The 60,324-nt window shown below is 48.1% G+C and overlaps 2 protein-coding genes across 2 annotated transcripts; one reads left to right on the forward strand and one right to left on the reverse strand.

Annotated features, from left to right (window-relative positions):
* The first annotated feature begins 890 nt into the window (after positions 1-890).
* On the forward strand, positions 891-29,103 carry nelfe (negative elongation factor complex member E). Its single transcript, XM_072259576.1, has 9 exons — positions 891-948; positions 4,005-4,150; positions 14,144-14,218; positions 14,403-14,440; positions 22,915-23,216; positions 23,802-23,937; positions 24,134-24,188; positions 26,828-26,930; positions 27,813-29,103. The coding sequence occupies exons 1-9, from the start codon at positions 891-893 to the stop codon at positions 27,887-27,889; spliced, it is 990 nt and encodes a 329-aa protein (XP_072115677.1). The 3' UTR covers positions 27,890-29,103.
* Positions 29,104-33,981: 4,878 nt separating this feature from the next.
* On the reverse strand, positions 33,982-53,264 carry LOC140198321 (nuclear factor 7, ovary-like). The gene is made up of 6 exons (XM_072259412.1): positions 52,807-53,264; positions 45,492-45,587; positions 40,945-41,172; positions 40,606-40,628; positions 40,409-40,521; positions 33,982-36,976 (listed from the first exon to the last, which is right to left on the reverse strand). Exons 1-6 carry the CDS (start codon positions 53,173-53,175, stop codon positions 36,435-36,437), a joined length of 1,371 nt encoding a protein of 456 aa, XP_072115513.1. The 5' UTR covers positions 53,176-53,264; the 3' UTR covers positions 33,982-36,434.
* Positions 53,265-60,324: the final 7,060 nt, after the last annotated feature.

The following is a 60,324-nucleotide window of genomic DNA, read 5'->3' on the forward strand; positions in this document are numbered from 1 at the left end:
TGCAGAGCTGGGCTGAGAAATGGCAGATGGAGTTCAGTCCAGGGACGTGTGAGTTTGGAAGATCGAATTTGAAGGCAGAATACAGGGTTAATGGCAGGATTCTTGGCAGTGTGGAGGAACAGAGGGATCTTGGGGTCCACGTCCATCAATCCCTCAAAGTTTGATCGTTCCATTTAATGTCGGAGAACGTATACAATATACAACCTGAAATTCTTACTCTTCCCAGACAACCGTGAAAACAAAAGAGTGCCCCAAAGAAGAAGTGACAGTAAAACCAAAGCCCCTTTACTCCCCCTTCCAGGCACAAGTAATGACCATCCCCTCCCCACTTCAGCAAAAAAAACATCAGCATCTTTCACCCAGCAAGGAAGCAATAGCAAAACCCTCAAGAAAGACCGTGATCTGCGGTACAACAAAAACTAATCATTCACCCAACAATTCGGCTCACTCTCTCCCCAATTAAGTGACAGAGATGTGTCACCCTTGCACAGCGAGAGGAGAGATCAACAAAATCAAACAACTTGCTGATTTGCAGTGTAAAGTCTGCCGTGTCACTTTTTTCTGAGTTCTCCTACTCGAGAGTAGGCAACAATCTCTTCCCCCACCAACGAGAGAACGCACAATGTGCTGAACACAGGGTTCCTGACGGCTGATCCGTTATCTCTGATATTCCATTTCCTCCTGAGACTCTTCATTTGGCGGCAGTGACGTATGATCAGCTTGTCCCCTGGGCCACAAAGCCTCGGAATCCCAAAGACATGCTCATCTTCTAGGCCACGTCAATGAGATATCGAAACATGGCCAGTCGGTGAGCTCCGGATGCGGGTCCCACTGCCACAAAGATCCGAAGTTTGAGTGTAGTTCCAAGTCAGGGTCTTCGACAGGAGCCCATGCACCTTGAAAAGGAAAAAATAGACATTAGAGATAGAAATGAAGCTGTTTCCGCAGGTGAGCGAGAAGTCATGTTTAGCACGTCGTAGCTCTGCCCACGGTTGCCACACAAGTTGGTCGGCTGGTTAAGAAGGTGTACGGTGCGTGGGCCTTCATTAAATCAAGGGATTGAGTTCAAGAACTGTGAGGTACTGTCGCAGCTCTATAAAATCCTGGTTAGACCACTGTGTTCAGATCTGGTTGCCTCATTATAGGAAGGATGTGGAAGCTTTAGGGAGTGTGCAGGGGAGATTTACCAGGACACTGCCTTGACTAAAGACTGCGTCTTTTGAAGAAAGGGCTTTTCTCTTCGGTATGAAGGAGGATGTGAGGGGGCCTTGAGAGATGTCCAAGATGATAGGAGACACAGATAGAGTGGACAGCCGGGGGCCACAAGGGTCCTAGGGGGAGGTGGAAGGGGAGAGAGGGAGCATTTTTCCCAGGGTGGGAATGGCTAATATGAGGGGCATCATTTTATGGTGATTGGAGGAAGGTATGGGGGTAAGTTATTTTTTTTTTCACAGAGTGATTGGTGCGTTCAATGCACTGCCAGGAATGGTGGTAGAGGCAGATACATTAGGGAAATTCAAGAAACTCTTCGATGGGCACTTAGATGATAGAAAAATGGAGGGTTATGTGGAGAGGGAGCAAAAATGGCCAGTCGGTGAGCTCCGGATGCAGGTCCCACTGCCACAATGATCCGAAGTTTGAGTGCAGCTCCAAGTCAGGGTCTTCAACAGGAGCCCATCCACCTTGAAAAGGAAAAAATAGACATTAAAAGTAGAAATTGATTGATCTTAGGATAGGTTAAAGGGTCAGTACAATATTGTGGGCTGAAGGGCCTTTGCTGTTCTGTACATTCTCAGAAACAAGCCAGTGAGGGTAGGGGACAGAGAAATGAAAGCTGCTTCCCTCAACTTTTGAGGAAGGGCTGGGTGAAACGGAGCTTTTCTTTTTGAAGAGGAGGATGCGAGGTGACTTGATAGGGGTGTATAAGATGACGTGCAGCCAGAGACTTTTTCCCAGGGCGGAATTGGCAAATACCGGGGTATTTTCAAGCAGTCAGGCTGATCAGCACCTCCACCCTGTAACCAACCCCTCCACACACCCAGCCATCACTACTTTATCACAAACACAAGAAAAACTGCAAATGCTGGAAATCCAAGCAACACACACACTGCTGGAGGAACTCAGCAGGCCAGGCAGGATCTATGGAAAGGATTAAAAAGATTTAAAGATTGAAAAGAATAGAGTCACCCTTATGTACAGACAACTGTCTAGTTCACTTTATGAACATACATCAATCTATGTATATAAGCTATACAATGCATATATATTTATTGTGTTTTTATTGTACCACATCGGATCGGAAGTAAAGGTTATTTCAATCTCCTTTACACTTGTGTACTGGAAATAACATTAAACAATTTTGAATCTTTGTAGAATAATGTAGGGGAGATGTGAGAGGTAGGTAGTGTTGTGAGTGTGTGGAACGACGTAGGGGAGATGTGAGGTAGGTAGGTCATGTGAGTGTGTGGTGTGGGTGGTGGTGGTGGTGGAGGCCGGTACATTAGGGATGTTTAAGAGACTCTTAGATAAACACATGGATGATAGAAAAATGGTGGGCTATGTTGGAAGGAAGGGTTAGATTAATCTTGGAGTTGGTTAAAGGTTTGGCACAGCATTGGGAGCTAGTGGGCCTGTACTGTGCTGTACTGTTCTGTGTTTTATGACAAGCCGGTGCAGGGGGCAGAGAAGAGAAATATACTTTCCTTAACTGTTGATGGGGAGAAATTATGTGAGCCCAAGCTTTTTTTTTGGAGAGGTGGAGTGTGAAAGGTGGTTTGGTATTACAGAATGGTGACAGGCCTAGATCGCGTGGACAGCCAGAGACTTTTCCCAGGGCAGAAACAGCTAATACAAGGGGGCAGAAAATATGGGGGGGGGGGAGGGGATGTCAGCAGTAATTGTTTACAGAGAGAGTAGTGAGTGCCTGGAACGCCCAGCCAGGGGTGATTTTAGAGATAGATAGATACATTAGGGACTTTTTTTTAAAAAAAAGACCTCTTGGGTAACTACGTGGATGAATCTTGTCATCTTCAGAAGTTTTCTGATGACTCTGCCATAGTTGGATGCATCAGCAAGGGAGATGAGGCTGAGTACAGGGCTACGGTAGGAAACTTTGTCACATGGTGTGAGCAGAATTATCTGCAGCTTAATGTGAAAAAGACTAAGGAGCTGGTGGTAGACCTGAGGAGAGCTAAGGTACCGACGAACCCTGTTTCCATCCAGGGGGTCAGTGTGGACATGGTGGAGGATTACAAATACCTGGAGATACGAATTGACAATAAACTGGACTGGTCAAAGAACACTGAGGCTGTCTACGAGAAGGGTCAGAGCCGTCTCTATTTCCTGAGGAGACTGAGGTCCTTTAACATTTGCCGGACGATGCTGAGGATGTTCTACGAGTCTGTGGTGGCCAGTGCGATCATGTTCACTGTTGTGTGCTGGGGCAGCAGGCTGAGGGTAGCAGACACCAACAGAATCAACAAACTCATTCGTAAGGCCAGTGATGTTGTGGGGATGGAACTGGACACTCTGACGGTGGTGTCTGAAAAGAGGATGCTGGCCAAGTTGCATGCCATCTTGGACAATGTCTCCCATCCACTACATAATGTACTGGGTGGGCACAGGAGTACATTCAGCCAGAGACTCATTCCACCAAGATGCAACACAGAGCGTCATAGGAAGTCATTCCTGCCTGTGGCCACCAAACTTTACAACTCCTCCCTTGGAGGGTCAGACACCCTGAGCCAATAGGCTGGTCCTGGACTTATTTCATAATTTACTGGCATAATTTACATATTACTATTTAACTATTTATGGTTCTATTACTATTTATTATTCATGGTGCAACTGTAACAAAAACCAATTTCCCCCGGGATCAATAAACTATGACTATGAATGAAAATGGAAGGTTATGTGGGAGCGAAGGGTGAAATTGATGGCAGAGTAGTTGGTACAAGGGCTTGTACTGTTTGAGCTGCAGTGACTCTGTCCTCTCCCTTGCACAGCACTGTCGGATCAGCCGCTGGTTGACACAGCCACGGCCACTGAGCAGGCCAAGATGCTGGTGAAGTCAGGAGCAATCAGTGCCATCAAAGCGGAGAACAAGAACTCGGGTTTCAAGCGCTCCAGAACCCTGGAAGGAAAGCTGAAGGTGAGGAAGGCTTCTATTTCAGATTCGTTCATTCATTCGAGGTGTATCTGAACGATATCTCTTTCTATCCTGTCCCCTGGAAAAATGCTGTTGCCTTTTCTCAGTTCCTTCATCTCTGCCACACCTGGTCCCAGGATGTGGCTCCCCTTTCCAGGACATCAGAGATATCCTCTTTCAAAGAACAGTTTCCCTTCCTCCACCATTGATGCTGCCCTCACCTTCATCTCCTCCATTTCCTGGACATCTGCACTCACCACATCTTCACGGTGATAGAGTTCCTCTCGTCCTTGTCCACCACCCCGTGAGCCTCCACATCCAACACATCATTCTCTGTACCTATCACCATCTCCAGAAGGATCCTACCAAAAGTATATCTGAACCTACCACCCCTCTACTTTCTGCAGAGATCACTCCCTTCATGATTCCCTTATCCCTCCTCACTAATCTCCCCCCACATCCACTTCCGTTGAAACAGTTATTGTACCCGGTGCTCCCAATGCGGTCTTCTCTATATTGATTGAACCCAACATTGGGGGACCGCTTTGTCAAGCACTTCTGCCCCATCCGCGAAAAGTAGAATTTCCCGGTGGCAAACGATTTTAATTCCTATTCCCACTCTCGTTAGATGGCCCATGGCCACAATGAGGCCAACTCTCAGGGTGGAGGAGCAAAAACTCATATTCCCTCTGACCTGATGGCATGAATGTCGGTTTATCATTCTGGTAAAAACAAATTTCTATCCCCCTTCCCTCTTCTGGTCTGCACTCTGGCATCTTGCCTCTTCTCACCTGCCTATCACCTCTCCCCTGGTGCTCCCTCCCTTCCCCTTCTCCTGTGATCCACCTTTCTCTCCAGCCCTTCACAGACAGTCAAATGCTGTGTTTGAATTAACAACCAGCACAACCCAAGGACGGGCTGGGGGCAGCCCACAAGTGTCGCCCCACACACACTGGAGCCATCGTAACACGCTCCCCATGTCAGAATCAGAATCAGATTTATTATCACCGGCATGTGACGTGAAATTTGTTAATGTAGCAGCAGCAGTTCAATGCAATACATAATATGGAAGAAAAAAGCACAAAATATAATAATAATAATAAATAAGTAAATCAATTACAATATATATATATTGAATAGTTTAATAATCATGCTAAAAACAGAAATAATATGTATTTTAAAAAAGTGAGGTAGTGTCCAAGGGTTCAATGTCCATTTAGGAATCAGATGGCAGAGGGGAAGCTGTTCCTGAATCGCTGAGTGTGTGCCTTCAGGCTTCTGTACCCCCTACCTGATGGTAACAGTGAGAAAAGGGCATGCCCCGGGTGCTCTAGGTCCTTAATAATGGATGCTGCCTTTCTGAGACACCGCTCCCTGAAGATGTCTTGGGTCCTTTGTAGGCTAGTGCCCAAGATGAAGCTGACTAAATTTACAATCCTCTGCAGCTTCTTTCGGACCTGTGTAGTAGCCCTCCCCCCCCCCCCCCCAGTACATCTGGCATAGTTTTGCATATTGTTGTTTGATTGTTTGTGGTTTTTGTATTGCTATATTTACGCTCTATTCTTGGTTGGTGCGGCTGTAACGAAACCCAATTTCCCTCAGGATCAATAAAGTATACCTATCTATCTATAGAAGTTTTTGAGTGTATTTGTTGACATTCCAAACAACTTGTTTAAGCAGAATAACTCAAACAACAGCAGAATGAGCCCCTTTCAAACTGTGCCCCCGACTCACACAGGTTTCCAACCCCAGGACTGGTCATCTCCTGGGCTCCAGTACCCTCCGACTTTCAGACACGACTGCTTCCACAAAGACCAGCACTTTTCACCACCAAATGTGTAACAAAAAGTTATTTTTAAATTCGTTCTGTATTCTATTCATAATCGGCTCAGAGTATTTGCATGTGAATCCACAAACAAAGGTGAGACTGATAATGTATTCACACCACAAGGAAAAGAACGATTAGAATTAGAACAATTGTCTACAGTTGGAGCAATAGAGAAACTAAAATAATACTCATCATTCACAAAACACCCCAATCTCTGCAATGTCATAAGGGGCCCACAGATCCAACAGTTTCTCATGCAGCCTGTTCCCCCTCCGTCTCTCGCCCCTCCCCTTCCCTCTTTCCCCCTCCCCCCTCACCCTCCCTCTACCGAAGTGCACAACCATACACTTTCCAACATGGTACCCTTTGCCCATTTTCGTAATCCAAGTTCTTTTGTAGCCTGTCTACTTCCTCAAAACTACCTGCCCCTCCACTTATCTTCATATCGTCTGCAAACTTTGCAACAAAGCCATTAATTCCATCACCCATATCATTGACATATAACTAAAAAAAATCAGTCCCAACACAGACCCTTGTGGAACATCACCAGTCACCAGCAGGCAGCCAGAAAAGGCTCCTTTTATTCCCACTCTTTGCCTCCTGCCAATCAGCCGCGGTATCCATGTTAGAATTTTTCCTGTAATACCATGGGCTCATAGCTTGCTGAGCAGCCTTACGTGTGGCACTTTGCCAAAGGCCTTCTGAAAATCCAAGTACACGACATCAGCTGATTCTCCTTTGTCGATCCTGTTTGTTGCTTCACAGAATTCGAACAGATTTGTCAGGCAAAATTTTCCCTTGAGGAAACCCTGCTGACTACGGCCTGTTTTATCATGTGCCTCCAAGTACCCTGGGATCTTTACGATAGGGTCTTTTAAGAAACTTTTGGATAGGTACATGGAGCTCAGAAAAATAGAGGGCTATGGGTAACCCGAGGAAATTTCTAAAGCATTGCAGTCCAAAGGGCCTGTCTATGTTTCTATCTCATCCCTAATAATAGACTCCAACATCTTCCCAACCACTACTGGCCTGTAGTTTCCTTTCTTCTACCTCTCTCTGTTGTTGAAGAGCGGAGTGACATTTGTAATTTTCCAGTCTTCCGGAACCTTTCTAGAGTCTAGCGATCCTTGAAAGATCGTTACTAATGCCTCCACGATCTCTTCAGCTACCTCTTTCAGGTCTCTGGGGTGTCCACCATCTGGTCCAGGGAGGCACAGGAATGCTTCCAGGTCTGCTTTGAGTCAGAGTATTCAGGATTCGATTTCGAGCCTGGGTGCGTACACTGCAGCTGTCTCTGACCTCAGTAAAACCTGTGTGGGTGAGAGTGTAACTACGAGAGCTTACTGTACATTCTCAAACCAGAAGCTGCTGATGAACCAGGAGGTCCATTGTCTTGCTGAGGGATTTAAGTTTGCAATCCAGGTATGTACAAGAAGACCTGGTATGACGTGTGGAGTGCTGTTTCAAGAGTGAACAAACAATTCCGTACGAGGCTGGAGGTGGCATCGGATGCACGTGAACTCTGGCAGGGTTTGCAGGCCATCACTTCCTACCAAGCGAAACCTAACATCATGAATGGCAGCGTTGCTTCACTCCCAGAGCAGCGCAACGCCTTTTATGCTCACTTTGAAAGGGAGAATAAAACCACAGCTATGAGGATCCAATGACCCTATGGTCTGTGAATTAGAGGCCGACGTCAGGCGGATCAACCCTTGCGAGGCAGCAGGGCCCGATGGAGTGCCTGGTAATGGTCTGAAAACCTGTGCCAACCGACAGGCAGGAGAACTCAGAAGACATTTTCAATCTCTCGCTGCTACGGTCGGAAGTTTTCACCTGCTTCAAAAGGGCAACAATTAGTGCCCAAGAAGAGCAGTGTGAGCGGCCTCAATGACTATCATCCAGTAGCGCTCACATCTACGGTGATGAGATGCTTTGGGAGGTTGGTCATGACTAGAATCAACTCCTGTCTCAGCAAGGACCTGGACCCATTGCAATTTGCCTATTGCCGCAATAGGTCTACAGCAGATGCAATCTCAATGGCTCTCCTGGGTCTCTTAGATCATAGGGCGATACAAATACTTGTGTCAGGATGTCAGCTATCAACACCATCATTCCTACGATCCTGATCGAATGCTACAAAACCTGGGCCTCTGTCCCTCCCTCTGCAACTGAATCATCGACCTCTTAACCAGAATACCACAATCTGTGCAGATTGGAAATAACATCCCCACCTTGCTGACAATTAACTCTGGTGCCACAGGAATGTGTGCTTAGTCCACTGCTCTACTCTCTCCACACCCATGGCTTTGTGGCCAGGCATTGCTCAAACAGCATCTATGTATTTGCTGGTAATACAACCATTGTTGGCAGAATCTCAGGTGCTGACAAAAGGCCTACAGGAGTGAGATATGCCAATTGGTTGGGTGGTATCACAGCAACAACCTGGCACTCAACGTCAGCAAGACCAAGGAGCTGCCTGTGGACTTTGGGAAAGGTAAGACAAGGGTACACGAACCAATCCTCATAGAAGGATCAGAAGTGGAGAGAGTGAACAATTTCAGGTTCCTTTTCTGTGAACATCTCTGAGGATCTAACCTGGATGGCGACATATTGCTGCAGCCTTAAAGAAGGCAAGACAGTGGCTATATTTCATTAGGAGTTTGAGGAGATTTGGTATGTCAACTAAAACACTCAAACTTCTACAAATATATCACGGAGTACATTCTGACAGGCTGCATCACTGTCTGGTCTGGTATGGTGGGGTGGGGTGGCGGGTGGGGTGCTACTACACAAGATCGAAATAAGTTGCAGGAACTTGTACAATTAGTCAGTGGGTACCAGCCTCCATAGTATCCAAGATGTCTTCAGGGAGCGGTGCCTGAGGTCAGTGAGGACCCTCACCATCCAGGGCATGCCCTCTTCTCACTGTTACCATCAGGAAGGAGATACAGACGCCTGAGGGGACGGTTTCTTCCCCTCTGCCAACCGATTTCTGAATGGACATTGAACCTGTGAACACTATTTCACTACACTTTATTTCTGTTATTTTGCACTATTCATTGTAATTAACTATTTAATAGACATATCTTTTTCTATCAGTTCTTTTTCTCTACTTATAATGTATTTCATTATATTGCCATCTTAAAAGTTAACAAATTTCACGACAGTTGCCAGCAGTATTAAATCTGATTCTGATTTGGTTTAGGAGCCTGATGGTTCAGGGGTAATAGCTGTTCCTGAACCTGGTGGTGTGAGTCCTGAGGCTCGTGTACCTTCTTCCTGATGGCAACAGCGAGAGGGGAACGTGGCCTGCATGGTGGAGTGCTTGCTGATGGAGCTGCTTTCCTGTTCCAACATGCTCAGTGGTGGGGAGGGCTTTACCCATGTGGACTTGGCCGTGTTCACTACCCTTTGTCGGATTCTCCATTCCAGGTTGTGATGCAGCCAGTCAATATGCTCTCCACTATGCATTGATAGAAGTTTTAGATGCCATGCTGAATCTTCGCCCACTACTAAGGAAGCAGCGGGGCTGCCGTGCTGTCTTCATAATTGCAGTTATGTGCTGGGCCCAGGACGGGTCCTCCGAAATAATTACCCCAAGGAATTTAAAATCGCTGACCTTCTCCACCTCTGATCCTCCGATGAGGACAAGCTCATGGACCTCTGCTTTCCTCCTCCTGAAGTCTATAATCAGCCCTTCAGTCTTACTGACATTACATAAAAGGTTGTCGTCGTGGCACCACTCAGCTAGATTTTCAGTCTTCCTCCTTTATGCTGGTTCATCACCACCTTTAATTTGGCCTATGACAGTGGTGTTGTCGGCAAACTTGAATATGGTGTTGGAGCTGTGCTCAGCCACAGCCACAGCCACACAGTCATAGGTGTAAACCGAGTCGAGCAGCGCCTTGTGGTGTGGAAATGTTGCTGCCAATCCAAAGTGACCAGGTCTGACAGTGAGGAAGTCAAGGATCCAATTGCACACGGAGGTGTTGAGGCCAAGGTCTTGAAGCTTATTGTTTCTTATCTTAGCACCAGCTGTGATCTAGCCTGTCAAAACTTCCCCTTTTATAGAGAGAGTGCCCCTTTAATATCCTTCAAAACCCATTTCACTGGTATTTTCCTCATTCCCTGGTGGTAGCACCTCCCCCCCCCCCCCCATCAATAACGACCTTCAGCCCAGGCAGACATGTTTTTCACTGTTATCAACAATAATGACTGTGGACTTCTACTCTCATAACTTCCTCAAAACCCTTGGGTAAGAGTGACCATAATATGGTGGAATTCTTCATTAAGATGGAGAATGACATAGTTAATTCAGAAACAAAGGTTCTGAGCTTAAAGAGGGGTAACTTTGAAGGTATGAGACGTGAATTAGCTAAGATAGACGGGCAAATGACACTTAAAGGATTGACAGTGGATATGCAATGGCAAGCATTTAAAGGTTGCATGGATGAACTACAACAATTGTTCATCCCAGTTTGGCAAAAGAATAAATCAAGGAAGGTAGTGCACCCGTGGCTGACAAGAGAAATTAGGGATAGTATCAATTCCAATGAGGAAGCATACAAATTAGCCAGAAAAAGTGGCTCACCTGAGGACTGGAAGAAATTCAGAGTTCAGCAGAGGAGGGCAAAGGGCTTAATTAGGAAGGGGAAAAAAGATTATGAGAGAAAATTGGCAGGGAACTGACAAGCTTTTATAGATATGTAAAAAGGAAAAGACTGGTAAAGACAAATGTAGGCCCCCTACAGACAGAAACAAGTGAATTGATTATGGGGAGCAAGGACATGGCAGACCAATTGAATAATTACTTTGTTTCTGTCTTCACTAAGGAGGACATAAATAATCTTCCAGAAATAGTAGGGGACAGAGGGTCCAGTGAGATGGAGGAACTGAGCGAAATACATGTTAGTAGGGAAGTGGTGTTGGGTAAATTGAAGGGATTAAAGGCAGATAAATCCCCAGGGCCAGATGGTCTGCATCCCAGAGTGCTTAAGGAAGTAGCCCAAGAAATAGTGGATGCATTAGTGATAATTTTTCAAAACTCGTTAGATTCTGGACTAGTTCCTGAGGATTGGAGGGTGGCTAATGTAACCCCACTTTTTAAAAAAGGAGGGAGAGAGAAACCGGGGAATTATAGACCGGTTAGCCTAACGTCGGTGGTGGGGAAACTGCTGGAGTCAGTTATCAAAGATGTGATAACAGCACATTTGAAAAGCGGTGAAATGATCGGACAAAGTCAGCATGGATTTGTGAAAGGAAAATCATGTCTGACGAATCTCACAGAATCTTTTGAGGATGTAACTAGTAGAGTGGATAGGGGAGAACCACTGGATGTGGTATATTTGGATTTTCAAAAGGCTTTTGACAAGGTCCCACACAGGAGGTTAGTGTGCAAACTTAAAGCACACGGTATTGGGGGTAAGGTATTGATGTGGATAGAGAATTGGTTGGCAGACAGGAAGCAAAGAGTGGGAATAAACGGGACCTTTTCAGAATGGCAGGCAGTGACTTGTGGGGTACCACAAGGCTCAGTGCTGGGACCCCAGTTGTTTACAATATATATTAATGACTTGGATGAGGGAATTAAATGCAGCATCTCCAAGTTTGCAGATGACACGAAGCTGGGCGGCAGTGTTAGCTGTGAGGAGGATGCTAGGAGGATGCAGGGTGACTTGGATAGGTTGGGTGAGTGGGCAAATTCATGGCAGATGCAATTTAATGTGGATAAACGTGAAGTTATCCACTTTGGTGGCAAAAATAGGAAAACAGATTATTATCTGAATGGTGGCCGATTAGGAAAAGGGGAGGTGCAACAAGACCTGGGTGTCATTATACACCAGTCATTGAAAGTGGGCATGCAGGTACAGCAGGTGGTGAAAAAGGCGAATGGTATGCTGGCATTTATAGCGAGAGGATTCGAGTACAGGAGCAGGGAGGTACTACTGCAGTTGTACAAGGCCTTGGTGAGACCACACCTGGAGTATTGTGTGCAGTTTTGGTCCCCTAATCTGAGGAAAGACATCCTTGCCATAGAGGGAGTACAAAGAAGGTTCACCAGATTGATTCCTGGGATGCCAGGACTTTCATATGAAGAAAGACTGGATGAACTGGGCTTGTACTCGTTGGAATTTAGAAGATTGAGGGGGGATCTGATTGAAACGTATAAAATCCTAAAGGGATTGGACAGGCTAGATGCAGGAAGATTGTTCCGGATGTTGGGGAAGTCCAGAACGAGGAGTCACAGTTTGAGGATAAAGGGGAAGCAGATTAAGAAAAACTTCTTCACACAGAGAGTGGTGAATCTGTGGAATTCTCTGCCACAGGAAACAGTTGAGGCCAGTTCATTGGCTATATTTAAGAGGGAGTTAGATATGGCCCTTGTGGCTACGGGGATCAGGGGGTATGGAGGGAAGGCTGGTGCAGGGTTCTGAGTTGGATGATCAGCCATGATCATAATAAATGGTGGTGTAGGCTCGAAGGGCCAAATGGCCTACTCCTGCACCTATTTTCTATGTTTCTAAAACATTCTGCGGACTGGTTCTCTACTGCACTCCCAACACAATCCCACTCCAAGCTAACAGCACTTTGTCTTGTGGAGGGATCACATTTCAAGAGAAAATCTGCAGACGCTCGAAGGTCTGCTGAAGGGCCTCGGCCCGAAATGTTGACTGAGTGTCTTTTCCATAGATGCTGCCTGGCCTGCTGAGTTCCTTCAGCATTTTGTGAGTGTTGCAGGGATCACATTTAACGCTTCCTTATATCGTCCGTGCACCAGCTGACACCTCTTGTCTGGCAAGTGTTCTACATAAGAAATAGGAGCAGGAGTTGGCCATCTGGCCAGTCGGGCCTGTTCCACCATTCAATATGATCATGGCTGATCTGGCCAGGGACTCATCTCCACCTACCTGCCTTTTCCCCATAACCCTTAATTCCCTACTGTGCAAGAACCTATCCAACCTTGTCTCAAGTATATTTACTGAGGCAGCCTCCACTGCTCCATTGGGCAGAAAATTCTACAGATTCACCACTCTCTGGGAAAAGCAGTTCCTCCTCATCTCGGTCCTAAATCTACTCCCCCGAATCTTGAGGCTATGACCCTAGTTCCCTAGTTCTAGTCTTACCTCCCAGTGGAAACAACAGTCCTGCCTCTGTCTTATCTATCCCTTCCAAAATTTTGTATGTTTCTATAAGATCCTCTCTCATTCTTCTGAATTCCACAGAGTATTGTCCCTGGCAACTCAGTCTCTCCTCATAGGTTAACCCCTTCATCCCTGGAATCAACCTGGTGAATCTCCTCTGCACTGCCTCCAAAGCCAGTATATCCTTCCTCAAGTAAGAAGACCAGAACTGCACACAGTACTCCAGGTGCAGCCTCACCAGTACCCTGTACAGTTGCAGCATAAACTCCCTGCTCTTAAATTCAATCCCTGTAGCAATGAAGACCAACATTCCATCTGCCTTCTTGATAGCCTGCTGCACCTGCAAACCAACCTTTTGTGATTCATGCACAAGCACTCCCAAGTCCCTCAGCACAGCAGCATGCTGCAATTTTTTACTGTCTAAATAATAATCTGCTCTTTTATTTTTCCTTCCGAAGTGGATGACCACACATTTACCAACATTGTACTCCATCTGCCAGACCTTTGCCCACTCACTAACCTATCTATATTTCTCTGCGGACTCTCCGTATCATCTGCACAATTTGCTTTTCCACTCAATTTAGTATCATCAGCAAACTTAGCTACACTCAGCTGTCTACAGGAAAGATATTGATAAGATTAAAAGAGTACAGAGAAAATTTACACAAAATTCATGTTTGTGACATCAGGTTAAAGGCTACCCAAATGGGATATGAGGTGATGCTCTTCCAACCTGAGTGTGGCCTCATTGTAGATGTAGAGGAGGCAATGGACAGGCACATCAGAATGGGAAATTGAATTGAAATGGGTGACCAACACCGCCCCCACCACCTTATTCTGGCATCTTCCCTCTTCTTTCCTGTCCTGATGAAGGATCTCAGCCTGAAATGTCGACTCCATGGATGTTGCCTGACCTGAATTTTGTGTGTGTTATTTAATACGTTCAGTATCTGCAGAACCTCGTGTTTATTGAGGGTTGGATGCTGTGTGTTACCTCCATGACACTCTCTTTCCTTTTCCAATCAGGACCCGGAGAAAGGACCAACGCCATCGTTCCAGCCCTTCCAGCGCAGTGTCTCTGCCGATGATGACAACCTCGAGGTCAGTCCACGGGCTGCCCCGTTGATTTTGTTAAGGTGATGGGGCAGGATTAGAGGGGCTGGGCAGTGTCGGTGTCCAAATCCATTCGTGTGTGCCTTGGGCCACATGGCAGTTGGCTGCTGTCGCAGCCACGAAAGCTTTCTCCTGCCTTGCTACTGATATTCGCCTCTCTTGCTTTTCTCAGGTCTCCAAGCGGCCACAGCGAAAGCCTCTCTACGAAAGGTACAGAGCTCGTTTCCTCCTCCAAAGATCTGAATTGCAGAGCGTACGGCACAGAAACAGACGCTTCAGCCCATCTCAAAGTTATTCTGATTAGTCCCACCAACCTGCACCTGGACCATGGTGCTCCATACCCGTCACAACCATGTGCCTATACAAATTCCTCTGAAGTGTTGAAATAGATCCCACATCCACCACTCCCACCGGCAGCTCATTCCACACTCTCACCACGCTCTGAGTGAAGCAGTTCCCCTTAAACATTTCACCTTTCAACCTTAACCCATGACCTCTAGTTCTAGTCTCACCCAACCTCAGTGGAAAAAGCCTGCTTGCATTTATCCTGTCTGTACTACTCCTGATCTTGTATACCTCTATCAAATCTCCTCTCAATCTTGTACACTCCAGGGAATAAAGTCCTTCCCAATTCAATCTTTCCAGGTGCTCAGGTCCTGGCAACATTTTTGTGAATGTTCTCTTAACTCTTTCAATCTTCTAGATAGGTGACCAGTACTGAACAATTCTCCAAATTTGACCTCCCCAACATCTTAAGCAACTACAGCATAACATCCAATCTGCCTGCTTATATTTTCTTTATTCAGAAGGATGGGGATTGGGTGTGTACCATAAGACACAGGAGCAGAATTAGGCCATCAAGTCTACTCTGCCATTCTGTCGTGGCCAATCCCAGATCCTACTCCTGTCTTTTCGCCATATCCTTTGATGCCCTGACCGATCAGGAAATGATCAGCTTCCTTCTTAAATATACACACGGATTTGGTCTTGACCGCAGTCTGTGGCAGAACATTCCGCAGATGTACCTCTCTCCGGCTAAAAAAACATTCCTCCTCACCTCTGTTCTAAGGGGTCGCTCCTCAATTTTGAGGCTGTGCCCTCGAGTTCTGATACCCCCACCATAGGAAACATCCTCTCCACATCCACCCTATCGAGTCCTTTCAATCAGATCCTCCTGCATTCTTCTAAGTTCCAGTGATTACAGACCCAGAGCTGCCAAACACTCGTCAAGTGTTAACCCCTTCATTTCCAGAATCATCCTCATGCACCTCCACTGGACTCTCTCCAATGACAACACATCCTTTCTGAGGCATAGGGTCCAAAACTGTTGGCGTTACTCTTAGTGCGGCCTGACTAGTGTCTTATAAAGGCTTAGTACTATCCCCTTGCTTTTATATTCTATTCCCCTTGAAATGAATGCCAACATTGCACTTGCCTGCTTTACCACAGACTCAACCTGTGAATTGACCTTCTGGGAGTCTTGCATGAGGACTCCGAAGTCCCTCTGCACCTCTGATGTTTGAACCTTCTCCCCATTTAGATAATAGTCTACAGTATTGTTCCTTTTACCAGAATGTATTATACTGTATTCCGTCTGCCACATTTTTGCCCATTCTTCCAATTTGTCTTGTCCTGCTGCAATCGCATTGCTTCCTCAGCACTGTCTACCCCTCCATCTACGTATCATTTTCAAACTTTGCCACAAAGCCATCTATTCCATTATCTAAATCATTAACAAACAATGTGAAAAGTAGCAGTCCCAGTACTGACCCTTGAGGAACACCACTAGTCAGCAGCAGCCAACCAGAAAAAGCCCCTTTTATTTCCCCACTCTGCGTCCTGCCTGTCAGCCTTCTGAAAATCCAAGTAAATGACATCTACTGCCTCTTCTTTGTCCACCCTGCTTGTTACTTCCTCGAAGAACTCAGGCAAGATTTCCCTTTGCAGAAACCATACTGACTTTGACTTATTTTATTATTAGTCTCCCAGACCCCGAAACCTCATCCATAATAATAGACTCCAACACTTTCCCCAACCACTAAGGTTAAGCTAACTGGCCTATAATTTCCTTTCTTTTGCCTTTCTCCCTTAAAGAGAGGGGTGATATTTGCAATCTTCCAGTCCTCCAGGACCATGCCAGAATCAAGTGATCAAGTGAAGAAGCTGAAGAAAAAGGTGGCGCGTTTGGGGAGGGTAAACGGCGTGGGGGTCTTGCCTAATGAACGGTGGGATGCTGAACGATGGGAGGGATCATAGAACAGGGCATGGGAAATTAGAACATGATGTGGGTCGGTAGTATACCGGTTAGTGTAATGCTGTTACCATCAATCAGAAGATCAGTGATCAACCCCATCTTGAATGCCAAGTGCCTCCCTCCCCATAATCTTTCAAGCTCTGACTAATTGAGGACCTATCAACCTCTGCCTTAAATATACCCAATGACTTGGCCTTCACAACTGCCTGTGACATGAATTCTACTGATTCACCACCCTCTGGCTAAAGAAATTCCTCCGCATCGCCATTCTAAGTGGACATTTCTCTATTCTGAGGCTGTGCCCTCTGGTCCTAGACTGCTCACATCCACCCTATTGAGGCCTTTCAATATTTGATAGGGTTCAGTGACACCCCCGTCGTTTCTCTAAATTGCAGTGAGTACAGGCCCAGAGTCATCAAATGCTACTCTTATGATAAGCCTTTCAATCCCATAAGACCATAACAGATAGGAACAGAAGTAGGCCATTCGGCCCATGGAATCTGCTCCACCATTCAATCATAGGCTGATCCAATTCTTGTCAATCTTCTCTGAACCCTCTCTAATGTCAGTATATCCTTTCTAAAATGAGGAACCCAAAACTACAAGTACTGCAACACAATACTCCAAGTGTGGTCTCACGAGCCTTATAGAGCCTCAACATCACATCCCTGCTCTTATATTCTGTACCTCTGGAAATGAATGCCAACATTGCATTCGCCTTCTTCACAATAGACTCAACCTGGAAGTTAATCTTTAGCATATCTTGTGCAAGGACCCCCAAATCCCTTTGCAATTCTGCATTTTGAATTCTCTCCCCATCTAAATAATAGTCTGCCTGTTTATTTCTTCCACCAAAGTGCATGACCATACACTTTCCAACATTGTATTTCATTTGCCACTTCTTTGCCCATTCACCTAAACTACCTAGATCTCTCTGCAGGCTCTTTGTTTCCTCAACACCACCCGCTCCTCCACCTATCTTTGTATCATCAGCAAGTTTGCCACAATCCATTAATCCCATAGTCTAAAACATTGACATACAACCTAAAAAGCAGCGGTCCCAACACCGACCCCTGTGGAACTCCACTGGTAACCGGCAGCCAGCCAGAATAGGATCCCTTTATTCCCACTCTCTGTTTTCTGCCGACCAGCCAATGCTCCACCCAGGCTAGTAACTTCCCTGTAATTCCATGTGCTCTTATTTTGCCAAGCAGCCTCATGTGCGGCACCTTGTCAAAGGCCTTCTGAAAATCCAAGTACACCATGTCTACTGCATCTCCTTTATCTACCCTGCTTGTAATTTTCTCAAAGAATTGCAGTAGGTTTTTTTCTTTCAGGAAACCATGCTGGCTTTGGCCTATCTTGTCATGTGCCTACAGGTACTCCGTAATCTCATTTGTAACAATCGATTCCAACAACTTCCCAACCACTGATGTCAGGCTAACGGGACTATAGTTTCCTTTCTGCTGCCTCCCACCCTGCTTAAATAGCGGAGTAACATTGGCAATTTTCCAGTCATCCGGTACAATCCTGGAATTGTTCTCATGAACCTCCTCTGAACCTCTCGAATTTCAGCACATCCTTTCTTAGATAAGGAGCCTCACAATACTCTAAGTGAGGCATCACCAGTGCTTTTATGTTCTAGTCCTCTTGAAATGAATGCTAACATTGCATTTGCCTTCCTCACTATGTACTCAACCTGCAAGCTAACCTTTAGGGAATCCTGCATGACGACTCCCAAGTCCCTTTGCACCTTGGTGTTTTGAATTTTCCACCCACTTATATAAAAAAAAAGTATAAGCTCCTGTTCCTTCCACCAAAGTACATGAACATACATTGCCCTACACTTACTCCATTTGCCACTATGCCCATTCTCCTAATCTGTCTGTCTTTCTGCAGCTTTCCTGCTCCCTCAAAACTACCTGCCCCTCCACCTACCTAATCATTCTCAAACTTAGCCACAAAGCCATCAGTTTCGTCATCCAAATCATTGACATATAACGTAAAAAGAAGCTGTCACAAAAAGAGGCAGCCAACCAGAAAAGGTCCCCCTTATTCCCAAACTTTGCCTATGCTCTATCAATGCTCTTATCTTTCCTATAAACCGTGGGTTCTTTACTTGTTAAGCAGCCTCATAAACAGAACCTTGTCAAAGGCCTTCTGAAAATCCAAAAATACATCAACTGATTCGCCTTTGTCTATCTTACTCAAAGAATTCCAACAGATTTATCAGACAAGATTTTCTCTTGAGGAAGCCATGCTGACTTTGACCCGTTTTATCATGTGTCTCCAAGTACCCTGAGACCGCAACCTTAATAGTCAACTCTAACACATTTACTGGCCTATAATTTACTTTTTTCTGCCTCCTTCCCTTGAAGAGTGGAGTAACATTTGCAGTTTTCCAGTCCTCCTGAACCCCAAAACCTAGTGATTCTTGAAAGATCATTACTAATGCCTCCACAATCTCTTCGGCTACCTCTTTCAGCTCCCCAAACACCTTCTCCCTCGTAATACCAACTGCACTCACTTCTGCCCCCTGACATTCACGAACTTCCAGCACACTGCTAGTGTCTTCCACAGTGAAGACATGCAAAATACTTATGCAGTTTGTCTGCCATTTCCTTGTCCCCCATTACTACCTCTCCAGCATCATTTTCCAGTAGACTGATACCTGCTCTTGCCTCTTTTACTCTTTATATATTTGAAAAAGCTTTTGATATCCTCTTTGATATTATTGGCTATCTTGCCTTCATATTTCATCATTCCCTCCTTATGACTTGTTCAGTTGGCTTCTGTTGGTTTTTTAAAAGCTTTCCAATCGTCTAACTTTCCACTAATTTTTGCTCTATTATATGCCCTCTCTTTTGCTTTTGTGTTGTTTTTGACTTCCCTTGTCAGCCACTCATCCTGGCTTTATAATACTTGTTTGGGGTGTATCTATCCTATGCCTTCCAATTTTCTCCTAGAAACTTGCCATTGCTACTCTGCTCCAATCCCTGCCAGTCAACTTTGGCCAACTCCTCTCTCATGGCTTTAATCCACTCTAATAGTGACAGACCCGACTTTAGCTTTTCCCTCTAAAATTGCAGGCTGAAGTCACTGCCTCCCAAGGGTTCCTTTACCTTAAGCTCCCTAATCAAGTGCATTTCATTATACAGCACGAGTGCAGAATTGCCTTTCCCCTAGTGGGCTCAAACAGAAGCTGCTCTAAAAAGCCATTTGGGGATCCAGCACCAACCCGATTTTCCTAATCTACCTGCATACTGAAATTCCCCATAACTGTTGTAGATAGGTTTTTACATAGTAAGGGAATTAAGGGTTATGGGGAAAAGGCTGATAGATGGAGCTGAGTTTATGGACAGATCAGCCATGATCTTATTGAATGGCGGGGCAGGCTCGATGGGCCGGATGGCCAACACCTGTTCCTGTTCTTGTTATGTAACATTGCCTTTTTGACATGCGTTTTCTATCTCCCTTTGTAAATTGTAGCCCACATCCTGGCTACTGTTCAGAGGCCCGTATATAACTCCCATCAGGGTCTTTTTACCCTTGCAGTTTCTTAACTCTACCCACAACAATGTTACATCTTCTGATCCTGTGTCACCTCTTTCTAAGAATTTGATTACAGTTTTTTTTAACACAACACCCCCTCTGCCCATCCTTTTGATAGAATGCGTATCCTTGATCTTTCAGCCACGACTCTTGTGATGCGCACAATGTCATATCCACCAGTCTCTAACTGTGCTACAAGATCATCTACATTATTCCATATACTATCTGCTTTCACATATAACATCTTCAGCCCTGTATTTCTCACCCTCTTGGATTTTGTCTCTATGTTACACTACAACTCATCCCACTGACTGCATGATTGCCTATTTTGCCGTGATCTGCGTGTCCTTCCTGACAGTCTCACCGCATACTGCATCAAGTTGTATACCTACTGCCCCATCCTCAGCCCTACCACTGTGGTTCCCATCCCCCTGCCAATTCAGTTTAAGCCCACCCCAAAAGCTTCAGCAAACCTGTCCATAAGGATCTTCGTTCCCCTTGGGTTTGGGTGTAACCTGTACTTTTTGCCCAGGTCGTACCTTCCCCAGAAGAGATCCCAGTGATCCAGAAATCTGACATCAGTCCCTTGGCCACACACTTATCTGCCAAATCATCCAATTCTTGCCCTCACTGACACGTGGCATGGGCAGCGATCCAGAGATTACTACCCCAGAGCCCTTGCTTTTCAGCTTTCTATCTCACTCCCTAAATTCCTTCTTCAGGGCGTCCTCCCTTTTCCTACCCGTGTCATTGGTGTCAGTATGTACACAGACTTCCGGCAGCCTACCCTCCCCTTTTAGAAAGCAGTGCAGCCGATCGAAGACATCTCTGACCCTGGCTCATCGGTCTGGAAGGGCCTTTTAATGTGCTGTATCTCTAAACAAGAACTAAGAGCCATATTTCGGAGTCAGGGTGGTGATCTGCTGCCGTGATCATTCTTGGTGTGAGAGGTGGTTGGGCTGTCCTGTTAGAGGAGCCTCAGCGGATAACTGTAATGTATTTTGTGTAAGGTACACATGTAGCCTTGTGGTACTGGAGTTGGGATTTGTGGTGGTGTCAGTCCAGGCTTTCATGTAGATGTGACATTTATCCTGCTGTAATGTCTGGGCATATTTTGTGAAGGTCGGCATGGTGCTGCACTGCCTAGTGTTACACTATTGCACCGACCCGACTGGTTGGGGGTGTTGTGGATGGTGTGGAGAGCTGTCAGAGGTTACAGCGGGACATTGATAGGATGCAAAACTGTCTGAGAAGTGGCAGATAGAGTTCAACCCAGGTAAGTGTAAAGTGGTTCATTTTGGTAGGTCAAATACGATGGCAGAATATAGTATTAATGGTAAAACTCTTGGCAGTGTGGAGGATCAGAGGGATCTTGGGGTCTGAGTCTATAGGACGCTCAAAGCAGCTGTGCAGGTTGACTCTGTGGTTAAGAAGGCATACGGTGTATTGGCCTTCATCAATCGTGGAATTGAATTTAGGAGCCGAGAGGTAATGTTGCAGCTACGTAGGACCCTGGTCAGACCCCACTTGGAGTACTGTGCTCAGTTCTGGTCGTCTCACTACAGGAAGAATGTGGAAACCATAGAAAGGGTGCAGAGGAGATTTACAAGGATGTTGCCTGGATTGGGGAGCATGCCTTATGAAGACAGGTTGAGTGAACTCAGCCTTTTCTCCTTGGAGCGATGGAGGATGAGAGATGACCTGATAGAGGTGTACAAGATGATGAGAGACATTGATCGTGTGGACGGTCAGAGGCTTTTTCCCAGGGCTGAAATGGTTGCCACAAGAGGACACAGGTTTAAGGTGCTGGGGAGTAGGTACAGAGGAGATGTCAGGGGTAAGTTTTTGACTCAGAGAGTGGTGAGTGTGTGGAATGGGCTGCCGGCAACCGTGATGGAGGCGGATACGATAGGGTTTTTTAAGAGATTTTTGGACAGGTACATGGAGCTTAGAAAAATAGAGGGCTATGGGTAACCCTAGTAATTTCTAAGGCGGGGACATGTTCGGCTCAACTTTGTGGGCCGAAGGGCCTGTATTGTGCTGTAGGTTTTCTATGACCCGCATTCGTTTCTGCCGCCGTCTGTCAGCAGTTTATACGGTCTCTTTGTGACTGTGTGGGTTTCCTCTGGGTGCTCTGGTTTCCTCCCTCATTTGAAAGACGTACAGGATAGGGTTGGTAAGTTGTGGGCATGCTATGTTGGCACCAGAAGTGTGGCGAGACATGCTGGCATTGTTCCCTTGAATTTGAAGTGACCCGTGTGTGAAAAACACTTGTGCTGTGTAGCCCAGTGACAGCAACATACACGCTCTGAATTTAGAAGTGGAAGTAAACCTGAAGCTATTCTAAGGATAATAATCCATTCCACTTTAAATGAACCTACAGTTCTTCTGCACTTCACAACCTTTGCTTCTTTGGACCAGTATAAATCAGCCAGATCTAAAATCAGCAGACCAGTCATCATGAACTCCACATTTCCGGTTTCTGATGCAAACAATGTTGGCAAAGGGAATGTGATTGTGTATGATCATGAAATATACTTAACTTGCCAACAAGGTAGAGGGTGACAACCTTTTACGCTCAGTTTAAATGCCTTTGTGCGCTGGTAGCAAAAGCTCTGTGCGCATAGATGCACGCACCTTGGAGGGAACGTTACTTGCCAGCTGCCCCCAGCACATCCTCGGACTGTGCTGGCCATTGATGTCAGCTTGGATGTACTGTACACGTGACAAAGTTAATCTGTAACTCTGGTGTAACACAGCTACACATCCTGGATTACGTTAAGTTTCACAGTGCGGGAATCTCCGTGGCAGTAAAGTGTTTTTGGAAGGTGTGGACGGGCTAATGGATTAACATGAGGGCTTGATGTTCTCACCACAGTTTTGTCAGCTCCAGTGAGCGGATCAGAGACACAGAGAGAGAGCGGGACGACGAGCGGGACTCGGGGAAGGAGATGGATTGTGAGAGCTACAGAGATACCGAGCGAGACATCGAGCGTGGAAGGGATCGCGACAGAGGCCGCGACAGGGACAGAGACCGGGATCGGGACCGGGACAGAGATCGGGATCGTGACCGTGAAAGAGACAGAGACCGGGATCGTGACCGGGACAGGGATCGGGACCGTGGAAGGGACAGGGACAGAGATCGGGATCGGGACAGGGATCGCGACGGCCCTTACAGAAGTAAGTAAGCTTTCTTCGTTGCTCTGTCAGGTAACACAAAGAAGATTAGGAGTCAGCCATTAGATGTGCTCTGCTGTTCACCAAGATCCAGGTCATCCCAGCAACAGTCCCGTATTTCTGCCAAATCTCGGCCTAGATTTCAAACATTCAATTATTATCAAAATGTACAACTCCGAGATTTCTGCCAGATCTCAGGATTCCCCAAAGGCTGAGGGAATGACCCAGGTTCAGGGAAGGAATTGGAGAGCATCGTACTCTCACGCAAGGGTGGGACAGTGGTTCGTGTGTCCTGAGGAATTGAGTGGGGTGGGGGTTGTTCCAAGGGTAGTGGGAGGGTGGGACCAGGGTTTGCCTGTCCTCAGGAATGGAGGCTGGGTGCCCCCAGGGGTGGGGCAGGGGTTTAGGTGTCCTGAGGAAAGGAGTGGGATGGAGGGTAGGGGGCGGGGGAAAGTGGGACGAAACGGGTGTTTTCAGGGGAAGGGGGCCGCGGTGCGAGCTGCAGAACAGTACTCAGAGGGGTTAGAGGATGAGTGGGTGCTGGAGGGGTTTCAGACACACTCCCTGCTCTGCCTGACTCACCTGCAGGGTCTGATTCCTTTCGCGCCCCGCGCAAGGGCAACACGGTCTATGTGCACGGCGTGGGGATGACCGAGGAGATGCTGAGGGATTCCTTCTCGCGTTTTGGCACCATCGTCAACCTGACCACCGACAGCCCCAAGAAGTGAGTGTTCCTTCTGTCCATTGCCCCCACCCTCCCTTGCTCACTAAGTCTTCTGCTCCACCGCTAAACTTTCTCCGGATTCTCCTCCAGCCCTTGCACTGTTCTCCGTATCCCCGTGGACACGCTGGTCCCTACATCACACCCGGTATCCGTGTAGAGGTCTCTCTACTGATGCGTGTCTCTTTACTTTGCACAGCTGTGCGTTTGTGACCTTTGAGACAATGGAGTCTGCTGACCAGGCCATCACTGAGGTAAGGAGAACGGCGAATGGCCAGGAGAGCTACCACCCCCAGGGAGTGGTTGTAGCTTCCTACCACATGGACCATAAGACATTGGAGCAGAATTAGGCCATTCAGCCCATCGAGTCCGCTCTGCCATTCCATCATGGTTGATTATTATATCTCTCAGCCCCATTGTCCTGCCTTCTTGTAGCCTTTGACACCCTGACTAATGAAGGACCTATCAACCTCCACTTCAAATATACCCAATGACTTGGCCTCCACAGCTGCCTGTGGCAATGAGTTCCACAGATTCACCACCCTCTGGCTAAAAAAAATTCCTTCTGATCTCTATTCTAAAAGAATGTTCTTTTGTTTTGAGGCTGTGCCCTCTAGTTCCAGGCTCACCCTCTGTAGGAAACATCCTCTCCATGTCCACTCGTTAGTCTTGCAAGACCATGGACCTGCGCCTGGGAAGTCTTCACTCTCCAGGGCGCAGGCCTGGGCAAGGTTGTACGGAAGACCAGCAGTTGCCCATGCTGCAAGTCTCCCCTCTCCATGCCACTGATGTTGTCCAAGGGAAGGGCAAGGGCCGACACAGCTTGGCACATGTGTCGTCGCAGAGCACAGTATGGTTAAGTGCCTTGCTCAAGGACACAACACGCTGCCTTGGCTGGGGCTCGAACTCACGACCTTCAGGTCGCTAGTCGAACGCCTTAACCACTTGGCCACGTGCCCACTCTATCTAGGCCTTTCAGTATTCAATATGGGTCAATGAGATCCCTCCTCATTCTTCTAAACTCCAGCGAGTACAGACCCAGAACCATCAAATGCTCATAATACATTAACTCTTTCATTCCCAGGATCATTCTCTTGAACAACTTCTGGAATCTCTCCAATGCTAGCACAGCCTTCCTTAGACACAGGCCCAAAACTGCCTGCAATACTCCAAGTGTAGTCTGACCAATGGTTTGTGAAGCCTTAGCATTACATCGTTGCTTTTATATTCTAGACCTGTCATAATGAATGCAAACATTGCGTTCGCCTTCCTCACCACCATCTCCAACTGCAAGTTAACCTTTTGGGAATCCTGTACGAGGACTCCCAAGTCACTCTGCACCTCAGATTTCTGAATTCACCCTGTTATTAAAATCTAATATTGTAGCAGGTTACCGTTCAAATACTGATATGTACAGCGGGTCTGCGAGGATTTCAAAACATATGATCCATCGTCCCGTGTTCTTGCAACCATCCAGCTGGTGATCAGCCAGCGTGAGGTGTTTCCTGCGAAAACACCTCACTGATCTTAGGTTGTTTTAAAAAAAAGAATTCACTGCTTCATTTGCCAGTAACGGTAATCGTGATGTATCTGTTTATTTTGGGGAAGTGGGTATGGTTTAAAGAATAGATGGGTAGCGCTGCATGCTGCGTGCCAACAAAACTTTTTGCATGTACCATCTTCGGCACAACTGCCTTTGAATCAGAATGACTGACCTACTGTATGCCATGAAATTTGTTGTTTTGCAGCGGCAGTAGAGTGAAGTACATAAAAATAACTATACGGTCAGAATATATACATAGAAAATCAGTAGTACAAAAAGAACTTAATAGTGTGGTCACTTCGTACACTCGATCCCTTCAACCACTTTCATTTACAATGAGAAACATCAAATACTGCAAAAAGAGAACAAGCGAGTGAGGTTACATTGAGTGTGTGCCTTTACCTAACCAGAAGAATGTGTGTCTATGAGGGTGAGGGTCCTTCAAGGTGGATGCCACCTTCTTGAGGAATTGCCTTGGGAGGAAGCCCTCAATTTTGGGGGGGCTGGTGGCACGATGGAGCTGGCTGAGTTTACGACTTGTGCGGCCTTTTCCTGATCTGTGCGTTGGAGCCTCCGCACCGGACGGTGATGCAGCCAGTCAGGATCCTCCCCACTGTACATCTGTAGAAATTTGCTAGTCTTTGGTGACATACAAATTCTCCTCAAACTCCGAATGGAATAAGCCACTGCTGTGCCGCCTTTGTGATTGCATCAATTACAAAGGGTGGGCCCAGGGCAGAACTACAGAAATATTGACGCCCAGGAACCCGCAGCTGGTCTCCTGGGCCATGAGTCTTGGGACTGGAGAGGAAAAGGGGGGAGACGCCATCATAGGAAGGTGGGAAAGGGCTCTGCCTGAAGCATCCACTGTTATTCGTTTCTGTAGATCATAGTCATAGTCATACTTTATTGATCCCGGGGGAAATTGGTTTTCGTTACAGTTGCACCATAAATAATAAATAGTAATAAAACCATAAATAGTTAAATAGTAATATGTAAACTATGCCAGTAAATTATGAAATAAGTCCAGGACCAGCCTGTTGGCTCAGGGTGTCTGACCCTCCAAGGGAGGAGTTGTAAAGTTTTATGGCCACAGGCAGGAATGACTTCCTATGACGCTCTGTGCTGCATCTCGGTGGAATGAGTCTCTGGCTGAATGTACTCCTGTGCCCACCCAGTACATTATGTAGTGGATGGGATACATTGTCCAAGATGGCATGCAACTTAGACAGCATCCTCTTTTCAGGCACCACAGTGAGATGCTGCCTGATCTGCTGAGTTCCTCGAGCGTTTTGTGTGTGTTGCTCTGGATTTCTGTGCCTGACTGCCCTCTCTCCTTCCTCCTCACAGATGAACAGTAGCATGGTGGGTTCAGTCTACCTGAAGGTGATGATCGCCCGCAAGCAGCTGATGCTGGAAACGGCCACGCGTAAATCTGTCTGGGGGAGCCTGGGTAAGTGGAATCCCTGATGCCCTCCCACCCCAGAGCCGAGGGCTGGGCGGTGTCGGGAATCAGGGAGGACGGGGCTATCATATGAGGAGGGTGGCGGACGATGGTTGAGGGAGTTGGTTGGGGATGGGAGCAGGCTGTGCAGGTGGGAAGGGGACAAGGCTGGGGTAGAAGGCCGGGTGCCATCGCTAACAATGGTGATGCATCTCTACATGTATCAGCAGGCCCCTTGGCCCATCTAGTCCATGCCGAACTCTTATGCCGCCGGTGATGTTGGATTCAGAATGAGCTCGGAGGCTGGTGAAAGGGTGGAACAAGCTGCCAGTAAAAGTGGAAGTGATATTTGAAAGGCATTTGGATGAGTACATGGACGGGAGGGGTATGGAAGGCCGTGGTCCAGGTGCAGGTGAATAGGACTAGGCAGATTAATGAAGGGCTTGTTTCTGTGCTTCAGTGACATAGGAGCAGAATTAGACCATTCGGCCCATTGAGTCTTGTCTACAATTCTATCATGGCTGACTTATTTTCCTTCTCAGCTCCATTCTGCCTTCTCACTGTCACCCTGACTAATCAAAAACCTATCAACCTCTGCTTTAAATGTACCCAATGACTTGGTCTCCACAGCTGTCTGTGGCGATGAAGTCCACAGATTCATCGCCCTTTGCCGAAAGAAATTCTTCCTCATCAGTGTTTTAAATGGATGCCCCTCTATTCCGAGTCTACGACCCCTGGTCTCAGACTGTTCCCTCGTATTATCTGGGCTCATTTCTCTGGGAAGCTGGATCTGGTGGTCGTTATATCAGCTGGGGAGGGAGGGGAGGGGTTAGGGATGATATTGAGGGGTGAGGTGTATTGTAAGCAGTGCCTTTGCTCTTCCCCCCACAGCAGTGCAAAACAGTGCCAAGGGGTCCCACCGGGACAAGCGGAGCCAGGTGGTTTATAATGAGGACTACCTGGCATAAGGCAGCCTCGGGGAGATGAGTGAAGGAAGGAACGAGAAAGAAGTGACCTGGTGCACGGGAAGGGGACCATCAGAAATATCTGTAAGCCAGACAGGTCCCTCCTTTCCTGCTGTTGTAGACATTCCAGCTGAGACATCCATCGCTCCCACCTCCCCGAGACATCTCTGTACCACTCCTCCTCCCACCACTCATACCACCTTGATTTACCCCTCCACCCTCCCACCTCCCCGAGACGCCTCTGTACCACTCCTCCTCCCACCACTCATACCACCCTGATTTACCCCTCCACCCTCCCACCTCCTCCTCCCCTCCACCCTCCCACCTCCACCTCCTCCTCCTCCCCACTCTCCCCCCTCCTCCTCCCCTCCACTCTCCCCTCTCCTCCTCCCCTCCACCCTCCCACCTCCACCTCCTCCTCCTCCCCACTCTCCCACCTTCTCCTCCTCCCCACTCTCCCACCTCCTCCTCCCCTCCACTCTCCCACCTCCTCCCCTCCACTCTCCCACCTCCTCCCCTCCACTCTCCCACCTCCTCCCCTCCACTCTCCCACCTCCTCCTCCCCTCCACTCTCCCACCTCCTCCTCCTCCCCTCCACCCTCTCACCTCCTCCTCCCCCCCTCCACCCTCCCTCCTCCTCCTCCCCTCCACCCTCCCTCCTCCTCCTCCTCCCCTCCACTCTCCCACCTCCTCCTCCTCCCCTCCACTCTCCCACCTCCTCCTCCTCCCCTCCACTCTCCCACCTCCTCCTCCTCCCCTCCACTCTCCCACCTCCTCCTCCTCCCCTCCACTCTCCCACCTCCTCCTACTCACTCCTCCGCAACTCCTACCTCCGTCCCCCACCCCTGTCGTGCGAGGTCCCCTTGCATTCCACCACTATTGCTGGGCTCTTGATCCAGGTGGCCCTTACCCTCTCCAACCCTCGGGGTTGCTCTCGGGGGCCCAGCATTTCGTTGTCCACAGGGGCTGGATATGTGGGAGGCTCAGTATGTCTTACCGCCCGACCTCATCCCCACAGGCACACGGGGAGGGGGGGGGAACAGAGAGAAAGAGATACAGACACACACCCTAAACTACACTGGTGACACTCCCACCCCCCTCTCCCTGAACGGGACCCCAGCATCACATCGTGGACAATTGGATCTGTTTATCCTCCGGCCCCAGAACGGCCAACTGTAAATAAAACGCTTTTGTGTTCAATAAATTGACAGTCCAAATGCCGTGCTGCACGTTGTCGTTGTGTATGTAACTGCACACTTTGCGGTCTAACAGTTAGCGTGATACTCTACAGCACCGGCGATCCCACCACTGCCGTAAGGAGTTTGTCCGTTCTCCCTGTGACCGGGTGCTCCGGTTTCCGAACACATTCCAGCGACGTGAGTCGGTCTTAGTAAGCTGTGGGGATGCTGGAAGCAAGCGACATTTGCAGGCTGCCACCAGCACATCCTCAGCTGTAAAGGGTGCGTTTCCCTGTGTGTTTCGCCACATGACAAAAATAATCTATCTAATCTAGCTCTGTAATGTCTGACACACAGGGGGAGAGAGAGACACACACACACACAGACACACAGATGTATCCCTCCCTCCATCAATGATCACTGGCAAGGTAAAGCGATTGCATTCATAGTAACACTACTACACCGTGCAGACGTACGGTTAGGATTAGTAAACTGTGGGCATGCTGTGTTGGTGCTGGAAGCACAGTGACACTTGTGGGTTGCCCCCGGCAATTCCGCGGACTGTGTTGGTTGTTCGCATAAACAACATATTTCACTGGGTGTTTCAATGTCGTCTTCTTAAGCCCATCACCCCAACTGGGGCATGGGCCTCCGACAAGGGTCCTCTGTCCTGGGCTGAAGGTTGATCAGCTCTGTGGCTTCTGCCTTCACCGCACCATTTCATACATCTTCTAGGCGATGTACATCTTCCTCTCCCAGGGATGAGGTCTTTGGAGCTTCTGCTGGCGTTTCTGTAGCTCTGGGTTTTTACAAAATGGGGTTCCTAGCCCCGTGCTCAACCCTCCTCCTCTTGAAGCTGAGCTTGCGACAGCCATGGCAGAATTGTTGTCATATACATGTGACAAATAACGCTGATCTTTAGAGGGGGATCTGCCGGTGGTGGTGTTTCCCTGCACTTGTCCTTCCTGTTGGGAGGGGCAGTGGGTTTGTGACAGACCTTTGGAGTAATAATAACTTTATTTGTAGAACACTTCATACACATGATGTAGGTCAGAGTGCTTTACAAGGGGTAAAAGCACAAATATGAAAATAAAAATAGACATGGAAATAGAAGACAAACAGATGCTCATTAAAATCAAGGTTAAATAAATAGGTTTTGGGATGATGTTTAGAAGTGTCAACTGAGTCTGCAACCCTTAGTTTTAGGTCTTGAATTTTAGAGTGTAGTTGAAAAAAGCTGACCTGCCAATTATCTTTTGAGGGAGATTGTGGTGGAAGACAGCCTGAGAACTTGACCAGGATTATAAATTGAAAATGATTCTGTGATGTACTGAGTCCCAGATCACTGAGAGCTTTAAAAACAAGTGAGGAAACCTTAGGAGTGACAGCAATGTGTTTTGTCGTTTGCATACACACCACAGCCTCTGCGTGCCGATGGAGGGTGGGAGGGAGTGTTTGGGGGGGATGGGTGGGGGACTGCGTTACCCTGGGTCACATTCCGCTGCTTGAGATGCGCTGGAGCTGCACTCATCCCGCACACCCCTCACTCGTACCTTAGACAGTCCGGAGGTGGGTACCCGCATTTGTATTGGAGGGGTCGTGACTGTCACGTGACAGCACTGCCCATTTACCTGGTCGAAAGACGCCACCTGCCAATCAAGGTTTGACCCCCTCCTTGACCATCAATGCACACCTAACCATTGGCCCCTTTAGTTAGCCTTGTACTTGACCGCGGGCAATTGGCCTTTGTAATCAGCTTAACCCTGCTGCACTATGAAGGAAGCCACGTGTGCTTGACCCTTTCTCTTTTTTGCTACCTCCGAGGGACCACACCCTGCCGTTGGTGAGTTGTGCATTGAATAGGGTTAGGGGTGTGGGTATCGTCCCTAATATCATAAGAGCCGTGCCTGCACAGAGTCAAGGGTGTCGGGGTATCGTATTGACTTTTCCCTTGTATGTGAGTGTGCCTGTACTTTGTTTCCACGCAATTTTAATAATTGTCCACATGTGTTTTATTGCTGATCCGACTACTGTAAATTGTGTGTGTGTTGCTTCTGTTGCCATCTTCCCATGTTTACCTTCCGTAAATAAAACCCTTTACTGCCAAGACTGTGTCCAGAGTCCTCGCCTTTGAGACCTATCGAATCTGTTTCCACGCTTACAACAGCATTAGCTTCTCAGCTTCTGGCCATTCTTACAGCATGGAAACAGGCCCTTCATCCCCATACTATTCTTCCAAGGCCCATCCACCCATGCCTTCCAAACCCCTCCCAACCACGTATGTAACCAAACTTCTGTTAAATGTTGGAATTGACCCTGCATCCGCTGGCAGCTCATTCCACACTCTCACCACCCTCTGAGTAAAGAAGATCCCCCTCATGTTTGCCTTAAGCATTTCACTTTTCACCCTTAACCTCTAGTTTTAGTCTCGCCCTACCTTAGTGGAAAAAGCCTGCTTACCCTATTGATGCCCTCATAATTTTGTATACCTCTATCAAATCTTCCCTCAATCTTCTAGGGAATAAAGTCCAAACTATTCGATCTTTCCCTCAATTCCTGGCAGCATCCTTGTAAATTTTCTCTGCACTCTTTCAATCTGACTGATATTTTTCTTATAGATAGGTGACCACAACTGCACACAAATTAGGCCTCACCAGCATCTTATACATAGCATCCCAATGCCTGTACTCAATACTTTGATTTGTGAAGGACATGCTGGTCAATGGTCATGAGGGCTGTGGCAGTAATTGTGTAGATGGTGAGATTCTCTTGATGGTCCTTCCTGCCACTTCAGTGGTGTGAATGTGACTTGTACAGTTACCGGCCCGTGCCTGGCCGCTCTCCAGGTCTTATCACACACAGACAGACACTGGCTGCTTCCTTGGCTGAGGAGATTCATGTAAAGCTGTAATGGTTATAACCACGAAAGATGGTAGTGGCTCAGTCACAGTGGTCTCTCTGGGTGATTGCCTTTTATGTATTTTTCACAATCACAATACACTGTGGGTTATCACGTATGGCAGGTCTACCTCACTAACTAGTGAATTACCCAATGGTGACAGAGCTGGGCTTGATGAAGCCTGCTTCAGCAAGGGATGACGATGTCAGAGGTGCTGTATGGTCCAGCAAATAGTGGAGCATACCGGTAAGGTGGCGGTGTGCACAGATGCAGCAGCCCCGACAGAGCCAACCAAGTGTTAATGGTTTTTTTTAGACGTCTTTTGTGATCTCAAGACCCTGCTGGATATTGAGAACTTCAAGTACTGCAAGTCTACCCCATCATCGAGTTGATTGATGTTGGAGGAGCTGGACTTGATGCAGGCCTGCTGTCAAGAGGGTTCAGAGTCGGTGTGGGCTGACGATGTGCAGTCTGACAGCCAGTGATTGCCTTAGTCGATTTTCCTGTCATCACAAGGCCCTGGTGGACATTGGCAATGTAGAATACTGTGAGTCCGATTCACTGGGTCATTGAGAGAGCTGTGTAGCAGCAGCTGGTAAACAGACCAGACCCTCATGCCTTGGAGTCGCCCACTGCAGCTGCCCAGAAATGCTGGAACGGCCTGAGGGCACGCTGGAGTCTACGCTGGGTTGGGGGTTGGCCTCTCCAGTTGCTGCTGCTCTCCAGTGTTTGCTCAGTGGAACACAAGCTGGATTGCTTTCATCTGTGACCGCGCTAGGGTGAGCTGAGGAACTGCTGCAGGCTTGTTCTTGCAGAAACATGGCTCCAGGACAACATCCGATTCACCATCAATCTACAAGCCATGATACTCGGGGAATTTGGCTATATGAAGATTATTTTTTGTAGCTGTTTTTCTGCTATCATAATTGGAGGAACACACCTTATATTCCGTCTGGGTAGCCTCCAACCTGATGGCATGAACATCGACTTCTCTAACTTCCGCTAAGGCCCCACCTCCCCCTCGTACCCCATCTGTTACTTATTTTTATGCACACATTCTTTCTCTCACTCTCCTTTTTCTCCCTCTGTCCCTCTGAATATACCTCTTGCCCATCCTCTGGGTCCCCCCCCACCTCCTTGTCTTTCTTCCCGGACCTCCTGTCCCATGATCCTCTCGTATCCCCTTTTGCTTATCACCTGTCCAGCTCTTGGCTCTATCCCTCCCCCTCCTGTCCTCTCCTATCATTTTGGATCTCTCCCTCCCCCTCCAACTTTCAAATCCCTTACTCACTCTTCCTTCAGTTAGTCCTGACGAAGGGTCTCGGCCTGAAACGTCGACTGCACCTCTTCCTACAAATGCTGCCTGGCCTGCTGCGTTCACCAGCAACTTTGATGTGTGTGCTGTGTGTGACTGTTCAGTCTGTGTTTTGCATCTTGGCCCCGGAGGAGTGGTATTCTGTATAGCTGTTTGTGTGTATGGTTAATGACAATTAAACTTTAACTTCAACTGTGCAAATATGACTATCCCCACCTGACCTTGAAATAGGAGGAGTCCTTGGAGGTGGTTGGGCCCTGAGGAACTCCTGAAGTGTGGCCCCAGAACTGGGGTTTTGCCCATAAGGCATAGGAGCAGAATGAGGCCATTCAGCCCCTTGAGTGTGCTCTGTCAATCCTTCATTGCTGATTATTTTCCTTCTCAACTCCTTTACCTGCCTTCTCCCTGTAACCCTTGTTAATCAAGAACCAATAATTTTAAATGTACCCAATGACTCGACTCCACAGCCACCTGTGTCAATGAATTCCACAGATTCACCACCCTCTGGCTAAAGAAATTCCTCATCTCCGTTCCAGTGGGACGTCCTTCTACTCTGAAGCTGTACCCTCTGGTCATATACACCCCCACTATAAAAAAAAATCCACTCTGTCGAGGCCTTTCAATATTCAGTAGGTTTCAATAAGATCCCCCTCCCCCCACCCCCTTCATTTTTAAACTCCAGCAAGAACAGGTCCAGAGCCAATCGTAGGTATACAAAATTATGAGGGGTATAGATAGGGTAAATGCAAGCAGGCTTTTTCCACTGAGGTTGAGTGGGACTACAATCAGAGGTGATGGCTTAAGGGTGAAAGGCAAAATGTTTCAGGGATCGTGACGGGAAACTTCACTCAGAGAGGGTCATAAGAGTGTGGAACGAGCTGCCAGCCCAAATGGTGCATGCGAGCTTAAATTCGATGTTTAAGAGAAGGTAGATGGAAGGGCTCTGGTGCCTGTGCAGGTCGATGGGAGTAGCAGTTTAAATGGTTTTGACATGGACTAGATGGGCCAAAGGGCCTGTTTCTGTGCTGTACTTTATGACCCTCTGAAAGTAGTGGGGGGCATTTTTTTAAAAGAGAGCGGTGAATGCCTGAAGCACAGGGCCAGGGAGGGTGGCAGACGCATTGCAATCGGGATATTTACAAATCTCTCAGAGAAGCAAGTGGGTGAAGAAAATTGGAGGGCTGGCTTGGTTGGGGGTGTTACTGGGGGATAAACTTCCACTATCTATTAAATGCTCCCAATGGCATAGGTCTCTAAAAGTCTCTGACAACCAAGTCCAACTCCTGGCCTTCATGCGTGGCTTAGCTGCGAAGCCCAGCGCAACAAGGGGCAAAGGTGGATCACTGTCACCTTAAATACAGTCGCTTCGGACAGATGGAGCTCGTCAGACATGGGTTGGCAGCCATCTAGGAGAAGGAAAACACTGATCTCAAACCTCCGCTGCCTTGCGTCTACACCCACTCATGGGGAAGGCTTTGGGAAAAATCCAGGGCTGCAGTCCCTAAGATAGTCCTACATTGAGTTGAGTACTGATCGGCGACTCCTGCGATGCGCTGGTGCCAGACTCTGTTGGCCTCTGCCGTCCCTCTGGACTGATCAGCTGCATGGAGAGAGGTAGCCTGCCACATGGGCAACAGCTTGCTCTGCCTTGGCTTGCTGGGATGCAACGTACATGGTCGACCCCGGCCAGCAGAGGACCTCTACGTGGGAGGCAAGGGTTAGATTGATCTCGGAGTAGGTGAAAAGATCAGCACATCTTTGGCCAAAGAGTGTCACTGTTCCACCTTCCTTCACTCTCACAGCTAACAACAAACAGGGCAGGAATTAGTAAGTAAAGCAGAAATGTTGGAAGAACTCAGCAGCATCTGCGAGGAAGGGTCCCTGACTCCAAATGTTCATTGGTTTCACAGTGTGATGCCAGTACTTGGCTAGATTGGATCTGATCTGCCCCCCGTCAATGTGACCTACGTGGGAACATTCTACAAAGCTGTCTTTGCCATGTCTCGTGTTCTCAACTGGATCCTATATAGCGAGGAGGGCTTTGAACTGGCTCCAGTGGCAGTGGGCATCCCAGGCCAACCATGGCATGCCCATATGACTTCAAGCATAGGAGCAGAATTAGGCCACTTGCCCCACCATTCCATCATGGCAGATTTATTATCCCTTTCAACCCCATTCTCCTGCCTTCTACCTGTAACCTTTGACACCCTGTTGACCTCTGTTTTAAATATACTCAGTGACTTGGCCTCCACAGCAGTTTGTGGCAATGAATTCCACAGATTCACCACCCTCTGGCTAAAGAAATTCCTCCTAATCTCTGTTCTAAAGGGATGTCCCTCTATTCTGAAGCTGTGCCCTCCGTCCTAGATTTCCCCCAATATAGAAAATATCCTCTCCACATCCTCTCTATCTAGGCCTTACGATATTCAATAGGTTTCAGTGAGATTCCCTCCCACCCCCCATTCTTCTAAACTCCAGTGAGTACACAGGCCTAGAGCTATCAAATGCTCCTCATACATTAACCCTTTCTTTCCTGATATAATTCTCCTGAACCTCCTCTGGATCTTCTCCAATGAACAACACATCTTTCCTTCGATAAGGGGCCCAAAACTGCTCTCAGTACTCCGTGAGGCCTCGCCAGTGCCTTATAAAGCCTCAGCATTACAGCCTTGCTTTGGTATTCTAGTGCTCTCAAAATCAATGCTGGCATTGCATTTGCCTTCTGCTCCGCTGTCCCAACCTGCAAGTTGGCCGTTAGAGAATCCCACACACAGACTCCCTTTGCACAATTTTCTGTCCTTCAGAAAATAGTCGATGTTTTTATCTCTTCCACCAAAGTGCAAGGCCATGCACTTCCCGACACCTCGCTGCTTTGCTCATTCTCCAAGTATGTCCAACTCCTGCTTCCTGAACACTACTTGCCTCTCCACCTATCTTTGTATTGTCCACAAACTTGGCCACAAGGCCATCGATTCTTTCATCGAAATCATTGACCCATAACATAAAAAGAAGCAGTTCCAACACAGACTACTGTGGAACACCAGTAGCCACCGGCGGCCAATCCGAAAAGGCTCCCTTTACTCCCATTCTTTGCCTCCCGCCTATCAGCCAGTGTGCTGTCCCTTTCGTGGGCGAGGTGGAGATGCGGGTAGGTGGTCACAGCCAGCGAATGCGCAAGGGCTCGGAGTTCCTCCCTCCGTCATTGAGGCCTGGGCTGAAGTAGGGGTAGAGGGTCTCGGTGAAGGTATCAGTGAAGGTATGGAGGTGGGCCATCCCATCCGTGTCATAGAACGACACCTGCCCGCCCTCGTAGTCTAGGTAGACGCCCACCGTGCGGGGCGACCTCCGGGGGCTGAGTCGGGTGCGGGGCTCGGTCAGCGCCCAGTACTCGTGGCCGTTCCGCAGCCACACTATCCAGTAGCCAGCACTGGGGGACGGCGGCTCCCGCCCCGCCCGGTCAACAGACTCGCACACCAAGCCCACGTCCCACTTGGGCTTGCCGCCCACTTCCACCTCCCAGTAGTGCCTGCCTGAGGCGAGGCCCTGTGCTGCCAGCACGCACACGTAGGGGTGGAAGCGGCGTGGGCCGGGCGCTGCCGGGGGCAGGCTGCCATCACCGTGACTGACCGCTCTCAGATCCTCGGAGAGCAGGAGGCGGCGATGAGCGCTGTCCGGATCGAGGGTGAAGGTGCTGAGAGCTGTGGATGGGGAGGGGTAAAGGGTGAGGGAGAGCAGGAGGTGGGAGGGGGAGATGAGGGAAGAGGGTAAAAAGAGGAGGGAGATTAGTACACGGACTCTGCCGCTCCTCCTCCCTTACCTCCCCAGGGTAATTCAGGAAGGCGAATCAACCCAACTCTGATTCCTCCCCCTACACCTCTTACCCCCAGATGGTCACACCTCTCCCCAAAGACCCTGCTACCACCAGCATTTTCTTCCATAACCCCACCCCCAGACTGTGGACCCTCCCCCAAGACTCACTGCTCCCACAAACGCCCCCCCCAATCCACCCCTGGATTCTTGCACTCATTCCCCTTCCTCTCCCCCCCCCCCCCAATATCTCCTCACGGACATCACAGGATTCAGTCCATAAGACAAGAGCAGGATTAGGCCATTCGGCCCATTCAGTCTGCTCCATTTATTATTCCATTCTCAATTGGAGTCTGTTCCACCATTTCATCATGACTGATTCCTCTCAATTCCATTCTCTCGCCTTCTCCCCGTAACCTTCGACACCTTCACTAATCAAGAACCTGTCAGCCCCCTCTTTAGTTAGACCCGGTGACTTGGCCTCCACAACTGTCTGTGGCAGAGAATTCCAGATTCACTACCGTCTGGCTAAAGAAATTCCTCCTCATCTCTGTAGTAAAGGGAAGTGCCTCTATTCACAGGCTGTGTCTTCCGGTCCTTGACTCCCCCACTATAGGGGGACCCACTCCCCTACATCCTCTCCACATCCACTCTATCTGGGCCTTTTAATAGTTGATAGGTTTCCTTCAGAACCCCCCCTCCCACCACCAATTCTTCGAAACTCCTGCGAGTAGAGACCCAGGCCCTTTCTTTCACGCGTGATCCCTCCAGTTGTATACAGGCCTCCAAACAGCAGCCGGGATGTGCATTACAAATTACAGCGGCAGATAGAAAAGGCGTGTCAGAAGGGCGATGTCATGATCATCATTGGGGAGTTTCTAGCATGGGTGGAACATCGGCTGGTCGGCAGAAAACAGAGAGTGGGAATAAAGGGATCCTATTCTGGCTGGCTGCTGGTTACCAGTGGAGTTCCACAGGGGTCGGTGTTGGGACCACTGCTTTTTAGGTTGTATGTGAATGTTTTGGACTATGGGATTAATGGATTTGTGGCTAAATTTGCCAATAACACAAAGGTAGGTGGAGGAGCGGGTAGTGTTGAGGAAACAGAAAACCTGCAGAGAGATTTAGATAATTAGGAATGGGCAAAGAAGTGGCAAATGTTGGAAAGTGTATGGTCATGCATTTTGGTGGAAGAAATAAACGGGCAGGCTATTATTTAGATGGGGAGAGAATTCCAAATGCAGAGAAGCAAAGGGACTTGGGAGTCCTTGTGCAGGACACCCTAAAGATTAACCTCCAGGTTGAGTCGGTTGTGAAGAAGGTGAATGCAATGTTGGCATTCATTTCTAGAGATATAGAATATAAGAGCAGGGATGTGACGTTGAGGCTCTATAAGGCAGTCGTGAGACCACGCTTACGAGTATTGTGTGCAGTTTTGGGCTCCTTATTTTAGAAAGGATATACTGACATTGGAGAGGATTCAGAGAAGATTCACAAGAATGATTCCAGGAATGAAAGGGTTACCGTATGAGGAACGTCTGGCAGCTCTTGGGCTGTGTTCCATGGAATTCAGGAGAATGTGGGGGGATTTCATAGACACATTCCGGATCTTAAAAGGCCTGAACTGAATAGATATGGCAAAGTTATTTCCCATAGTAGGGGAGTCCAGGACAAGTGGGCACGACTTCAGGATTGAAGGACGTCCATTTAGAACAGAGATGCAGAGAAATTACTTCAGTCAGTGGGTGGTAAATCTGTGGAATTTGATGCCATGAGTGGCTGTTGAGGCCAAGTCATTGGGTGTATTTGAGGCAGAGATAGAGAGGTTCTTGATTAGCCAGGGCATCAAAGAGTATGGGGAGAAGGCAGGGGAGTGGGGATGACTGGAAGAATTGAATGGCAGAGCAGACTCTATGGGCTGAAATGTGCCTACTTCTGCTCCTATATCTTATAGTCATTCAAGGGATCATTCCCGTGAACCTCTCCAATGTCCTTTCTTAGATAATGGGCCAAAACTGCTCACATACTCCCAGTGTAGTCTGACCAATGCTTTATAGAGCCCCAGCATTACATCCTTGCTTTTATATTCTAGTCCTCTTGAAATCAATGTGCTAACATTGCATTTGCCTTCCTTACCACCGATTTATCCTGCAAGTTAACTTTTAGGGAATCCTGCTTGAGGCCTCCCAAGTCCCTTTACACCTCTGTTTTCTGAATTTGCTCCCCATTTAGAAAATAGTCTGTGCCTTTATTCCTTAGACCCGGGAGAAACAGCTCAACTCCAGAGACCTGCAATGCCCCTGCCACCCCTGGTCCTCCCCCTGCACACCTGGGGCTCCACCCACCCACTGATCCAGGACAAACCCCTCTCCTACCCATCTCAGTCGCGCTTCACATGTCGTGATGGGAAACACGATCACCAGAGGGTTCTGTGGAAGAGTGGGGATTGAGGAGGGGTGAGGGGAAGCAGGGATTCTGCAGAAGGACTTGGACGGATTTGGAGAACGAGTAAAGAAGAAGCAAATGGACTACAGTGTCGGGAAGTGTATGGTCATGCACTTTGGTGGAAGGAATAAAGTGGTAGACCATTTTCTAAATGAAAAGAAACTTCAGAAAACAGAGCTTTACAGGGACTCAGGAGTCCTCATGAAGGATGTGGGGAGGATGTTTCCTATACAGGGGAGTCTAGGACCAAAGGGCACAGATAGAGTGGATGTGGAGAGGATGTTTCCTATAGTGAGGGAGACTAGGACCAAAGGGCACAGATAGAGTGGATGTGGAGAGGATGTTTCCTACATTGGGGGAGTTCAGGACCAGAAGACACCGATAGAGTGGATGAGGAGAGGATGTTTCCTATAGTGGGGGAAGACTAGGACCAGAGGACACAGCCTCAAAATAGAATGTCCATATAGGACAGAGATGAGGCCAGAGGGTGGTGAATCTGGAATTCATTGCCACAGACTGGCATGGAGGCCAAGTACTGAGTATAGGTAAAGTGGGGGTTGATAGGTTCTTGTTTAGTCGGAGCATCAAATGTTATGGGGACAAGGCAGGAGAATGGGGTTGAAATAAAAATCAGCCATGATGGAATGGCTGAGTAGTATCGATGGGCTGAATGGCCTAATTCTGTTCCTAAGTCGTATGTTTTCGTGTATGAGCGGGTGGGTATGATATCTGTGGGGGGTTGGCGTAACAGCAGGACTGGAGGAGGCAAGGAGGGGTCCCAATTCTGATACGGGGTGTAGTTCCCGTGTCGGATGGGTGGGGCTGTGTGTCAGTAGGCGAAGGGGAGGGGAGGGGGCCTGCAGTGAGGTATCCCCTACCTGGGCTGAGGTGATCCAGCATCCCTTTCCAAGCCGCGTACTGCAAGGGTCCCCTGAAGACCCCCAAGGGCAGCTGCACGGCCAGCACCGGCTGGCTCCCGCATCGCTCCGGCCTGAGGGGGGGGGGAAGGAGAGTGTTCAGGATGAGTGAGTCCGTGCCCAGTCGCGCAGAGTGTTCCTGTGAGAGGCTCACTCACCTGCTGCGGAATGACGTGCTCTCCTGTGATACAGAGAGAGAGAGAGAGAGAGACATGGGGGTTCACTGAACTGTCATCTCTTCACACTCCAATTCATGCCGTCACCCCTTGCCCTCCCCCCACCACTTCCCCCTATTGTCCCCTCCCCTCTCACCCGCAATCTGAGGAACATTCTCATTCTCTCCCTCTCTCCCTCTCTCCCTCTCTCACACACACACAGCTTGCTGTCTCCTCACGCTGTCCCAGTCCAGCGGATGATTTCTTCATTGGGACACTGCCACATTCACAGGCTGACCACCCAACAACAGGCTCCATGGGAAGGCCTGGCCTGGGATGTACCTCTGGAGGCAGGAATGGCCCACTGGCCTGCTGCTCCATCTCCAGCAGCCGTCGGTCGATCGATTCCAGGTCCTGGGAGAGGGCGCAGAGGTTCCTCCCCATCTTGTCAAGAAGCTGCTGTTCGTGGTGCCTCAGGGCGCGGAGCAGATGCTGCTCCCTCTCAGCGAGGAGCTGGTATAGCTCTGCAAACTCGGACCTGATGTGGATGTGGAGACTCTGAGTCTGTTCCTGCCACACACAGACGGAATTTCATTTCTCAAGGCCAAGCATCTCACAGCTCATAAAACTGTAATATTACAGGCCTTTTGGCCCATCAAGTCTGCTGCACCATTCCATCATGGCTGATTTATTATCCCTCTCAACTCCACTCTCCTGCCTTCTTCCTGTAACCTTTGGAGCTCTAACTAATCAAGAACCTATAAACCTTTGTTTTAAATAAGACCACGAGGCATAGGGGCAGAATTAGGCTATTCAGCCCATCGAGTCTGTTCTGCCATTCCATCATGCCTGATCCCAGAATGGCAGAGCAAACGTGATGGGCTGAAAGATACCCAATGACTTGGCCTCAGCCAAGTGTGGAAATGAATTCTGCAGATTCACCACCCTCTGGCTAAAGAAATTCCTCCTCATCTCTGTTCCAGAGGGATGCCCCACTGTTCTGAGGCTGTGTCCCCCAGACTCTCTCATTACTGGCAATATTGTGTATTACAGAGCAGCACTGATGTCTCCCTGTGACCTGGGGCATTTGGGGACTAAATGTCACCCTTGAATCAATGCCATTAAGGCACAGTAGATGATGTGGCCCTATCAGTTTGCCCTTGGCAGGGGTTCCTGTGCAGAGTCCCACACTCCCACTTCGTACAGTACCCCAGGAGATGCACTCTCCAGGGCTGTTTCCAGAAATGAAGGGTTAATGTATGAGAAACGCTTGATAGCTCGAGGCCTGTACTCACTGGAGTTCAGAAGGATGAGGACGGACCTCATTGAAACCAATTGAATATTGAAAGGCCCAGATAGAGTGGATGTGGAGAAGATGTTTCTTATATTGGAGGAGTCAAGGACCAGAGGGCACAGCCTTAGAATGGAAGTACACCATTTAGAACAGAGATAAGGAGGAATTTCTTTAGCCGGAGGGTGGTGAATGAGTGGAATTTAAAATGGAGGTTGGTAGGTTTGTGATTGATCAAGGCACTAAAGGTTAAGGAGAGGATGGGGTTAAAAGGGATAATCATTCACCTATGATGGAATGACAGAGCAGATCTGATTGGCTGAATGGCCAAATTCTGCACCTATGTCTTATGTTTAGGATGCTTTCTATGGAGCATTGATAAAAATTAGTGAGGGTCTGAGGGGACATGCCAAATGACTTTAGCCTTCGGAGGAAGTAGATTTTATTTATTTATTTATTGAGGTACAGCCCGGAATCGGAATGGCCCCTTCGAGCCCCACTGCCCTGCAATCCCCCAGTTTAACTCTAGCCTAATCATGGGACAATTTACAATGACAAAGTAACCTACCAAACAGTACATCTTCGGACTGTGGGAGGAAACCAGAGCACCCGGAGGAAACCCACGTGGTCACGGGGAGAAAGTACAAACTCCTTACAGGCAGTGGTGGGAATTGAACCCAGGTCACTAGTATTGGAAAGCGTTGGGCTAACCACTAATTAGGTCCAGGAAAGGCCGGAAAAACTTGGAACATTTCCTCTGGAGTGTCGAAGTCTGAGAGGGGACCTGATAGGAATTAATAAAATTTTGAGAAGTGTAGACAGAGTCTATCCTGACTTATGGAAGCGAGTGCTGGACCATTTCTCCAGCAATGGAAAAGAGACTAGAAGCAGCTGAATTATGGTTCTACAGGAGAATGTTAAAAATATCATGGACCACACACACATCAAATGAAGAAGTTCTCAGAAGAGCCCAAGCAGTTCGATCACTCACACCAACAATAAGAGAAAGACAACTCAGATTCCTAGGACACATCATGTGGAAAGATAGAACATAGAACATAGAATAGTACAGCACAGTACAGGCCCTTCGGCCCACAATGTTGTGCCAACCCTCAAACCCTGCCTCCCATATAAGCCCCCACCTTAGATTCCTCCATATACCTGTCTAGTAGTCTCTTAAACTTCACTAGTGTATCTGCCTCCACCACTGACTCAGGCAGTGCATTCCACGCACCAACCACTCTCTGAGTAAAAAACCTTTCTCTAATATCCCCCTTGAACTTCCCACCCCTTACCTTAAAGCCATTTCCTCTTGTATTGAGCAGTGGTGCCCTGGGGAAGAGGCGCTGGCTATCCACTCTATCTATTCCTCTTATTATCTTGCACACCTTTATCATGTCTCTTCTCATCCTCCTTCTCTCCAAAGAGTTAAGCCCTAGCTCCCTTAATTTCTGATCATAATGTATACTTTCTAAACCAGGCAGAATCCTGGTAAATCTCTTCTGTACCCTTTCCAATGCTTCCACATCCTTCCTATAGTGAGGTGACCAGAACTGGACACAGTACTCCAAGTGTGGCCTAACCAGAGTTTTATAGAGCTGCATCATTACATCGCGACTGTTAAACTCTATCCCTCGACTTATGAAAGTTAACACCCCATAAGCTTTCTTAACTACCCTATCCACCTGTGAGGCAACTTTCAGGGATCTGTGGACATGTACCCCGAGATCCCTCTGCTCCTCCACACTACCAAGTATCCTGCCATTTACTTTGTACTCTGCCTTGGAGTTTGTCCTTCCAAAGTGTACCACCTCACACTTCTCCGGGTTGAACTCCATCTGCCACTTCTCAGCCCACTTCTGCATCCTATCAATGTCTCTCTGCAATCTTTGACAATCCTCTGCACTATCTACAACACCACCAACCTTTGTGTCGTCTGCAAACTTGCCAACTCACCCTTCTACCCCCACATCCAGGTCATTAATAAAAATCACAAAAAGTAGAGGTCCCAGAACAGATCCTTGTGGGACACCACTAGTCACAATCCTCCAATCTGAATGTACTCCCTCCACCACCACCCTCTGCCTTCAGCAGGCAAGCCAATTCTGAATCCACCTGGCCAAACTTCCCTGGATCCCATGCCTTCTGACTTTCTGAATAAGCCTACCGTGTGGAACCTTGTCAAATGCCTTACTAAAATCCATATAGATCACATCCACTGCACTACCCTCTACTAGAACTAGAACTAGAAAAACTCATACTCTTTGAAAAGATTGAGGGGAGTAAACCTAGAGGAAGACCTCGGCTTATGTACATCAAAAGCATGGCCAGGTGGCTACACATCAAAGAAACGGAAGTCACCCAAAAAACGAAGGATAGATCTATATGGAAAACCATGGTCACCACAGTCCGCATCGGATATGGTACCTGGACAGACAGACAGTAGACAGAGTTTTTTCCAGGGTAGAAACATCAAATACAGTGGGTTCCGGTTAATTGGGCCACCGGTTAATCAGGACAGTCACTTGGGAAAAATTTTAAAGAACAAAAACTAATCAAGAAGGTGTCAGGATTCTCTCCGTTTATTCAGGAAGCTACGTCTCTTGTTGATACAGGACAGTCTCTAACGTATACTGTTGGACAGAGCAGACAGCTTTGGAATAATGTCAGTTTGTCAGTGCGCTTGTGTTCAAAAAGCAGTGATTTTTGTCACTACTCTTTAGTTGGTGAGAAATAAAGCATTAAGACAATCCAGAACAGTTTTGCTCACGGTGGTTTCAAGCATTCAGGCTTGGTGATGTCAGAAGCAGCCGGGAGAGAAAACGAAACCATTTCACTACTTAAACAAGTTAGAATTACAAAGAATTTGAAGGTATCAACAATCATCTTGAATGTTACAATGAAAATGAAGATTTGGAGGATGCATTCATTGAAAGCATTGTGTGAAGACAGTCCATTATCTGACTAGGTGTCTGTGCTGATTTTTTTCATTTATAGTCAATTAGAAGAACACGGCAGCGTACATGGTATTATTTCCTTTCTTGATAACAATTAGGAACTAATACACAGTTTTACAGTACTTAGTAGTATTGGCAGTATTCCAATTTGTTCTGTATTTCATTTGAATACATAATTTGTTCCTCAGTTAAATGGAAGTTTACCTTTGTTTATAGCTTTTTATCTACATCTTACATCTACATGAAACTGGCTAGTTCGGGCAGCAGCTCAATTGTACCAAAATGTGCTGGTCCCAACACGTACCAGTTAACCAGAAACCACTATACTAGAAACCACAGGTCTAAGGATTAAGTGAGATTAATGTAGACCATAAACTGTACAGCACAGTACAGACCCTTCAGCCCACAATGTTGTGCTGACCTTTTAACCTACACCAAGGTCAATCTAACCCTTCCCTCCCACATAACCCTCCATTTTTCTATCATCCAAGTGCCTATCCAAACCTCTTCTGTATGGGCAGCACAGTTTTTCACTGTACACAGTAAATGTGACAATAATTTCCCAGGTAGTACTCTCCATATCCGTTAGAGGAAGCAGGAAACTAGTAACGCTTCCTTCCCAGTAAAAGTCAGAAACTTACTTTAACTTTCAAGATGTTCTGCTCCTGCTCCTTTATATTCTCCAGGCTGGCAGCTCGTGCCTTCTTTAGGGAATAGATGGCCGAGGCAAGAGTGCCCTGGTAGACAAAATCATGGAATATTTGCAAACACAAGAGATTGAACCCCTGAACACTACCTCACTGCTTTTTGTTCTCTTTTTACACTCCGTATTTAATTTAGCTTTTTGATATACATTTACTGTAATTCGGTTTTACTATTACGAATTGCAATGTACTGCTACCGCATAACAACGAATTTCACCACATGTGCCAATGATATTAAATCTGATTCTGAGATCCTGCGGCTGCTGGAAAGTCAGAACAACTCTCACAAAATTCGCACCGCTACCGGTAAGGAACAAGGAACAGTACAGCACAGGAACAGGTCATGCGGCCCGCAATGTTGTGCCCAACAGCTAAAAAGTAAACAAAAACTAATCCCTCCGACCTACTCAATGTCCGTATCCCTCCATCTTCCTTACGTCCATGTGCCTATCTAGATGTCTCTTAAAAGCCTCTGATATATTTGCCTTTACCATCATACCAGGCAGCACATTCCAGGCATCCACCACTCTCTGAGTAAAAAAACCTACCCCTCACATCCCCTTCAAACCTACCCCTCTCACCCTCTGGTGAGCAAGATATCCCTGTCTCCTCCATCTATGCCTCCCATCATCTTATAAACTTCTATCAAATTCCCCTCAGCCTCCGCCACTGTTTGACCAACAGCCCAAGTTTATCACAAGATCTCAAGACAAAGGAGCTGAAGTAGGCCATTCGGCCCATCGAGTCTGCTCCACAGCTCCACCATGAGCTAAACTTTTCTCCCATCTAGTTCCAATTTCCAGCTTTTTCCCCATATCCCTTGATAGCCTGACTAATTAGATACCTATCAATCTCCTCCTTAAACATCCTCAATGATGGGGCCTCCACAGCTGTATGTGGCAACAAGTTCCATAAATCCACAACCCTCTGGCTAAAAAAATTTCTCCTCATCTCTGTTTTAAATGGGTACCTTCTAATTATAAGACTGTGGCCTCTTGTCCTGGACTCACCCACCAAGGGAAACAGCCTTTCCATATCTACTCTGTCCAACCCTTTCAACATTCGAAATGTTTCTATGAGATCCCCTCTCATTCTTCTATACTCTAATGAATACAATCCAAGAGCTGACAAATGCTCCTCGTATGTTAGCCCCTGCATTCCAGGAATCATTCTCATAAATCTACTCTGAACTCTCTCCAACATCAGAACATCCTTTCTAAGATAGGGGGCCCAAAACTGCACACGGTATTCCAAATGAGGTCTCACCAGTGCCCCATAGAGCCTCATCAACACCTCCTTACTCTTATACACTATTCCTCTTGAAATGAATGCCAACATAGCATTCCCTTTCCTTACTGCCGATCCAACCTGGTGGTTAACCTTCAGGGTATCCTGCACGAGGACCCCCCAAGTCCCTTTGCACTTCCGATTTTTGAATTGTCTCCCCATCTAAATAATAATCTGCCCGATTATTTCTTCTTCCAAAATGTACAACCGTACATTTGTCAACATTGTATCTCATCTGCCATTTCTTTGCCCACTCTCCTAAACTGACCAAGTCTGTCTGCAACCTTTCCATTTCTTCAACACTTCCTGCTCCTCCACCTATCTTGGTGTCATCCGCAAACTTGGCCACAAAACCATTTAATCCATAATCTAAATCATCGATATACATTGTAAAAAGAAGCGGCCCCAACACTAACCCCTGCAGAACACCACTAGTAACCAGCAACCAATCAGAATAGGATCCCTTTATTCCCACCCTTTGCTTTCTGCCTATCAGCCAATGCTCCACCCATTCCAATATCTTTCCTACAATTCCATGGGCTCTCATCTTATTAAGCAGCCTCATATGCCGCACCTTATCGAAGGCCTTTTGAAAATCCAAATACACAACATCCACAGCCTCTCCCTTGTCAATCTTATTTGAGATTACCTCAAAAAATTCCAATAGGCTGGTGAGACATGATCTTCCCTTCATGAAACCATGCTGGCTTGGGCCTATCTTGTCATGCACCTCGAGGTATTTCATAACCTCGTCCTTAAGGATCGACTCCAATAACTTTCCAACAACCGATGTCAGACGAATAGGTCTGTAATTTTCTTTTTGCTGCCTCCCTCCTTTCTTAAACAGCGGAACTACATTTATGACCTTCCAATCCTCCTGAACCATGCCAGAGTCTATTGATTCCTGGAAGATCATTTCCAATACCTCCACAATCTGCAAAGCCACCTCCTCAGAACCCGTGGGTGCACCTCATCCGGTCCTGGAGACTTATCTATTCTTAGTCCTTTTAGCTTCCCAAGCACTTTCTCTCCAGTAATCTTGACTGTACCTAATTCTATTCCCCGAGACCTTTGGCTATCAGGTATGTTGCTAATGTCTTCCACTGTGAAGTCTGATGCAAAATACTCATTTAGTTCCTCTGCTATCTCTTTGTTACCCATTATAATTTCTCCAGCATTATTTTCAATCGGTCCTATATCTACCCGTGTCACTCTTTTACTCTTCATATATTTAAAAAAACTTATCCTGCCTCTCATGATAGCACATGCCCTCAAAACCAGATAGCATCCTGGTAAACCACTTCTGCACCCTCTCCAAAGCCTCAATATCCTTCCTACAGTGGTTGATCAGAATTGTATGCAATACTCTAAAGCAACACACACAAATTGCTGGAGGAACAGCGGGTCAGGCTGCATGGAGAGGAATAAATACTCGATGTCTCGGGCTGAGACCCTTCATCGGGACGGGAAATGAAGGGGGAGGAAGCAGAATAAGCAGATGGGGGGGTAGAGGGGAGAGGAGTACAGGCTACAGGTGAAAGGTGAGAGACCAGGTGAGGGGAAAGATGGGTGGGTGAGGGAGGGAGGGATGAAGTGGGGAGCTGGGAGGTGATAGGTGGAAAAGGTTAAGGGCTGGAGAAGAAGGACTCTGATAGGAGAGGAGAGCGGACCGTGGGAGAAAGGGAAGAATGAGGAGCACCAGATAGTCAGGTGAGGAATGAGGAGAGAGTAGGGAATTGAATAAGGGAGAGGACAGGTTTGCCTTGCCTACTGAAAATTAAAACACTTCAGCTACTGGAAATATGAAAAACAACAATCAGGTTTATTGTCACTGACATACGTCATGAAATTCGTTGTTTTGTGAAATTCATTTGCACTGATGTCTGTGGAGGCCAAGTCATTGGGTGTACATAAAGTGGAAGTTTATAGCTTCTTGATTAGTCAGCACGTCAAAGGTAATGGGGAGAAGGCAGGAGATTTGGGGTTGAGAGGAATAGTAAATCAGCCCTGATAGATGGACAGAGCAGCCTCGATGGGCCAATGGCCTGATTCTGTGTTTTATAGCCCTGTAGTTGATGTTGGAAATTGCTGCCAGGGGTGTTGGTGGGACCAGGTAACAATCACAGTGCTTAAGGCGTAGAATGTAGAACAGTACAGGCCATTTGAACGATGATAGGATGACAGAGCAGCTTCAATGAATCTGAGGGGGACCAATTACCTGTATCCTGGCAGGGAGGTTTGCTAACACTATTTGGGAGAGTTTAAACTAGAATTGCTGGGGAATGGGAACCAAACTGAAGAGATGGAGGAAGGGGCAGTTGGCTCAAAAATAGAGAAAGCTTGTAGGGAGTCTGAGAGGGAGGGTAGGCAGGTGATTGAGAAGAGATGCACTCAGACTGACAGTTTGAAGTGTGTCTATTTTAATAGTCATAGTCATAGTCATACATAGTCAGGGAGGTACTACTGCAGTTGTACAAGGCCTTGGTGAGACCACACCTGGAGTATTGTGTGCAGTTTTGGTCCCCTAATCTGAGGAAAGACATTCTTGCCATAGAGGGAGTACAAAGAAGGTTCACCAGATTGATTCCTGGGATGGCAGGACTTTCATATGATGAAAGACTGGATCGGCTAGGCTTATACTCGTTGGAATTTAGAAGATTGAGGGGGGGATCTTATTGAAACACATAAAATCCTAAAGGGATTGGACAGGCTAGATGCAGGAAGATTGTTCCTGATGTTGGGAAAGTCCAGAATGAGGGGTCACAGTTTGAGGATAAAGGGGAAGCGTTTTAGGACCGAGATTAGGAAATACTTCTTCACACAGAGAGTGGTGAATCTGTGGAATTCTCTGCCACAGGAAACAGTTGAGGCCAGTTCATTGGCTATATTTAAGAGGGAGTTAGATATGGCCGTTGTGGCTAAAGGGATCAGGGGGCTTGGAGGGAAGGCAGGTACAGGGTTCTGAGTTGGATGATCAGCCATGATCATACTGAATGGCGGTGCAGGCTCGAAGAGCCGAATGGCCTACTCCTGCACCTATTTTCTATGTTTCTATGTTTATCGATCCCGAGGGAAATTGGTTTTCGTTACAAAATAAATAATTAAATAGTAATAAAACCATAAATAATTAAATAGTAATATGTAAATTATGCCAGGAAATAAGTCCAGGACCAGCCTATTGGCTCAGGGTGTCTGACCCTCCAGGGGAGGAGTTGTAAAGTTTGATGGCCACAGGCAGGAATGACTTCCTATGACGCTCTGTGCTGCATCTTGGTGGAATGAGTCTCTGGCTGAATGTACTCCTGTGCCCAACCAGTACATTATGTAGTGGATGGGAGACATTGTCCAAGGTGACATGCAACTTAGACAGCATTGTCTTTTCAGACACCACCGTCAGAGAGTCCAGTTCCATCCCCACAACATCACTGGCCTTACGAATGAGTTTGTTGATTCTGTTGGTGTCTGCTAGCCTGAGCCTGCTGCCTAATGCCAGCTCAGCCTAATGCAAGGAGTATCATGAACAAAGCGGATGAGCTTAGAACGTGGATCAGTACTTGGAGCTATGATGCTGTGGCCATTACAGAGACTTGGATGGCTCAGGGGTAGGAATGGTTACTTTGAATGCCAGGCTTTAGATGTTTCAAAAAGGACAGGGAGGGAGGCAAAAGAGGTGGGGGCATGGCACTGCTGATCAGAAAGTGTCACGGCTGCAGAAAAGGAGGAAGACATGGAGGGATTGTCTACGGAGTCTCAGGAAGGGGTCAATAACTCTACTGGGTGTTTTTTATAGACCACCCAATAGTAACAGGGACATCGAGGAGCAGCTAGGGAGACAGATTCTGGAACGGTGCAATAGTAACAGATTGTTGTGATGGGAGATTTTAATTTCCCAAATATCTTGGCATCTCCCTAGAGCAAGGGGTTTAGATAAGGTGGGGCTTGTTAGGTGTTTTCAGGAAGGTTTCCTGACACAATATGTAAACATAGAAATATAGAAAACATACAGCACAATTCAGGCCCTTCGGCCCACAAAACTGTGCCGAACTTGTCCCTACCTTAGAAGGACCTAGGTTTTACCCATAGCCCTCTATTTTTTTAAGCTCCATGCAGACATCCAGGAGTCTCTTAAAAAACCCTATTGTTTCCACCTCCACCACCGCCGCCATCAGCCCATTCCATGCACTCACCACTCTCTGTGTAAAAAACTTACCCCTGACATCTCCTCTGTACCTACCTCCAAGCACCTTAAAACTATGCCCTCTCGTACTAGCCATTTCAGCCCTGGGGAAAAGCCTCTAACTATCCACATGATCAATACCCATCACTCTGTGTAAAAAAAAAACTTATCCCTGACATCTCCCCTATATTTTCCTCCAAGCAACTTCAAATTATGCCCTCTTATATTAGCCATTTACACTTGTCTGTCCACTCTATCTATGCCTGTAATCTTGTGCACCTCTATCAAGTCACTTCTCATCCTCCTTCACTCCAGAGAGAAAAGCCCAAGCTCCCTCTCCTCAGAAGGCATTGAGATGGTTCGTTCATTATGTGCATGACTATTTATTTTTGTATTGAATACTTATTATCAATACTCTTCCGAGATTGTCTGCCTGGTGTCAGTGGTCGCATAACCAGGACGTGAACTGCACCGGCTGCTCATACGACCATCCACCACCGACTGATTGGGGATTGTAGGCTAGCGGAGGGAAGGACCTCCTTTAGTAGAAGGTAGAGGGTAAACACCCATTTTTTTCAGGCATCCGTAAGTCTCATGAGAGCATGGATTTGCTCCTTGGAAGGTTGTATGGAAGACCGGCAGTTGCAAGTCTCCCCTCTCCACGCCACCAATGTTGTCCAAGGGAAGGGCACCGGTGTCATTGCAGAGTGATGTGTGGTTAAGTGCCTTGCTCAAGGACACAACACGCTGCCTCAGCTGAGGCTCGAACTAGCGACCTTCAGATCACTAGACCGACGCCTTAACCACTTGGCCACGCGCCAACATTTAGCTCGCGACTTCAGGGTATGTAGCGAATGCGGGCACGTGATCAGTGTTCCGGGTTGGTGTGGACGAGACGGGATGAATGGCCTGTTTCTGTGCTGCGTGGCTTTGTAACTATCTTCCGTGTGGCGTGTATTTTTGGTCAAGTGAGCCGGATGGGGGCACTGGAGACCCGGGAACGACCCTGGTACCGGCACCACACCGCCAGTACCGAGACAGCGGATCCGGCGCCGACTCGGATGCTGTCATCTACCGGCTGCTGGGATTTACCCCGGGACGAGACTATGCCGGGTCCCAGGCCACGCTCTCTCCTTGCTGCTGCTATCCGGAGCTACAGGACTCACACCACCCCTCGACCCCCCCCCCACCCCCAGTCTCTGTGACACCCTCGGCCCCTACACCTCTCCCTGTCTCTTGACCCACACCCCCCACCCCGGTCCTAACACCCCTTCCCGCCGCTGTTACTTTCCTACACCATTCCCGGTCTTGCTGATTCTCGTCCACTCCTACAATCCTCCCCCACTGCATTAAGCTCACCGGCTCGTCCACCCCTCCCGTCTCAGTAACCCCTCTCCAGCCCTCCCCATCTCTGTGACCCCCCCCCTCCAAATCAGGAACAGATATTACCCCTCACCTATCAGGCTCTTGAACCAGAGAGGATAACTTCACTCGCTCCATCACTGAACTGTTCCCACAACCCATGGGCTCATTATGTTCTCGATATTTATTGCTTATTTATTATTAATATTTTTAATTTTTTTTTGTATTTGTCTGTCTTGGGAACGGTCTCTCGTGGATCATATGGTGTTTATTCGTATTAACTGTGAATGCCCGCAAGAAAATGGGATCTCAGGATTGCATATGAATAAATGTCACCGCTAGGACGCTAGGACCTCTCCCGGTACCGTGTCAAATCCGAGAACGAGCCGACAGGCGCGGGTACCGGGAGCCCGCACCACCTCTTACCTCCTGCTGCTGGCTCCTGGGGCCCGGCCCAGGCGCCCTCTGTTCCGGATCCGCTGCGCACACGGCACACGGCCGCCTCCGCCCCGGGCTGTCGATGTCCAGCGGCCGCCCCGTTCCCGCGCACCCGCCGGCCCTCCGGTCCGAGTCGCGGGCTCTCTCCGCCAGGTTCCGCAGCGCCCGGCTGCCCCGCAGGTCCCTGGCTGGGACCGCCCGCCGGCACACGGGGCAGGAGCTGGAGCGCCGATCGCCCCAGCACCGGGTGACGCAGAGGCGGCAAAACGTGTGGCCGCACCGCAGCGTGACCGGGTCGGTGAAAAGCTCCAGGCAGATGGCGCAGACCAGCTCCTGGGCGAACAGATCCGACTCCATCGCCGGCCGAACCGCAGTTTGCACCGTCCCGCCCACCTCCCGAGCCGCCAGGCCGGTTACACCAGCTCCCGGCGCATCACCCCGACTGGTTCCTCCCTCCCCCGAGGCGGCAGGCCTCGCTGGAACGTTTCCCGACAGGATCGGCCACATTCCGGGACGCGGCTGCACGCTAGGGGATTGCCCGGGCCGGAGTCGAGGCAGATGGGAAATAACGGGGGGTCGGAGCCTGGGCGACTGCGGATGGAGTGAGCAATTAAAATGCTGGTGGGGAGGACAGCGCGGACCGGGGTGGGCGGGGGACACAAAGACGGCGGGGGCTGTGGAAATGGAGGGGGTCACAGAGACGGGGAGGGGTGTGGGAATGGAAGGGGTCCTAGACGGGAGGGGTGTGGGAATGGAGGGGGTCACAGAGACAGGGAGGGGTGTGGGAATGGAGGGGGTCACAGAGACAGGGAGGGGTGTGGGAATGGAAGGGGGTACAGAGACAGGGAGGGAGGTAGGGGATCACAGAGATGGAGAGGGAGGTAGGGATCACAAAGATGGGGTGAGCTGGAGAGGGCTTACTGAGACGGAGAGGTGGACGAGTGGGTGGGGTTAATATAGTGGGGGAGGATTGGGGGCAGGGGGTTCAGCAAGACTGGCAAGGGTGAGGGAAGTCACAAGGCAGGGAGGGGTGTCAGGACCGGAAGGGTTCACAGATAGGGAGGCCTAGGGTCCAGAGGTCGTCACAGAGATCGGGAGGGGTGTAGGGGCCAAAAAAGGTCACAGAGACTGGGAGGGGTGTAGAGTCCAGAGGGTGTCACACAGACTGGGAGGGGTGTCAGCTCCTGAGGGGGTCAAAGAGACGGAGAAAGGTGTAGGGGTCAGAGGGGGGTCAAAGAGGGAGAGTATAGAAGCCAGAGGGGGTCACAGAGACTGGGAGGGGCTTTGAGGCAGGAGGGATTTACAGAAATCGGGATGGATGTAGCGGCCGGAAGATGGAGAGGGGTGTAAGGACCGGAGGGTCACAGGACCTGGGAGGGATGTCAGAGCAGAAGGGGGTTACTGAGATGCTGAGATGGGGAGGGATGTACAGAAGGTGTAACAGAGATGGGGAAAGGTGTGGGGGTCAGAATGGATCACAAACAGAGGGGTGTATGGGGCCAGTTGGGGGGGGGGTTAAAAAGAGATGGGGAGGATTGGAGATACCAGAGGGAGTTACTGAGACAGAGGGGGGTCAAAGAGATTGCAAAGGGTAATATCACGATTGTAATGGAGGAACTTCAATATGCGAAGGGGATTGGGAAAATCAGGCTGGTATCAGATTGCAAGAGAGGGAATTTGTTGAGTGTCTAGGAGATGGCTTTTTAGAGCAGCTTGAGCACACTAGCAGAAAGACTATTTTAGATTGGATGTTGTGTAATAACCCAGATCTTATTAGTTTAAAGTAAAGGAACCCTTAGGAGACAGTGATCATAATATGATTGAATTCATAGTGCAATTTGAGAGGGAGAAGCATCAGTCAGATGTATCAGAATCACAATGGAATAAAAGGAATTACAGAGGCACGAGAGAAGAGCTTGCCCAGGTGGATTGGAGGGGGATACTGGCAGGGATGATGGCAGAGCAGAGAATGCTGAAGTTTCTGAGAATAGTTCACAAGGTACAGGGTAGATATGTCCCACAGAAGAAGTTGTTCTCAAATGGCAGGGGTAGACAACTGTAATAAGTGAAGATGTTTACTCCTCATGTATATGAAAGATGTAAGTAATGAAGTCAATTCAATTCAATTCAAGTATAAAACCCAAGGAAAGGGCACACAAGGTAGCAAAAGTGAGTGGGAAGTTGGATGATTGGAAAGCTTTTAAAATCCAACAAAAGGCAACCTAAAAAGCTCTAAGAAGGGAAAAGATGAAATATGAGGGGAAACTAGCCAATAATAAAAAGCAGGCTGCTAGAAGTTTTTCAGTTATATAAAGTGTAAAAGGGAGATGAGAGTTGACATTGGACCACTGGAACATGATGCTGGAGAGGTAGTAATGGGGGACAAAGAAATGCCAGATAAACCTAATGGGTACTTTGCATCTGTCTTCACTATGGAAGACACTAGCAGTGTGCCAGAGATCAGTGAGTGTCAGGGAGCAGGAGTGAGTGCCATTGCCATTAGGTTTAGGCAATCTCAAAGGTCTTAAGGTGGATAAGTCACCCAGGCCAGATGGACTACAGCCCAGAGTCCTGAGAGAGGTTGCTGAAGAGATAACAGATGCATTGTCATGATCTTTCAAGAATCACTTGATTCTGGCATGGTCCTGGCCGGCTGGAAGATTGCAAATATCACTCCACTCCTTAAGAAGGGAGGAAGCAAAAGAAAGGAAATTATAGCCAGTTAGTCTAACCTCAGTAGTTGGAAAAGTGTTGGAGTCTTTTATCAAGGTTTCAGGGTACTTGGAGACTGCAGATTTTCTCTTGTTTATAAAATAAGTCAAAGTCAGCTTGGCTTCTGTAAAGGGAAACCTTGCCTGACAAAATCTGTTGGAGTTCTTCCAGGATTACTTCTTTGGCATTACTGGAAAGATGCTGGCATAGATAGGGGAATGGCTGACAGACAGGAGGCAGCTAGTGGGAATAAAGGGGGTTGTTTGTGGTTGGCTGCCAGTGACTAGTGGTGTTCCTCCAGAGTCAGTATTGGGACTGCTACTTTTCACATTGTTTGTCAGTGATTTAGATAATGGAATTGATAGCTTTGTGGTAGAGTTTGTGGATAATACAAAGATAGGTGGAGGGGTAGGTAGTGTTGAGGAAGTAATCTAATTGCAGCAGGACTTGGACAAATCAGAAGATTTGGCAAAATAAGTGGCAGATGGAATACAGTGTTAGAAAATGTATGATAATGCATTTTGACAAAAGGAATACTGCAGGCTATTCTCTAAATGGGGAGAAAATTCAAACATCAGAGGTGCAGAGGGACTTAGAAGTCCTCGTGCAAGACTAATTAATTTACTGGCTGAGTCTGTGGTAAAGAAGGGAAATGCAATGTTGGCATTTATTTCAAGGGGAATAAAATATAAAATCAAGGAGATAATACTGAGGCTTTATAAGAAACTAGTCAGGCCGCACTTGGAGTATTGTCAGTTTTGTGCCCCATATCTCAGAAAAGTTGTGTTGTCATTGGAGAGAGTCCAGAGGAGGTTCATGAGGATGATTCCAGAAATGAACAGGTTAATATATGAGGAATGTTTGACAGCCTTGGACCTGTACTCACTGGAATTTAGAAGAGTGCATGGAGATCTCATTGAAACCTACTATGTTGAAAGGATTAGATAGGGTGGGTGTGGAGAGAATGTTTCCAGTGGTGGGGCTGAACCAGAGGGCACAGACTCGAAACTAAGGGGCAACCTTTCGGAACAAAGGTAAGGAGAGGTTTTTTTTGCCAGAGAGTAGTGAATCTGTGGAATGCTCTGCCACAGAGAGCTGTGGTGGAGGCCAAGTCCATGGATATAATTTAAGCAGAAATTGATAATTTCCTGATTGCTCAGGGCATCAAAGGATATGGCATGAAGGCAGGTGTATGGAGTTGAGTGGGATCCAGGATCAGACGTGATAGAATAGTGGAGCAGACTGAATGGGCTGAATGGCCTAATTCTGCTCCTATGTCTTATGACTAGAGGGCTTTACAGAGACAGGGAGGTGTGGGGACTGAAGGGATTTACAGAGACGGGGAGGTGTGGGGACTGAAGGGGTTTACAGAGACGGGGAGGTGTGGGGACTGAAGGGGTTTACAGAGACGAGGAGGTGTGGGGACTGAAGGGGTTTACAGAGACGGGGAGGTGTGGGGACTGAAGGGATTTACAGAGACGGGGAGGTGTGGGGACTGAAGGGATTTACAGAGACGGGGAGGGGTGTAAGGACTGGAGGGATTTACAGAGACGGAGGTGTGGAGACTGAAGGGGTTTACAGAGATGGGGAGGTGTGGGGACTGAAGGGATTTACAGAGACGGGGAAGTGTGGGGACTGAAGGGATTTACAGAGACTGGGAGGTGTGGGGACTGAAGGGATTTACAGAGACGGGGAGGTGTGGGGACTGAAGGGGTTGACAGACGGGGAGGTGTGGGGACTGAAGGGGTTTACAGAGATGGGGAGGTGTGGGGACTGAAGGGGTTGACAGAGATGGGGAGGTGTGGGGACTGAAGGGGTTTACAGAGATGGGGAGGTGTCTTGGGACTGGATGGGTTTACGGGGGGGGTGTAGGGACTGGATGGGTTTACAGAGACGGAGAGGGGTGTAGTGACTGGATGGGTTTACAGGGGGAGGGGTGTAGGGACTGGATGGGTTTACAGAGACGGGGAGGGGTGTAGGGACTGGAGGGGTTTACAGAGACGGGGGAGGTGTGTAGGGACTGGAAGGGTTTACAGAGATGGGAAGGGGTGTAGGGACTGGATGGGTTTACAGGGGGAGGGGTGCTGGGACTGGATGGGTTTACAGAGACCGGGAGGGGTGTAGGGACTGGAGGGGTTTACAGAGATGGGGAGGGGTGTAGGAACTGGATGGGTTTACAGAGACGGGGAGGTGTGTAGAGACTGGAGGGGTTTACAGAGACGGGGAGGGGTGTAGGAACTGGATGGGTTTACAGAGACGGGGAGGTGTGCAGGGACTGGAGGGGTTTACAGAGACGGGGAGGGGTGTAGGGACTGGAAGGGTTTACAGAGATGGGGAGGTCTGTAGGGACTGGAGGGGTTTACAGAGACAGGGAGGGGTGTAGGAACTGGATGGGTTTACAGAGACGGAGAGGGGTGTAGTGACTGGATGGGTTTACAGGGGGAGGGGTGTAGTGACTGGATGGGTTTACAGGGGGAGGGGTGTAGAGACTGGATGGGTTTACAGAGACGGGGAGGTGTGTAGAGACTGGAGGGGTTTACAGAGACGGGGAGGGGTGTAGGAACTGGATGGGTTTACAGAGACGGGGAGGTGTGCAGGGACTGGAGGGGTTTACAGAGACGGGGAGGGGTGTAGGGACTGGAAGGGTTTACAGAGATGGGGAGGTCTGTAGGGACTGGAGGGGTTTACAGAGACAGGGAGGGGTGTAGGAACTGGATGGGTTTACAGAGACGGAGAGGGGTGTAGTGACTGGATGGGTTTACAGGGGGAGGGGTGTAGTGACTGGATGGGTTTACAGGGGGAGGGGTGTAGAGACTGGATGGGTTTACAGAGACGGGGAGGTGTGTAGAGACTGGAGGGGTTTACAGAGACGGGGAGGGGTGTAGGAACTGGATGGGTTTACAGAGACGGGGAGGTGTGCAGGGACTGGAGGGGTTTACAGAGACGGGGAGGGGTGTAGGGACTGGATGGGTTTACAGAGATGGGGAGGTCTGTAGGGACTGGATGGGTTTACAGAGGTGGGGAGGTCTGTAGGGACTGGAGGGGTTTACAGAGACGGGGGGGTGTAGGAACTGGATGGGTTTACAGAGACGGGGAGGTGTGCAGGGACTGGAGGGGTTTACAGAGACGGGGAGGGGTGTAGGGACTGGAGGGGTTTACAGAGACGGGGAGGGGTGTAGGAACTGGATGGGTTTACAGAGACGGGGAGGTGTGTAGGGACTGGAGGGGTTTACAGAGACGGGGAGGTGTGCAGGGACTGGAGGGGTTTACAGAGACGGGGAGGTGTGCAGGGACTGGATGGGTTTACAGAGACGGGGAGGGGTATTGGGTCTGGAGGGTTTTACAGAAATTGGAGAGGATTTCAGGGACGGGAAGGGTGTGGGGACTAAAGGCGTTTACAGAGACGTTGATGAGGAGACAGGGAAAGGTATGTGTGTGTGGGGGGGGCGGTTTATATGCTTCAATAGGACGAAAAGTCTTCACTTCACTGGAAATGTGAGCCCCCCTCCCCCTTCCCCCTCAGCTGTTGTCTGTGATTTTGTTGTTTTGTCCGTGAGATTTCAAAGGTTTTACTCTATTCTGCATTCTGTTGTTGTTTTGCGTCAATACACTGGGTAATGATCTGAACCCGAGAAAATCTGCAGAAACTGGAAATCCAAGCATCACACCAAAAGTGCTGGAGGAACTCAGCAGGCCAGGCAGCATCTATGGAGAAGGGTAACCAGATGATGTCTCAGTCCGAAACGTCGGCTGTCGAAGAGTACGCAAGCCGAGCTTTTCACTATCTCGGTGCACGGTGACATTAATAATCCGGTTGCACTGTTACTGAGAGAGACGCCTTTACCTCGCCCTGAGCATGACCAAGTTTAAAGGTTTCACATTACAACCCGATCAACCAGTTCCGCCACAGAGATACTGCGCGGTGATTAGTTCCAGGGTGGCATTAACTCAATCTATTGGCAAACTTCAACTCGTTCAGAACAGAACTGCTAGATTTTAACCAAAACCAGGATGAGGGAACATATCACTCCCGTCCTAACTACTTTGCATTGGCTTCCTGTGTCTTTTAGAATTGATTTTACTTGTTTTTGAAGCTCTGGATGATCTGGGAACATCACAGGATCGCTTTTGTTCTATAATTCTGCTCCTGCTGTCAAGGCTTCCTTCCACCGGCCTCCTAAATTTAAACAATCTCCCTAGAGATAATTGGCAGCTCAGCTTTTTTTGAACTACGCTCTAGAACTGTGGAACTCAATGCCTAAAACTATATGGGATGCACACTTTTAAACACCAGCTCAAACCCTATATATTTATCCTTGCTTTTCACTAACATCTTTTTATCGCTTATTTTCATATTTGCGTTTTATCCCGTTGTAAAGCACTCTGAACTGCATCGCCTGTATGCAAAGTGTATGTGTGTTGCTATAAATACATTTATTATTAACTTCACTGTTACTGAGGTTGACGCCTCCGCCTTGCCCTGAAGACGATCGAGTTTAAAGGTTTACAGCCTCATTAACTGCTGGTGGAACCGGTCGCGCCGCTGATGATGGAATTTCCTTCAGTTACTTGAAAAGTTCCATCAACGCTGTCTTCGAAACATCTTAAATATCAGCTGGGACGATAGAAGAACCAACGTCAGCATGCTAAATGAAGCAAAAAGAACAAGCATTGAAGCCCACGTCATCAAGAACCAACTAAGATGGAGCAGTCACGTTGAAAGACGAACGTCTGCCGAAACAAATCTTCTACTCCCAGCTTAAAGGCAGCAAACGTAAAAGAGGCGGACAACAG

The sequence above is a fragment of the Mobula birostris genome, chromosome 5 (assembly GCF_030028105.1).
Source record: "Mobula birostris isolate sMobBir1 chromosome 5, sMobBir1.hap1, whole genome shotgun sequence".
In the NCBI taxonomy this organism is placed as follows: domain Eukaryota; kingdom Metazoa; phylum Chordata; class Chondrichthyes; order Myliobatiformes; family Myliobatidae; genus Mobula; species Mobula birostris.

What these genes read in the sequence shown, in the direction of transcription:
- nelfe (XM_072259576.1), top strand. Translation starts at nt 891, where the DNA reads ATGCACCTTGAAAAGGAAAAAATAGACATTAGAGATAGAAATGAAGCT. An exon ending in ACCACCGACAGCCCCAAGAA is followed by an intron (nt 23,938 to 24,133) that starts GTGAGTGTTCCT and finishes TACTTTGCACAG; the next exon opens with CTGTGCGTTTGTGACCTTTG. An exon ending in CTGACCAGGCCATCACTGAG is followed by an intron (nt 24,189 to 26,827) that starts GTAAGGAGAACG and finishes TCCTCCTCACAG; the next exon opens with ATGAACAGTAGCATGGTGGG.
- LOC140198321 (XM_072259412.1), bottom strand. Translation starts at nt 53,175, where the DNA reads ATGGAGTCGGATCTGTTCGCCCAGGAGCTGGTCTGCGCCATCTGCCTG. An exon ending in GGCCATTCCTGCCTCCAGAG is followed by an intron (nt 40,629 to 40,944) that starts GTACATCCCAGG and finishes TCTGTATCACAG; the next exon opens with GAGAGCACGTCATTCCGCAG. An exon ending in GCTGGATCACCTCAGCCCAG is followed by an intron (nt 36,977 to 40,408) that starts GTAGGGGATACC and finishes CCCCATCCACAG; the next exon opens with CTCTCAGCACCTTCACCCTC.